General features: G+C 42.9%; 1 protein-coding gene and 1 long non-coding RNA gene across 4 annotated transcripts; both read right to left on the bottom strand.

The window, feature by feature from the left end:
* Positions 1–18179: 18179 nt before the first annotated feature.
* On the bottom strand, positions 18180–22339 carry LOC121510274. Its single transcript, XR_005991928.1, has 3 exons — positions 21869–22339; positions 21452–21606; positions 18180–20191 (listed from the first exon to the last, which is right to left on the bottom strand). It is a non-coding gene; the product is annotated as an uncharacterized LOC121510274 (long non-coding RNA).
* Positions 22340–32270: 9931 nt separating this feature from the next.
* On the bottom strand, positions 32271–71353 carry pias2 (protein inhibitor of activated STAT, 2). Of its 3 annotated transcripts, none has more exons than XM_041787586.1 (14): positions 71312–71353; positions 67514–67693; positions 65906–65993; positions 65777–65827; positions 56208–56298; positions 55985–56119; positions 51477–51582; positions 46251–46324; positions 43465–43625; positions 43031–43164; positions 37201–37387; positions 36922–37058; positions 36810–36847; positions 32271–34545 (listed from the first exon to the last, which is right to left on the bottom strand). In XM_041787586.1, exons 2-14 carry the CDS (start codon positions 67623–67625, stop codon positions 34330–34332), a joined length of 1530 nt encoding a protein of 509 aa, XP_041643520.1. In that variant the 5' UTR covers positions 67626–67693; positions 71312–71353; the 3' UTR covers positions 32271–34329. The 3 variants fall into 3 exon arrangements, with proteins under 3 accessions (XP_041643520.1, XP_041643521.1, XP_041643519.1); XM_041787587.1 differs by lacking the exon at positions 71312–71353 and adding an exon at positions 71250–71269; XM_041787585.1 differs by lacking the exon at positions 71312–71353 and adding an exon at positions 71216–71235.
* Between the last annotated feature and the right edge of the window lie 736 nt (positions 71354–72089).

The following is a 72089-nucleotide window of genomic DNA, read 5'->3' as shown; positions in this document are numbered from 1 at the left end:
CTCCGCCACATCTCCTCCCCTCTGTCTCCCATTCTTACCCAAATCTGCTCCACACTTTCCCCCATACTCCCCAATATCTCCTCCCCTCTGTCCCCCAATTCTCCCCATACCTCCTCCCCTCTGTCCCCATACTCCCCCATATGTCCTCCCCTCTGTCCCCCCTCCCCCATATCTCCTCCTCTGTCCTGATATTCCCCATATCTCCTCCCCTCTGTCCCCCATTCTTCCACATATCTCCTCCCCTCTGTCCCCCATACTCCATCATATCTCCTCCTCTGTCCCTGATACTCCCCAATATCTCCTCCCTCTGTCCCCATTCTCCCCACATCTCCTCCTCTGTCCCCATACTCCATCATATCTCCTCCTCTGTCCCTCTGATCCCCATATCTCCTCCCCTCTGTCCCCTATGCTCCCCATATCTCCTCCCCTCTGTCCCTGATACTCCGCCACATCTCCTCCCCTCTGTCCCCCATACTTCCCCAAATCTCCTCCCCTCTGTCCCCCATACTCCATCATATCTCCTCCCCTCTGTCCCTCTGATCCCCCATATCTCCTCCCCTCTGTCCCCTATACTCCCCATATGTCCTCCCTCTGTCCCCCAAACTCCCCATATCTCCTCCTCAGTCCCCGATACTCCCCATATCTCCTCCCTCTGTCCCCATTCTTCCACATATCTCCTCCCCTCTGTCCTCCATTCTCCCCATATCTCCTCCTCTGTCCCCTATACTCCCCTATACCTCCTCCCCTCTGTCCCCATTCTCCCATTTATCTCCTCTCCTTTGTCCCCATACTCCCCCATATCTCCTCCCCTCTGTCCCTGATATTCCCCATATCTCCTCCCCTCTGTCCCCCATTCTCCCCACATCTCCTCCCCTCTGTCCCCATACTCCATCATATCTCCTCCCCTCCCCCCATACTCACCCATATCTCCTCCTCTGTCCCTATCCCCATATCTCCTCCTCTGTCCCCTATACTCCCCATATCTCCTCCCCTCTGTCCCCTGATACTCCCCACATCTCCTCCCCTCTGTCCCCATACTTCCCCTCCTCCTCTGTCCCCCATACTCCCCATATCTCCTCCTCTGTCCCCAATTCTCCCCATACCTCCTCCCCTCTGTCCCCATATTCCCCATATGTCCTCCCCTCTGTCCCCATACTCCCCCATATCTCCTCCTCTGTCCCTGATATTCCCCATATCTCCTCCTCTGTCCCCCATTCTTCCACATATCTCCTCCTCTGTCCCCCCCATACTCCATCATATCTCCTCCTCTGTCCCTGATACTCCCAATATCTCCTCCCCTGTGTCCCCAATTCTCCCCCACATCTCCTCCCCTCTGTCCCCAATTATCCATTATATCTCCTCCTCTGTCCCTCTGATCCCCCATATCTCCTCCTCTGTCCCCTATACTCCCCATATCTCCTCCTCTGTCCTGATACTCCGCCATACATCTCCTCCCTCTGTCCCCATACTTCCCCAAATCTCCTCCTCTGTCCTCCATTCTCCCCCATATCTCCTCCTCTGTCCCCTATACTCCCCCATACCTCCTCCCCTCTGTCCCCATACTCCCCATATCTCCTCCTCTGTCCCCAATTCTCCCCCATATCTCCTCCCCTCTGTCCCCATACTCCCCATATCCTCCTCTGTCCCCATACTCCCCATATCTCCTCCCCTCTGTCCCCATTCTCCCCACATCTCCTCCCCTCTGTCCCCAGTTATCCATTATATCTCCTCCCCGTCCCCTATGCTCCCCCATATCTCCTCCCCTCTGTCCCCCATACTCCCCCATACCTCCTCCCCTCTGTCCCCAGTCTCCCATTTATCTCCTCCCCTGTGTCCCCAATTCTCCCCCACATCTCCTCCCCTCTGTCCCCAATTATCCATTATATCTCCTCCCCCCGTCCCCCATACTCCCCCATATCTCCTCCCCTCTGTCCCCCATTTCCCCCCCATATCTCCCCCCCTTTGAACCCAATTCTCCCATATCTCCTCCCCTCTGTCCCTGATACTCCGCCACATCTCCTCCCCTCTGTCCCCCATACTAACCCATATCTCCTCCCCTCTGTCCCTGATACTCCGCCACATCTCCTCCTCTGTCCCCATACTTCCCAAATCTCCTCCCTCTGTCCCCATACTCCCCATATCTCCTCCTCTGTCCCCAATTCTCCCCATATGTCCTCCTCTGTCCCCATACTCCCCCATATGTCCTCCCCTCTGTCCCCCATACTCCCCCATATCTCCTCCCCTCTGTCCCTGATACTCCCCCATATCTCCTCCCCTCTGTCCCCCATTCTTCCACATATCTCCTGCCCTCTGTCCCCCATACTCCATCATATCTCCTCCCCTCTGTCCCTGATACTCCCCAATATCTCCTCCCCTCTGTCCCCCATACTCCCCCACATCTCCTCCCCTCTGTCCCCCATACTAACTCATATCTCCTCCCCTCTGTCCCCCATACTCCCCCATATCTCCTCCCCTCTGTCCCTCTGATCCCCCATATCTCCTCCCCTCTGTCCCCTATACTCCCCCATATCTCCTCCCCTCTATCCCTGATACTCCGCCACATCTCCTCCTCTGTCCCCATACTTCCCAAATCTCCTCCTCTGTCCCCATACTCCCCATATCTCCTCCTCTGTCCCCAATTCTCCCCATATGTCCTCCCCTCTGTCCCCCATACTCCCCATATGTCCTCCTCTGTCCCCATACTCCCCCATATCTCCTCCCCTCTGTCCCTGATACTCCCCCATATCTCCTCCCCTCTGTCCCCCATTCTTCCACATATCTCATGCCCTCTGTCCCCCATACTCCCACATATCTCCTCCCCTCTGTCCCTGATACTCCCCAATATCTCCTCCCCTCTGTCCCCCATTCTCCCCCACATCTCCTCCCCTCTGTCCCCCATACTCCATCATATCTCCTCCCCCCTGTCCCCATACTCCCCATATCTCCTCCTCTGTCCCTCTGATCCCCATATCTCCTCCCCTCTGTCCCCTATACTCCCCATATCTCCTCCTCTTTCCCTGATACTCCGCCACATCTCCTCCCCTCTGTCCCCCATACTTCCCCAAATCTCCTCCTCTGTCCCCATACTCCCCATATCTCCTCCTCTGTCCCCCAATTCTCCCCATACCTCCTCCCCTCTGTCCCCATACTCCCCCATATCTCCTCCCTCTGTCCCCATACTCACCCATATCTCCTCCCCTCTGTCCTCTGATCCCCATATCTCCTCCCCTCTGTCCCTGATACTCCGCCACATCTCCTCCCCTCTGTCCCCCATACTACCCCAAATCTCCTCCCCTCTGTCCCCCATACTCCCCCATATCTCCTCCCCTCTGTCCCCCAATTCTCCCCATACCTCCTCCCCTCTGTCCCCCATAATCCCCCATATGTCCTCCCCACTGTCCCCCATACTCCCCCAAATCTCCTCCCCTCTGTCCCTGATATTCCCCATATCTCCTCCTCTGTCCCCATTCTTCCACATATCTCCTCCTCTGTCCCCATACTCCATCATATCTCCTCCTCTGTCCCTGATACTCCCAATATCTCCTCCTCTGTCCCCATTCTCCCCACATCTCCTCCCCTCTGTCCCCATACTCCATCATATCTCCTCCCCTCTGTCCCCATACTCCCCATATATCCTCCCCTCTGTCCCTCTGATCCCCATACCTCCTCCCCTCTGTCCCTGATACTCCCCCATATCTCCTCCCCTCTGTCCCCCATACTCCCCCAAATCTCCTCCCCTCTGTCCCCCATACTTCCCCAAATCTCCTCCCCTCTGTCCCCCATACTCCCACATATCTCCTCCCTCTGTCCCCCAATTCTCCCCATACCTCCTCCCCTCTGTCCCCATACTCCCCCATATCTCCTCCCCTCTGTCCCCATACTCCCCATATCTCCTCCCCTCTGGCCCTGATACTCCCCATATCTCCTCCTCTGTCCCCATTCTTCCACATATCTCCTCCCCTCTGTCCTCCATTCTCCCATATCTCCTCCCTCTGTCCCCTATACTCCCTATACCTCTCCCCTCTGTCCCCATACTCCCCATATCTCCTCCCCTCTGTCCCCCAATTCTCCCCATATCTCCTCCCCTCTGTCCCCCATATTCCCCCATATGTCCTCCCCTCTGTCCCCCATACTCCCCCATATCTCCTCCCCTCTGTCCCCCATTCTCCCCCACATCTCCTCCCCTCTGTCCCCCATTCTCCCCCACATCTCCTCCCCTCTGTCCCCCCATGCTCCCCCATATCTCCTCCCCTCTGTCCCCCATCCTCCCCCATACCTCCTCCCCTCTGTCCCCATTCTCCCATTTATCCTCCTCCTCTGTCCCCAATTCTCCCCACATCTCCTCCCCTCTGTCCCCCATACTCCATCATATCTCCTCCCCCCTGTCCCCTACACTCCCCCACATCTCCTCCCCTCTGTCCCCATTTCCCCCATATCTCCCCTTTGAACCCAATTCTCCCATATCTCCTCCCCTCTGTCCCTGATACTCCGCCACATCTCCTCCCCTCTGTCCCCCATACTTCCCCAAATCTCCTCCCCTCTGTCCCCCATACTCCCCCATATCTCCTCCCCTCTGTCCCCCAATTCTCCCCATATGTCCTCCCCTCTGTCCCCCATACTCCCCCATATGTCCTCCCCTCTGTCCCCGAAACTCCCCCATATCTCCTCCCCTCTGTCCCTGATACTCCCCCATATCTCCTCCCCTCTGTCCCCCATTCTTCCACATATCTCCTGCCCTCTGTCCCCATACTCCATCATATCTCCTCCTTCTGTCCCTGATACTCCCCAATATCTCCTCCCCTCTGTCCCCCATTCTCCCCCATCTCCTCCCCTCTGTCCCCATACTAACTCATATCTCCTCCCCTCTGTCCCCATACTCCCCATATCTCCTCCTCTGTCCCTCTGATCCCCATATCTCCTCCCCTCTGTCCCCTATACTCCCCATATCTCCTCCTCTATCCCTGATACTCCGCCACATCTCCTCCCCTCTGTCCCCATACTTCCCATATCTCCTCCCCTCTGTCCCCAATACTCCCCCATATCTCCTACCCACTGTCCCCCAATTCTCCCCATACCTCCTCCTCTGTCCCCATACTCCCCATATCTCCTCCCCTCTGTCCCCCATTCTTCCACATATCTCCTGCCCTCTGTCCCCCATACTCCCCCATATCTCCTCCCCTCTGTCCCCCATACTCCCCCATATCTCCTCCCCTCTGTCCCCTATACTCCCCCATATCTCCTCCCCTCTGTCCCCTATACGCCCCAGTACCTCCTCCCCTCTGTCCCCCATTCTCCCCAATATCTCTTCCCCTCTGTCCCCCATTCTCCCCCACATTTCCTCCTCTGTCCCTGATACTCCCCATATCTCCTCCCCTCTGTCCCCTATACTCCCCATATCTCCTCCTCTGTCCCCATTCTCCCCCACATCTCCTCCCCTCTGTCCCCATACTCCATCATATCTCCTCCCCTGTCCCTACACTCCCCCATCTCCTCCCCTCTGTCCCCATACTCCCCATATCTCCTCCTCTGTCCCCCATACTTCCCCATATGTCCTCCCCTCTGTCCCCCATACTCCCATATCCCCTGTCCCCAATACTCTCCCATATCTCCTCCCCGTCCCCATACTCCATCATATCTACTCCCCTCTGTCCCCCATTCTACCCCATAACTCCTCCCCTCTGTCCCCCATTCTCCCCATATCTCCTTCCTCTGTCCATCATTCTCCCCATATCTCCCCTATCTCCTCCCCTCTGTCCCTGATATCTCCCCATATCTCCTCCCCTCTGTCCCCATTTCCCCATATCTCCTCTGACCCCATTCTCCCATATCTCCTCCCCTCTGTCCCCCATACTCCCCCATATCTCCTCCCCTCTGTCCCCTATACTCCCCATACCTCCTCTGTCCCCCATTCTCCCCCATATCTCCTCCTCTGTCCCCATTCTCCATCATATCTCCTCCCCTCTGTCCCCCATTCTAACCCTTATCTCCTCCCCTCTGTCCCCCATACTCCCCCATATATCCTCCCCTCTGTCCCCTATACTCCCCCATACCTCCTCCCCTCTGTCCCCCATTCTCCCTCATATCTCCTCCCCTCTGTCCCCCATTCTTCCACATATCTCCTCCCCTCTGTCCCCAATACTCCCCCATATCTCCTCCCCTCTGTCCCTGATACTTCCCCACATCTCCTCCCCTCTGTCCCCCATACTTCCCCAAATCTCCTCCCCTCTGTCCCCCATACTCCCCCATATCTCCTCCCCTCTGTCCCTGATACTCCCCCATATCTCCTCCCCTCTGTCCCCCATTCTCCAGCATATCTCCTCCTCTGTCCCCATACTTCCCCAAATCTCCTCCCTCTGTCCCCATACTCCCCATATCTCCTCCCTCTGTCCTGATACTCCCCATATCTCCTCCCCTCTGTCCCTGATACTCCCCATATCTCCTCCTCTGTCCCCCATTCTTCCACATATCTCCTGCCTCTGTCCCCATACTCCATCATATCTCCTCCTCTGTCCCACATACTCCCCCATATCTCCTCCCCTCTGTCCCCTATACTCCCCCATATCTCCTCCCCTCTGTCCCCTATACTCCCCCATACCTCCTCCCCTCTGTCCCCCATTCTCCATCATATCTCCCCTCTGTCCCCCATTCTCCCCACATTTCCTCCCCTCTGTCCCTGATACTCCCCCATATCTCCTCCCCTCTGTCCCCTATACTCCCCCATATCTCCTCCCCTCTGTCCATCCATTCTCCCCCATATCTCCCCCCTCTGTCCCCATACTCCATCATATCTCCTCCCCTGTCCCCTACACTCCCCCACATCTCCTCCCCTCTGTCCCCCATACTCCCCCATATCTCCTCCCCTCTGCCCCCATACTTCCCATATGTCCTCCCCTCTGTCCCCCATACTCCCCCATATCCCCTGTCCCCAATACTCTCCCATATCTCCTCCCCGTCCCCCATACTCCATCATATCTACTCCCCTCTGTCCCCATTCTCCCCATAACTCCTCCTCTGTCCCCGATGCTCCCCATATCTCCTTCCTCTGTCCCCATTCTCCCCACATCTCCTCCCCTCTGTCCCCCATACTTACTCATATCTCCTCCCCTCTGTCCCACATACTCCCCCATATCTCCTCCCCTCTGTCCCTCTGATCCCCATATCTCCTCCTCTGTCCCCTATACTCCCCATATCTCCTCCCCTCTGTCCCTGATACTCCGCCACATCTCTCCTCCTCTGTCCCCCCATACTTCCCCAAATCTCCTCCCCTCTGTCCCCATACTCCCCATATCTCCTCCCCTCTGTCCCCCAATTCTCCCCATACCTCCTCCCCTCTGTCCCCCATACTCCCCATATGTCCTCCCCTCTGTCCCCCATACTCCCCATATCTCCTCCCCTCTGTCCTGATACTCCCCATATCTCCTCCTCTGTCCCCCATTCTTCCACATATCTCCTGCCTCTGTCCCCCATACTCCATCATATCTCCTCCTCTGTCCCCCATACTCCCCATATCTCCTCCCCTCTGTCCCCTATACTCCCCATATCTCCTCCCTCTGTCCCCTATACTCCCCAGTACCTCCTCCCCTCTGTCCCCCATTCTCCCCCATATCTCTTCCCCTCTGTCCCCATTCTCCCCACATTTCCTCCTCTGTCCCCTGATACTCCCCATATCTCCTCCCCTCTGTCCCCTATACTCCCCATATCTCCTCCCCTCTGTCCCCATTCTCCCCCATCTCCTCCCCTCTGTCCCCATACTCCATCATATCTCCTCCCCTGTCCCCTACACTCCCCACATCTCCTCCTCTGTCCCCATACTCCCCATATATCTCCTCCCCTCTGCTCCCCATACTTCCCCTCTGTCCCCATACTCCCCATATCCCCTGTCCCCAATACTCTCCCATATCTCCTCCCCGTCCCCCATACTCCATCATATCTACTCCTCTGTCCCCCATTCTACCCCATAACTCCTCCTCTGTCCCCGATACTCCCCATATCTCCTTCCTCTGTCCATCATTCTCCCCATATCTCCCCTATCTCCTCCCTCTGTCCCTGATACTCCCATATCTCCTCCTCTGTCCCCATTTCCCCCCATATCTCCCCTCTGACCCCAATTCTCCCATATCTCCTCCCCTCTGTCCCGCATACTCCCCCAAATCTCCTCCCCTCTGTCCCTGATACTCCCCCATAACTCCTCCCCTCTGTCCCCCATTCTCCCCATATCTCCTCCCTCTGTCCCCCATTCTCCATCATATCTCCTCCCCTCTGTCCCCCAGTCTCCCATATCTCCTCCCCTCTGTCCCCATACTCCCCATATATCCTCCTCTGTCCCCTATACTCCCCATACCTCCTCCTCTGTCCCCATTCTCCCCATATCTCCTCCCCTCTGTCCCCATTCTCCATCATATCTCCTCCTCTGTCCCCATACTCCATCATATCTCCTCCCCTCTGTCCCCCATACTCCCCCATATCTCCTCCCCTCTGTCCCTGATACTCCCCCATATCTCCTCCTCTGTCCCCATACTTCCCAAATCTCCTCCTCTGTCCCCTATACTCCCCATATCTCCTCCCTCTGTCCCTGATACTCCCATATCTCCTCCCTCTGTCCCCCATTCCCCATATCTCCTCCTCTGTCCTCCTCTCTGTCCCACAATTGCATTGTGCCTTTCTGTTAGAGATGGCATTCAGATTAGTCCTCGTCATTTAAGGAGAAGACTAGCCCGCTTACAACTTCACAGGCAACGGTTAAGTGATCCTGCTGAGACTGTTAACTTCATTAGCAACCAGATAAGCGGACCAGGTCATCTTCATGGTTACCGAATGATGCACGAGAGGTGCAGACTGGCTGGACTGCGCATTACTCGAGACATGGTTCAGGAGGTTCAGTCACATCTTGACCTAGAGGGCGTACAGCAACGGAGAGGAACAAGACTTAGGAGAAGATCTTATAGTGTCCCTTTCGGCATTGGAATAAACGGATGCATCGATGGGTTTTTCGCATTATATAATCTGGATGCAAGCAAACTCTTCCAATAGTAACCCAAAAGTCATTGCAGCATACTTCATTAATGCAGTCACAGAACTTGGTGGGGGTCCAAAGATAATCCGATCGGATTTGGGAACTGAAAATGGCCATGTTAACACTATTTCTGAGAAGATCAGACTGGCGTTGTGCACGGGCCTTGTGTGTTCAAAGGGCGCAGTACAACAAATCAACGGACCGAAAGCTGGTGGGGGATCTACAGGAGACAGAACGTGAGCTATTGAAGGGACGTCTTCCAGGAGCTCCAGGCAACTGGAAACTTTAATGGGGATTTCAAAGACAAGGGTCTCATCCAATTCTGCTTTCTTAAGATTATCCAAGTAAGTCCTCCACTGTCAATATCTTCAATATAGTACATCTCAGGGCTGTATTTCATGTTGTTTTGCGGCCTGCTCCGACTGTCTGTATACCTGTCTGTATACCCTCCTGTATACCTGTCTGTATACCTGTCTGTATGCCTGTCTGTATACCTGTCTGTATACCTGTCCGTATGCCTGTCTGTATGCCTGCCTGTATACCTGTCTGTTTGCCTGTCTGTATGCCTGTCTGTATGCCTGTCTGTATACCTGTCTGTATACCTGTCTGAATGCCTGTCTGTATACCTGTCTGTATGCCTGCCTGTATACCTGTCTGTTTGCCTGTCTGTATGCCTGTCTGTATGCCTGTCTGTATACCTGTCTGTATACCTTCCTGTATACCTGTCTGTATGCCTGTCTGTATACCTGTCTTTATGCCTGTCTGTATACCTGTCTGTATGCCTGTCTGTATGCCTGTCTGTATACCTGTCTGTATGCCTGTCTGTATACCTGTCTGTATACCTTCCTGTATACCTGTCTGTTTACCTGTCTGTATGCCTGTCTGTATGCCTGTCTGTACACCTGTTTGTATGCCTGTCTGTATACCTGTCTGTATACCTGTCTGTATGCCTGTCTGTACACCTGTCTGTATACCTGTCTGTACGCCTGTCTGTATACCCGTCTGTATACCTGTCTGTATACCTGTCTGTATACCTGTCTGTATGCCCGTCTGTATACCTGTCTGTATGCCCGTCTGTATACCTGTCTGTATACCCATCTGTATGCCTGTCTGTATACCTGTCTGTATACCCATCTGTATGCCTGTCTGTATACCTGTCTGTATGCCTGTCTGTATACCTGTCTGTATACCTTCCTGTATGCCTGTCTGTATGCCTGTCTGTTCACCTGTCTGTATGCCTGTCTGTATACCTGTCTGAATGCCTGTCTGTATACCTGTCTGTATACCTGTCTGTATACCTGTCTGTACACCTGTCTGTATACCTGTCTGTATGCCTGTCTGTATACCTGTCTGTATGCCTGTCTGTATGCCTGTCTGTATACCCGTCTGTATGCCTGTCTGTATACCCATCTGTATGCCTGTCTGTATACCTGTCTGTATGCCTGTCTGTATACCTGTCTGTATGCCTGTCTGTACGCCTGTCTGTATACCTGTCTGTATGCCTGTCTGTTTACCTGTCTGAATGCCTGTCTGTATACCTGTCTGTATACCTGTCTGTATGCCTGTCTGTATGCCTGTCTGTATACCTGTCTGTATACCTGTCTGTACACCTGTCTGTATACCTGTCTGTATGCCTGTCTGTATACCTGTCTGTATACCTGTCTGTATGCCTGTCTGTATACCCGTCTGTATGCCTGTCTGTATACCCTTCTGTATGCCTGTCTGTACACCTGTCTGTATGCCTGTCTGTATGCCTGTCTGTATGCCTGTCTGTATGCCTGTCTGTATACCTGTCTGTATACCTTCCTGTATACCTGTCTGTATGCCTGTCTGTATACCTGTCTTTATGCCTGTCTGTATACCTGTCTGTGTGCCTGTCTGTATACCTGTCTGTATGCCTGTCTGTATACCTGTCTGTATGCCTGTCTGTATGCCTGTCTGTATGCCTGTCTGTATACCTGTCTGTATACCCGTCTGTATACCTGTCTGTATACCTGTCTGTATGCCTGTCTGTATACTTGTCTGTATACCTGTCTGTATGCCTGTCTGTATACCCGTCTGTATGCCCGTCTGTATGCCTGTCTGTATGCCCATCTGTATGCCTGTCTGTATACCTGTCTGTATGCCTGTCTGTATGCCTGTCTGTATACCTGTCTGTATACCTTCCTGTATACCTGTCTGTATGCCTGTCTGTATACCTGTCTTTATACCTGTCTGTATACCTGTCTGTATACCTGTCTTTATGCCTGTCTGTATGCCTGTCTGTATGCCTGTCTGTATGCCTGTCTGTATACCTGTCTGTATGCCTGTCTGTAGGCCTGTCTGTATACCTGTCTGTATGCCCGTCTGTATGCCTGTCTGTATACCCATCTGTGTGCCTGTCTGTATACCTGTCTGTATGCCTGTCTGTATACCTGTCTGTATGCCTGTCTGTATGCCTGTCTGTATGCCTGTCTGTATACCCGTCTGTATACCCGTCTGTATACCTGTCTGTATACCTGTCTGTATGCCTGTCTGTATACCTGTCTGTATACCTGTCTGTATGCCTGTCTGTATACCCGTCTGTATGCCCGTCTGTATGCCTGTCTGTATGCCCATCTGTATGCCTGTCTGTATACCTGTCTGTATGCCTGTCTGTATGCCTGTCTGTATACCTGTCTGTATACCTTCCTGTATACCTGTCTGTATGCCTGTCTGTATACCTGTCTTTATGCCTGTCTGTATACCTGTCTGTATACCTGTCTTTATGCCTGTCTGTATGCCTGTCTGTATGCCTGTCTGTATGCCTGTCTGTATGCCTGTCTGTATACCCATCTGTGTGCCTGTCTGTATACCCGTCTGTATGCCTGTCTGTATACCTGTCTGTATGCCTGTCTGTATGCCTGTCTGGATGCCTGTCTGTATACCCCGTCTGTATACCCTGTCTGTATACCTGTCTGTAGACCGGTCTGGATGCCTGTCTGTATACCCGTCTGTATGCCCGTCTGTATGCCTGTCTGTATGCCCATCTGTATGCCTGTCTGTATACCTGTCTGTATGCCTGTCTGTATGCCTGTCTGTATACCTGTCTGTATACCTTCCTGTATACCTGTCTGTACGCCTGTCTGTATACCCGTCTGTATACCTGTCTGTATACCTGTCTGTATACCTGTCTGTATGCCTGTCTGTATACCTGTCTGTATGCCTGTCTGTATGCCTGTCTGTATACCTGTCTGTATACCTTCCTGTATACCTGTCTGTATGCCTGTCTGTATACCTGTCTTTATGCCTGTCTGTATACCTGTCTGTGTGCCTGTCTGTATACCTGTCTGTATGCCTGTCTGTATACCTGTCTGTATGCCTGTCTGTATGCCTGTCTGTATGCCTGTCTGTATACCTGTCTGTATACCCGTCTGTATACCTGTCTGTATACCTGTCTGTATGCCTGTCTGTATACTTGTCTGTATACCTGTCTGTATGCCTGTCTGTATACCCGTCTGTATGCCCGTCTGTATGCCTGTCTGTATGCCCATCTGTATGCCTGTCTGTATACCTGTCTGTATGCCTGTCTGTATGCCTGTCTGTATACCTGTCTGTATACCTTCCTGTATACCTGTCTGTATGCCTGTCTGTATACCTGTCTTTATGCCTGTCTGTATACCTGTCTGTATACCTGTCTTTATGCCTGTCTGTATGCCTGTCTGTATGCCTGTCTGTATGCCTGTCTGTATACCTGTCTGTATGCCTGTCTGTAGGCCTGTCTGTATACCTGTCTGTATGCCCGTCTGTATGCCTGTCTGTATACCCATCTGTGTGCCTGTCTGTATACCTGTCTGTATGCCTGTCTGTATACCTGTCTGTATGCCTGTCTGTATGCCTGTCTGTATGCCTGTCTGTATACCCGTCTGTATACCCGTCTGTATACCTGTCTGTATACCTGTCTGTATGCCTGTCTGTATACCTGTCTGTATACCTGTCTGTATGCCTGTCTGTATACCCGTCTGTATGCCCGTCTGTATGCCTGTCTGTATGCCCATCTGTATGCCTGTCTGTATACCTGTCTGTATGCCTGTCTGTATGCCTGTCTGTATACCTGTCTGTATACCTTCCTGTATACCTGTCTGTATGCCTGTCTGTATACCTGTCTTTATGCCTGTCTGTATACCTGTCTGTATACCTGTCTTTATGCCTGTCTGTATGCCTGTCTGTATGCCTGTCTGTATGCCTGTCTGTATACCCATCTGTGTGCCTGTCTGTATACCTGTCTGTATGCCTGTCTGTATACCTGTCTGTATGCCTGTCTGTATGCCTGTCTGTATACCCGTCTGTATACCCGTCTGTATACCTGTCTGTATACCTGTCTGTATGCCTGTCTGTATACCTGTCTGTATGCCTGTCTGTATACCCGTCTGTATGCCCGTCTGTATGCCTGTCTGTATGCCCATCTGTATGCCTGTCTGTATACCTGTCTGTATGCCTGTCTGTATGCCTGTCTGTATACCTGTCTGTATACCTTCCTGTATACCTGTCTGTACGCCTGTCTGTATACCCGTCTGTATACCTGTCTGTATACCTGTCTGTATACCTGTCTGTATGCCTGTCTGTATACCTGTCTGTATGCCTGTCTGTATGCCTGTCTGTATACCTGTCTGTATGCCTGTCTGTATACCTGTCTGTATACCTGTCTGTATGCCTGTCTGTATACCTGTCTGTATACCCGTCTGTATGCCTGTCTGTATACCCGTCTGTATGCCCGTCTGTATGCCTGTCTGTATGCCCATCTGTATGCCTGTCTGTATACCTGTCTGTATGCCTGTCTGTATGCCTGTCTGTATACCTGTCTGTATACCTTCCTGTATACCTGTCTGTATGCCTGTCTGTATACCTGTCTTTATGCCTGTCTGTATACCTGTCTGTATACCTGTCTGTATGCCTGTCTGTATGCCTGTCTGTATGCCTGTCTGTATGCCTGTCTGTATACCCATCTGTGTGCCTGTCTGTATACCTGTCTGTATGCCTGTCTGTATACCTGTCTGTATGCCTGTCTGTATGCCTGTCTGTATGCCTGTCTGTATACCCGTCTGTATACCCGTCTGTATACCTGTCTGTATACCTGTCTGTATGCCTGTCTGTATACCTGTCTGTATACCTGTCTGTATGCCTGTCTGTATGCCCATCTGTATGCCTGTCTGTATACCTGTCTGTATGCCTGTCTGTATGCCTGTCTGTATACCTGTCTGTATACCTTCCTGTATACCTGTCTGTATGCCTGTCTGTATACCTGTCTTTATGCCTGTCTGTATACCTGTCTGTATACCTGTCTTTATGCCTGTCTGTATGCCTGTCTGTATGCCTGTCTGTATACCTGTCTGTATGCCTGTCTGTATACCTGTCTGTATGCCTGTCTGTAGGCCTGTCTGTATGCCTGTCTGTATACCCGTCTGTATGCCTGTCTGTATACCCATCTGTGTGCCTGTCTGTATACCTGTCTGTATGCCTGTCTGTATACCTGTCTGTATGCCTGTCTGTATGCCTGTCTGTATGCCTGTCTGTATACCCGTCTGTATACCCGTCTGTATACCTGTCTGTATACCTGTCTGTATGCCTGTCTGTATACCTGTCTGTATACCTGTCTGTATACCTGTCTGTATGCCTGTCTGTATACCCGTCTGTAAGCCTGTCTGTATGCCCATCTGTATGCCTGTCTGTATACCTGTCTGTATGCCTGTCTGTATACCTGTCTGTATGCCTGTCTGTATACCTGTCTGTATACCTTCCTGTATACCTGTCTGTTTACCTGTCTGTGTGCCTGTCTGTATGCCTGTCTGTATACCTGTTTGTATGCCTGTCTGTATACCTGTCTGTATGCCTGTCTGTATGCCTGTCTGTATACCTGTCTGTATCCCTGTCTGTATACCTGTCTGTATGCCTGTCTGTATGCCTGTCTGTATGCCTGTCTGTATGCCTGTCTGTATACCCATCTGTGTGCCTGTCTGTATACCTGTCTGTATGCCTGTCTGTATGCCTGTCTGTATGCCTGTCTGTATACCTGTCTGTATACCCTTCTGTATACCTGTCCGTATGCCTGTCCCTATGCCTGTCTGTATACCTTCCTGTATACCTGTCTGTATACCTGTCTGTATGCCTGTCTGTATACCTGTCTGTATACCTGTCTGTATGCCTGTCTGTATGCCTGTCTGTATACCTGTCTGTATACCTGTCTGTACATCTGTCTGTATACCTGTCTGTATACTTTCCTGTTTACCTGTCTGTATGCCTGTCTGTATACCTGTCTGTATGCCTGTCTGTATGCCTGTCTGTATACCTGTCTGTGTGCCTGTCTGTATACCTGTCTGTTTACCTGTCTGTATACCTGTCTGTATGCCTGTCTGTATACCTGTCTGTGTGCCTGTCTGTATACCTGTCTGTTTACCTGTCTGTGTGCCTGTCTGTATACCTTCCTGTATACCTGTCTGTATGCCTGTCTGTATACCTGTCTGTATACCTGTCTGTATGCCTGTCTGTATACCTGTCTGTATACCTGTCTGTATGCCTGTCTGTATACCTGTCTGTATGCCTGTCTGTATGCCTGTCTGTATACCTGTCTGTATGTCTGTCTGTATACCTGTCTGTATGCCTGTCTGTATACCTGTCTGTATGTCTATCTGTACACCTGTCTGTATACCTGTCTGTACACCTGTCTGTACACCTGTCTGTATACCTGTCTGTATACCCGTCTGTATACCCGTCTGTATACCTGTCTGTATGCCTGTCTGTATACCTGTCTGTATGCCTGTCTGTATACCTGTCTGTATACCTGTCTGTATACTCGTCTGTATACCTGTCTTTATACCTGTCTGTATGCCTGTCTGTATACCTGTCTGTATACCCATCTGTATACCTGTCTGTATACCTGTCTGTATGCCTGTCTGTATGCCCGTCTGTATACCCGTGTGTATGCCTGTCTGTATACCTGTCTGTATGCCTGTCTGTATACCTGTCTGTATGCCTGTCTGTATACCTGTCTGTATACCCGTCTGTATACCTGTCTGTATACCTGTCTGTATGCCTGTCTGTATACCTGTCTGTATACCCGTCTGTATGCCTGTCTGTATACCCGTCTGTATGCCTGTCTGTATACCTGTCTGTATGCCTGTCTGTATACCTGTCTGTATGCCTGTCTGTATACCTGTCTGTATACCCGTCTGTATGCCTGTCTGTATACCTGTCTGTATACCTGTGTGTATGCCTGTCTGTATACCTGTCTGTATACCCGTCTGTATGCCTGTCTGTATACCTGTCTGTATACCCGTCTGTATGCCTGTCTGTATACCTGTCTGTATGCCTGTCTGTATACCTGTAAATTACGCACGGCTGTGAGCTCTTCATGGCGCCCATCCTCACTTGAACCTGGTCGCTCATATCAAATCCAACTTTACAAGCTGCACCTCTGATTGACAGTTTACAGATATCTATTATTAAAGGAGTGCCAATCCTGGTGTGCACTTGTTATTATAGATCACACTTGAAATTTTATTTTTAACTCTGAGGAGCTTCCTGCTCTGTTTCTCTATCAACCAAAGGGGTGAAGACCCCTGACATAAACATTATGCTTTCATTATTATTATTTTTAACATAGAACTCCTCTATGTTAACACAGAGCATGATACTGGGTTCACATTGGCCTACATGGGATTTTTTATTCAGCATTTGACCCACGGATGTAACTAAATGATGAAGTGGAGCTGTACAGGCTTTGATATTGACTATTGTTTAGTGTTCACTTGTTTTCCTTTCCCTCCATATCCACTTGATGACTAGCTACTTGGAGTCAAATGTAGCTACATATTTCCAAAAAGAAGAGGAAACCAAAAGCACTCTGGCAAAAAAAAAGTCTTTATTAAGATGGCTCATCATATGTGTCTAAACTTCTGAGCTCTCTGGACGTTTTTTTCTCTCTGTAGCGACATATTTCTTCACTCCAAGCCTATTTGGCATCAATATGTAGGCTTTTTTTGTCCTGGAGTCAATACTCTTGTCTCCATTATGTAGGCTACTATGGCTGAGTGCAGGAAGCTGGAGCACAGTATTATTCTGCTGATAACTCCACCATAGCATAAAACAATACTGCATTTCTCCATTATGGTGCTAGGCGGCTAAGGTGGCTTCGTCCATGTACTCATTTTCAGAAGGAGTCATCATACACACAACACATTTTGTGTTGCAGAACAAGCTAGACGCCGTTGTGACAATGTGGGACAACCATCACATTCGACCAGGTGGAGACGGACACCCTTATCATCATGGAAAACCATGTCTGATGTACAATCTACCTGAGCTCTAGATTATTTGCATCCACTGCAGTATGAAAGAGTGGGGATTGTTCTCCAAGAGGACATTTGTCTGTGGAAAACAGACAGGTGATGGAAGAGATCAACATAGCCCAGTGTCATAACGCTGCAGAGGCAATACGACTTTACAAAGACCTGAGGCCTTTAATAAGAGCACTCCTGTCAGAGCCCCGTCACTGATGTTGTAGCATACAGACAGATGTCCTTGGGTCTAATAATGGTGATGATGGCATCTCCAGCAACGAGGCCTCAAGTATCATTGGCCTTTGCATTAGTTGATGCTGTGTTGAAATGTTTTACTAAGATAATGTGATTTCTGTGTAGTAGGCCAGGTTGATAATGTTGGGTCTTGGGACCAGCAAGGGCCCTTTAGAGTTTTCCAGTAACCATATACATATACCTCCATTTGAGGAGGTCTGTGGCCCTGTAGTGTAACAAATGTGGGGTCCATGCTATAAAAATGTTGAAAATCACTGTAACATAGGGCTGTCCTGACTAAAGAAATTCTTAGCCGACTAACAGACATAGAATTGATCGACTAACTGATTAGTTGATTTCACTGACAAATCTGTAAAGTTTGAGTTTTCCCACATGCAATAATTCTAAAGGACCTCCTTAAATATCCTGCTTATCAAAGATGTCCTTGTAATCTTCCAGGAAATTACTAATTCAGCATGATAATAAAGCATTAGAACTGACTGATCCACTAACAAAATCTTAGTTGACACATTAACACAGTTAAGACAGAGAAAATTACAAACAGTTGAAACCTTTTCATTGATGAAACAGTTTCTTTGCAAATATTGCAAACTCATAGGCCAGTGGGGGGGGGGCACTGCACTGTCCTAAATCAAATTAAGTAAAACAAAATCATTTCTCAAAATTGGCATATAAATGAAATGCATATAGGCCAACATAGGAGGTGTGTCAGAAAAGAAACAGGACTGGGGTCACAAAAATGTCTTCAAGTCTAAACTACAAACTACAAGTTTTCCCCTTTAAAATAATCCCCCTCAAGTCTAACACACTTCCACGTCCTTCCCTGCCTCCATGCAGTCTTGGAAAGATTGATGCTTCCTTTTATGAACTATGTGAAGGTTTAATTTTAACAACACTGGAAAAACATCAACCACAAACAGTTGGCCGGTTATTACATACAACTTGGCCAAGAGTACAGTGTCACATTTCTATTTTTTGTAAATAAATTGTCTTTGTTGAAATATTAACTTTAGTGTGACCTTTTCCAGTGCCTTCAGCTGTCATATTTGAATTTTACAGAGGTCATACACTGAAAACAGAAATCAACCTCCTTCTACTACAACGACCTCCACATGTAGAACTTGTGGATATAAAAGATGATGCTGCTAAACTTCTGAATGTGTGTGTGTGTGTGTGTGTGCAGTTTTCATTTGCTGTCTAAGCAAACACAGCCTTTTTAGGCCAAATCCATCACCCACACTCCACTCTTCAGCACAGAGATGAATCCGCCCCCGTTGCAAACTGTGGCTGTTCTGCTGTGAATGTGACTTTAATGGTCTTAGATAGGAACAAGTCAGACCCTGTGCAGTACCTGAGGAGTAGGCCAAACTGCAAAACTGGGATCTTGTAGTTAGTTCCGCAGGTCTTTGTTGCATAAAAAATATCCCAGCAATCAGTGAGGCAGTCTCTGGTGACCCCACTCCCAACTCCAGCCTCAACCTCGCCACGTTCAAGCACACGCCTGATTGAAATATTAGCATCCAGTATGCAGTTGTCTGTAAATGCTTCAATCATATCCACAAGACAATGTGCGTTGCGGATCACAATGACTATATTCTCTGGAAATCAGTGGCCACCGTGCTGGTGGAACCTGAAGCCTGCTCAGAAGCCCCCATGTGAATATCTTCTTCCATCTCAGCTTCCACTGCTGCTTCCAATTGATTTTCAAAGACTGTGTTTGCGCCGCTTTCTTGTTGGCTGTTAACTGGCCAGGAATCTGGACTTACTGTGGTCTTGACGTGTAGAGGCAAGACCATGGACAAGTTCACAAGGCATGTTGGTGTCATATCCAAGTACAATAACTTCATCATCACTGTACAGATCTGTAAGAGGCTGGCCTGCTGTTTGAGAAGCAGGAGTAGTTTGGAGAGTTGAGGTAGTATTGGGACTGATCCGAGACAGAGGCCTACTGCTGGACCGAGGTCTTTTGGCAGGAGTGGGGGAGAGCAGTGATGGCTGGATGAGGATGGAGATGCATGTGTAGCTGACCCAAGTGTGCTGGATGTGTCAGGTGAAAAGGGCATCACTAAGCTCAGAATCACTACAATCTTTTGGCTTTGTGCAGATGTATAGTCTGATGATCTTGTAATTAGTTTGCTCTAACAGACTTTCAACTGTGACACTACCCTCAAGGGGCTCCTCAGAACCAGTGACAGATAGCATGCACTCAGAGTCGATGTACCGTTGAGGAAAAAAGTGTTTAACCTTTTTCAAGAATGGTGGATACAGTATCATCTTTGCTTACAACTATCTCTCTTGTTCCACCCCCGGTAGGCCGTCTTGCTTGTTTGTACACAGAATCTTGGTAGTTCAACCAGCCAAGTTCTGTTTTCCTTGTCTTCTTCTCTGCATTCTTATTTCCAGTAAGCGTAGGCTTAGAGTTAAAGGGGCTGGTTGCTGTGGCTGGGGTGGTGGATGGACGTTTCATCTTCTCTCAGTCTGTTTATCAAAGTTTGTTTCCTTTGCTCTGTAACCTCTATCCTTTCACTTCATGATAACTCCTTCCAGTTTCTGGCAAAGACACGGTCTCCATATCCAGGAATAAAGGTAGTTTGTCTTCTCCAAGGAACTTTACCATGTCTTGATCGATCTAAAACACAGAAGCAGATATAATGTCATATTCACCTCCTGGTAACCATCATACTGAGAAAAAGAAGGCTCTAAAAGGGCTCATCACACAGAGACTGACCGTTTGACTCTAGAGAACACTTTTCTTCCCTATATCCAAATGTAGTAACGAGTTACATTTACTCTGTTACATTTACTTGAGTAACTTTTTGGATAAATTGTACTTTTAATGCAAATACTTGTTACCTTTACCTGTGTTATTTTGTTCCAATGTAAAAATACCTTTACTTGAGTACAATTTTTGGCTACTCTGCCCTCCTCTGTCTATATCAAGAACCTTTCTATTTGAAAAACACTGAAGGAACCTTTTGGAAGGAAAAATATTCGTTTTATACTCGTGACAGGAGTCAATATTCCACCTTGTGACCAAAATCTGCAGCAGCATGTTACTGTGCAGCTCACTGAAAATGTGCTTCACATTTTACTCATTTCACAACGTTACACTCAAAAGAAAACAAAGAACACATTGGACAACTTTGAGAACAATCTCACACAAAATCACATTTAAATGAATGAACTACACGGCTACATGTATCTGAGTAAAGAGGGTTTTGAGTTTGTGTTTGTTTCAGTGAGAATGGAATGTATGCATGTATGTATTATTATGTATATCATTATTATGTAATTCTGAGCTACGTGAGCTAACATGTAACATCTAACATGGTGTATTTTTGTTATTGTTTTTGTAGAAAACCCACTCATCACTGTTACGCCAGTGTGCTGCAGAAAAGAAAGAAAACTGAGAGCACATCAACCTCTCAGCCTTTTCTTACCCATGTACTCTGACTCGTTCTAGCCTGCACACCAGCGGGAACCTGCCGATAAACCTTGAAATGGTGCCCAGTCTGAACATTACTAGAGTTTCTCCTCTACAAGCAGAATGAGATTAGCTGGTTTAGGCTGGACACCAACTGAGCCACCAGTTCAACCAGTGTGATAACAACTCCATTACAGATCATAAAACCTCTCAAGATAAATTAAGATAAATTTCTGTACCCTTTGTTTTCAGACAAATAAAGTTTCTATTCTGTTCTTACACTGGTCATAGCTGTTATTGTTTATCTGTTTTTAACAGCAAGGGTGTGTGTCCAACCTTTTTAGTAGTTACCAGTATTCATTTAGGTCATAGAAACCATTTCATGTCCATCTTGTGCAGGTAAATGCAGGTATTATGCCATTATCAATGTCCGTCATATTCATATTTATGATTCTACAGACTTACAACCAAATTGGACCAAAATAGTTCTTCATTTGTCACTTTAGCATTAGCAGCCAATGCCGTTGAATGCTGACTTAGATCACGTAGCTACTTCTTGCCAGGTTCTCCTCAGGAACACCCCTTTCTCTCAAGGCTGACAGAAACTGGTCCGTGGCGATCTGTAGGATTCAACAGTAAATGTAGTCATTGTTAGCAGCTGCAAAAAAGTTGTTGAACTCTTGACTGCTGGCCCTTATACAAAAGGGCTGTCATAGTTCTTCGGATTATTTAACGGCCACATTTTGAGTTGACCATTGTAATGCTGTGCCACAAACCATAATAATAAACACGACACGTATCTAAGCACTGTTAAATGACTTAATAAACGTGTTACATTTCACATTACATGGTAAAGTTAACGTTAGCCTACATTTACATTACCTTAACTGAAGCAGCCGGATAGATGGAAGTTCATCAGCCTCTCATCTGCTGACCGGTGGCCCCCAAACAAACCCGGTCAACAAACTGAGGTAGTGGCAGCTCTTGTAGGTTGAAATCAAGACAAACTCATTATTAATTAATTCGTTATCACGAGAAAACGATCTTTATGTCGAGATAATTTTTTTTTTGCAATCAACTTTTTATTTATTCAGTTTGCGTCAGTTCCATAAAACATTGATTGTATATTTGTGATCAGTTCCATGATTGCAAACATTAATGTTAACATTAACCAAGGGGAGCTCTTTCCTGATTCTCTTCTGTCTTTGAGTTTGTTTCTTCTGTTGTTGTTGAGTTCAAATGAAAACTTCAGTCTTGTTCTAATTCTCCATCAGCTGCAGGATCGTCTCTGCCTGAAGTTACACTGCCCCCTGGTGGAGAACGAGACGACAGCATCTTTCTGAAACCTGAAAATGACTTTTAAAAAGATGAAATGTTGCTGCAGATAGAGCTCCACAGAGCAGAGCAGAAAGAGGAGCCCAGAACTGTCTGAGGACTTAAGAAGCAAAACTGTGGAAAAATCTGAACAATCTCAAGGTTAAAGACCATCTCCAGAGATCCTGAGATTCCTTTGTCCACTGTGTGTAATATAATCAAGAAGTTTATAACCATGGAGCTGTGGCTAATCTCCCTGGACGTGGACTGAAGAGAAAAACTGACAAAAGAATGCAACGCAGGATAGTTGGAATGGTGGATAAACATCCTCAGTCAACTTCCACACAGATTCAGGCTGTCCTGCAGACTCAGGGTGCAAAAGTGTCAGCTGGGACCATACGTGGTCATCTGAATGAGATGAAGCGCTATGGCAGGAGACCCAGGAGAACCCCACTGCTGACAAAGAGACAGAAAAAAGCCAGACTGGAGTTTGCAAAACTGTACCTGAGTAAGCCTCAATCCTTCTGGGAGAACATTTAGTGGACAGATGAGACTAAGGTAGAGCTTTTTGGAAAAGCACGTCATTCTACTGTTTACAGAAAACAGAATGAGGCCTACAAAGAACAGAACACAGTACCTACAGTCAAACATGGAGGAGCTTCAAGGATGTTTGGGGTTGTTTTGCTGCCTCTGGCACTGGGTGCCTTGACTGTGTGACAGGAATCATGAAATCTGAGACTATCAAAAGATTTTGGGCCGCAATGTAGGGCCTAGTGTCAGAAAGCTGGGTCTGGGTCAGAGGTCACGGGTGTTCCAGCAGGACAATGACCCCAAACAAACCTCAGAAAGCACCAAGAAATGGTTGGAGACAAAGCTGGAGAGTTCTGAAGAGGCCAGCAATGAGTCCAGATCTAAATCCCATTGAACACCTATGGAGAGATCTCAGAACTGCTGTTGAAGAAGCACCCTTCAAATCTGAGAGACCTGGAGCAGTTTGGAGAAGAAGAGTGGTCCAAAATTCCAGCTGAGAGGAGTAAGAAGCTTGTTGATGGTTAGAGGAAGAGAGTGGTTTCAGTTATTATTTCCCAAGGGTGTGCAACCAAATATTAAGTTGAGGGTGCCAACAATTTTGTCCAGCCCATTTTTTTAGTTTTGTGTAAAATTATGTCAGTGTTGGCTTTTTTAGGCTTTGGCTTTGTCAGTTTTTTAGGGCTGCAAGCAGCACTGAAGGGCCCTCGCACCCCGGTGCATGTTGGGGCGTGACACAACTGCCAGTGTGTGGCAACAGTGGGGTGTACGCGAACCCCTGCAGTGTGCTGCTGGGCGGCAGGGAGACCAGGGCGATCCTTGTTTGAGTGTCATTATGTTAAAAAAAAGTCAGCACGGTGCACTTTGTTTATGATGTAGTACTGCCCCTCAACAGTAGGTGGCAATATGTCAGAGGTGGATGTTGATATGTAGCAGTAATGAGGGAAGGACAATTAATCATGTAAAATCATAAATATATTGGAATTTTTATTTTGGCGGTGCTAATGGCATCTCACAGTAGGGGGCGCTAGAGCAAAACCGTGAAAATAACACTGAAATGTGTAGAGAGGCAGACATGGCCGCTTGGATATCTGATGTGATGTGTGTTGATGTGTAAAAGTGATGAGGGACGGACTTTTTATCATGTAAAATCGAAAAAAGATTGGAATTGTCATTTTTGAAGTGTAATTGCATCTTAAAGTAGGGGGCGCTAGAGCAAAACTGTGAAATTAACACTGGAATTAGTAGAGAGGCAGACCCTGATCATACACGTGAAATTTGAAGACAATAGTGTGTTTCATATGAGAGTTACACCCACTTCCTGTCAGATGGCGAAGGATCAAAATGGCTGCCATGGCCACTGGGGCATCTGTTAATGAGTCATGTCAATATTAGGACAGATATTGATGAGTTCAGATTTAAATCAGAGCATTATAGGTTAAAAACAGTAATAATAACACAGAAATGACCCACTTCCTGTCCAATGGCGAAGGATCAAAATGGCCGACATGGCCACTGGGGTGTCTGTTGATGAGTCATGTCAATGTAGGGACAGATACTGAGGACTTTATGTGAAAATCAGAGCATTAAAGGTTCAGCACACTAAGAAAAATGCAGAAATGACCCATTTGCATCACTTCCTGTTGGCAGTAGGGGGCGCCATGATCTGTTTTCATGTGGGCGTGTTCAGTGTGATACTGATGTGTTACCATAACACACTGAAGTCCATAGAATGATCTCCACCAAAGTTACATCAGTGTTCAGTGTACAATTTTCCGAAAAATTGAGTTCTTTTTAAATTGGGGCGGAGCCTGAGGACTTCCTGTTGGGATTTTGGCGTGGGTCCAAATGGCCTTTTTGTAGCTCTGATGATGATCCATATGCACAGTGACAATCATAGGCCTAGGATGAACGGTGGATTTTTGGTGAATTTTTTGTGGCAACCCATAAAACAAACATGAAAAATTAAGGGTGTAAATGTTCACCTGGCAGTAGGGGGCGCTGTGACAAAGTGCTGATATTGATGCATGGTTGTATTCAGGACCAATGTGTGATTATCCATGTGATGTTTGGTGATGATTGACATAAGCACTAAATAGTTATAAGGCCTTATAGTGTAAATTTCGCTCCCACCCTCAATCCAACATACTTTGGGCTCTTAAACATTAGATCTTTGAATAATAAATCTTTTATCTGTCATGATTTTATAAATCACAATAACTTGGACTTTTTTATCATCACGGAGACTTGGCTGGGTCCTGGCGACTGTGTGTCACTAATAGAAGCAACCCCCCCTAACTTCTCTCACCTGCATAAGCCCCGCCTATCAGGCAGGGGAGGGGGGGTTGCTGTTATCTATAGAAAAGATTTTAAATGCTCTCCTGTTTTATTCAGTGATTTTACCTCTTTTGAATATATTAGTTTTATTGTAAATCAAAAACATCCTGTTTTAATTTTAATCATCTATAGACCTCCGCGACCAAACAAGGATTTTATTCATGAATTTTCAGAGTTTTTATCACATTTTAATTCCAAATATGATAAAATTCTTATTTTAGGTGATTTTAACATACATGTCTGTTGTCCCAGCCAGTCTCTTACTGTTGATTTTATGGACCTTTTAGAGTCTTTTAACCTTACCCAGGCAATACAGGAACCCACTCACTCCAAGGGCCACACCCTTGATTTAGTTATTTACTGTGGCCTTAGTCCTGACTATTTTATTATAAAGGATATCTGTGTGTCAGACCACAAATTAGTTTTATTTAAAATGTTTTTATCTCAGCCTTTTATTACTGAGAGTGTGCCTGTTTGCAGAAGGGTTTTTAATTCAGAATCTGCTAGCAAGTTTAGGGAGATTTTTGATTCTGCATCTTTAACTGCCTTTAACACAGATTTTAACACAGAAGAGCTTGTCTCTCTTTTTAATCAGACCTGTACATCTGCCCTGGACTCTGTTGCCCCTTTTAAAGTTAAGAAATCAAATAGTGCTCCACAGCCATGGGTAACAGAGTCCATAAATGATTTAAAAAGAGACTGTAGAAGAAAAGAAAGGAAATGGAAGAAAACACGTTTGCAAGTCAACAACGATATCTGGAAAAATGCAATGAAGAGATATCAAAAGGCAGTTAAAGATGCAAGGGCAGCATTTTATTCTAATTTAATTTTAGTAAATCATTCTAACCCTCGAGTTTTATTTAAGGTTTTAGAGTCCATTACCACCCCCTCCCCTTCCCACTTTACTGATGCTTCTAACGAGACTTGCGAGAAGTTTTTAGTGTCTTTTAACAACAAAGTCAAGGACATCAGGGACAACATTAGACCCCCAGCCCAGATTTTAAACACAAGTGGGAATATTTTTAATTATTTTAGTAGTTTTGAGCCGGTGTCCTTGTCCTTTTTATCTGAAATTTTATCTCACATGAAAACAGTTACATGCAGTCTTGATTTTATTCCCACCAAATTTCTCAAAGAGGTTTTTAGCACAGTTAGACCCAGTATTTTTTCAATAATTAATAGTTCTTTAACAGAAGGTGTAGTCCCCTCTGTTTTTAAACACGCTGTGGTCCAGCCTCTTTTAAAGAAACCCAACATTGACCCCTCTGATTTGAATAATTTTAGACCTGTTTCTAAACTTCCATTTTTATCCAGAGTTTTAGAGAAGGTGGTTTCTACACAGCTTTTATCTTTTATGTCTCTTTGAGAAATTTCACCATGGTTTAGAGCAGGTCACAGCACTGAGCCGGCCCTCCTTAAGGTGACCAATGATTTGTTTTTAGCAGCAGACAGAGGGAAGGGAGCCATTTTAATTCTTTTAGATCTCAGTGCAGCATTTGATACCATTGATCACAGTATTTTAATTGAACATCTTAGAAACTGGGTGGACATCAGGGACACTGCACTTAGCTGGTTTTATTCTTATCTTTTAGAGTGAACCTTTGCGATCACCATAGGTAACCACTCCTCCTCCACCTTTACCCTTACCTGTGATGTACTGCAAGGTTCAGTTTTAGGTCCGATTTTATTTTCTATTTATATGCTGCCCCTTGGTCAGATGATTAAGAATCATAAAGTCTCCTTTCACTGCTACGTAGACGGCACACAGATATACCTGACCCTGAGGACCCGAGAAGCCTAGCTGCTGTCATTGACTGTCTAAATGATATTAACTGCTGGATGGCACAAAACTTTCTACAACTCAATAATTCCAAATCCGAAATCATTCTTTTCAATATTCCAAACTCTCCCAATACAATCACAAACAGCCTTGGTCCTTTGTCCACAAACATTAAATCAACAGCTCGAAATCTAGGAGTAGAATTTGACTCCAACCTCACCTTCACAACACACATCAATAAAGTTATACAGGCATGCTTTTTTTCATTTACGCACAATTGCCAAAATAAAACCAATCCTCCACCAGACAGATTTGGAAAAGGTAATCCACGCTCTCATTTTTTCCCACCTGGACTATTGCAACTCTCTCCTGTCAGGTCTCTGCCAAAAATCCCTCTCTCGCCTTCAACTGGTTCAAAATGCAGCAGCTAGGCTTCTCACTGGTTTTAACAGACAACATCACATCACCCCGATTTTAGCATCTTTACACTGGCTACCCATTACTTTTAGAACTGATTTTAAGATTTTACTTGTTACTTTTAAAGCACTGAAGGGTCTGGCTCCAGAATATATTACAGAACTTTTATTCCCCTATGTCCCAGCCCGCAGCCTCAGATCCTCGGGTGGGAACCTCCTGGTCGTTCCAAAGTCGAGACTCAAATCTAAGGGTGACAGGGCCTTCTCCATCAGAGCGCCTCGACTTTGGAACGACCTGCCCGAGGAGATAAGGCATGCAGAATCATTGACATCTTTTAAATCCCTTCTTAAAACTCATTTTTATAGAGTGGCTTTTATGTGATGTCGTCTCATCTTCGTCTCATCTTCTTATTTAATTTTTATAATTTTTATCCTCTCACAGATTCTTACATATTCTAGTTTAATTTCCTCTTAATCTCTCCTTTACTGCTTCCCCTTATGTTTACCTCTGTTATAATACTTATCAATTTTACTGCTTTTACAGTTTTAGAGCTTGTTTCACCCTGTTTTAATATCTGTTTTGTCCTCTCATTTACATTTTACTGTTTCTCTTTTAATTTCTTATGTCTTTAATTTTGGTCCTCTCGGTCTCAGCCTGTGTAGCTGGGTTCCTGCTTTGCCTGGGTTCCTATCATTTTATGCTTTGCCTGGGTTCCTATCATTTTATGGTACTGATGTCTGTGTCTTGCCTGCATCCTGATGTTCATGATGTCTTAGCTGTGCAGTTCATGACTGCACTCTGATTGACGTTTGTGATGTCTTAGTTTGCATGGCATCACAGGTCATCTAGGTTTGGTTCTATATTGTCGCTCTTTATCGATGTAGATGAATTATTATCTGTCTAGATGTCACGTTCTGTTTCTGTCTTTTGTCTGGGTTGTTGCTTTGTTTTTGTACTTGCTTCTGCACTTGTCAAAGCACTTTGTAAACCCATGTTTTTAAAAGTGCTATACAAATAAAGTTATTATTATTATTATTATAAATTTTACTGTAAAAAACACATCAAAAACAGGGTAAAATCAGGCCTCTATTATGGCCCTGCCCCCTGGTGAAAACTCCTGCAGAGCACAACATTAGATCTCCAGGGGGTCTAGTTTATGCAAACAAATTCTGGAGTCCATCAGTTAAAAGCCCTAGGACGAGTTCGTTCAAATGCGAAATGTGTGGTTTTCCTAAAATGCCAAAATTTGACGAAAAACGGTTTGTAGTGCGTTTCCTGTACATTTTAGAGGATGGCCATAATGTAATTTTTTGTTTGTCTCATCATGATACATATGTGGACCAATTTCGGGGCATGTAGGTGTTACCCACAGCCCTATCTCACTTTTGGCCCCGCCCAGTGGTGACTGGCCAATGGATTTGCAAAATTCCACCAAAAGGTTATTTCCCCTGGGGGACAATTTTGGGTAGAGTTTGGTGAGTTTTTGAGCATGTTAAGGCCCCTACATTAGCGATATTGCAGTCAGGATAATAATGAAGAACAGCTACAGTTTCAATAGGGTCCTCGCCGACGAGGTCGGTGCTCGGGCCTAAAAAACATATGTATACCAAAAACATTTATAATCGCAACTATTTCTGGAAGGAATGGTGTATTTTCTGGAAAAATTCCAGGGGTGCCAATACTTTCGTCCACGGCTGTAATACATGTGATATTAGAGCTAATATCTGTGATTTTAGAGATAATGTCTTTGGTATTAGAAGAATTAGAGTCCTCTAAATGATGCTTTGTTCTTGTTTGAAATCAGCCACCAATGACAGTTAAAGCTGGATCACAGGGAGAAGAAGCCAGATGTGAACAGGATCCAGAAACACCGTAGTCCGTCTTCTCTGGACCAAAGCTCATTTAACATGGACTGAGGAAACATGGAAAACTGTTCTGTGGTCAGAGAGAACATGGAAAACTGTTCTGTGGTCAGAGAGAACATGGAAAACTGTTCTGTGGTCAGAGAGAACATGGAAAACTGTTCTGTGGTCAGAGGAAACATGGAAAACTGTTCTGTGGTCAGAGGAAACATGGAAAACTGTTCTGTGGTCAGAGGGAACATGGAAAACTGTTCTGTGGTCAGAGAGAACATGGAAAACTGTTCTGTGGTCAGAGGAAACATGGAAAACTGTTCTGTGGTCAGAGGAAAGCACAGACGCCGTGTCCTGTGGACTAAAGAGGAGAGGGAGCATCCAGCTGGTTCTCCTGGCTCAGGTCTCAAGCCTGCATCTCTGATGGTATGGGGGTGCATTCTCACACAGTGGTGAACATGGCCCTGTCCCTACTTTTCTGAGATGTGTTGCTGCCATCAAATCCAAAATGAGCTAATATTTCCCATGAAATGGTAAAATGCCTCAGTTTCAACATCTAATGTGTTGTCTATGTTCTACTGTGAATAATATATGGGTTTATGGTTATTGACTTTTGTTTTTATTTACATTTTACACAGCGTTCCAACTTTTCTGGAACTGGGGTTGTAAATTAAATTCTTAAACCAGTGTTAATTTGGACAGCTATTTTTTTAATTTTAGTCTTTAAATGAAATGTATTTTAGTTTTAGTCTAGCTTTAGTCCATAAAAGTCCTCACATTTCAGTCTTTATTTTGGCCCAAGCATTTATTCTCTTTTCTAAATCTGGTACCAGATCATGGTAGAGTGTTCTCTGTCTAACCTGGGGTCCCTGCTCTCTACAGCTGAGAGGCAGAATAGATACAGATGGATTGTTTTAGACAGATTTACCCACAGAGGAGAAATATCACAGATTTAGAATGTCTGATGAAAACTACATTACATCTTAGTCTAGTTTTTGTCATGGATGGGGTTAGATGAACATTCTTAGTCAAGGTTTTAGTGGAGGAAATTAAGACTGTCTTCAACATAGTTCTAGTAAACATGAAAGAGACAGAAAGGTCTGAGTGAATAAAAAAGGAACCGTTTTAATGATAAAAAACACACGTGGAACCATGACTCAGAAGGCAGAACATTTACAGAGAAACAAACAAAGTGGAGAATAAAAACAACGGAGAAATAAACCAGCAGAGAAATGAACCAGTAGAGAAATAAACCAGTAGAGAAATAAACCAGTAGAGAAATAAACCAGTAGAGAAATAAACCAGCAGAGAAATAAACCAGTAGAGAAATAAACCAGCAGAGAAATAAACCAGTAGAGAAATAAACCTGTGGAGGAACTACAGTCTAGTCTCTGTGGAGCTGCAGAGAAACCAGGAGTGATCCAGGTCAGATGCTGGATAAAGTCTGAGGAATACAAACTGTAAAAATTACTTGATGGTACAGCTCAGAGCTCAGACAACTGTCCTCTCCTCCGGTCAGAGGATCTGTTCTGGGACGATCTGAGTTTCAAACTTTAGAAATACTGGACCAGTCTGAGGGACCTGAGTCTGTCTCCTAACTTTAACCTAGAAACAAAGATCCTGAGCCTCCTGTCCAGTCTCCTGACCTGCCTGCAGGCATCGCTGCTCAAGAAGCAGTACACCAATCTGACGTCTGCACCTCCTTTCAAAAACATCGAGCCTTTCCCCTCCGTTTCTGCCAACAGAAGGCCAGAGGTGGAAACTTCTAGAAGAGCTGGTGGAACTGGAGAGGACAACGGTCCACGAGGGAAAGACGGCTGGTATGTGGGTGTTGTAATGAAGTCAGAGATGAGGTCTGCCGAGTCATCTGGAGGGGAGATATTTATGACCAAGTCTACGGAAACTCAGATATCAGCAGGACAGACCCTCAGACCTTTGACCTTTGAAAGACTCATGGTTGAATGTGGGCGGGTCCATCAGGCTCGGCGCTGTTTGTGTCCCTGAGATGGAGCTCTGATGGACGACTCCACAGTTCAGGATCAGAGGAGGGTAGCTGCTCTGTTCATGGGACACCAAGCACACCACCATCTTCATCATCATCACCATCACCATCTTCATCATCATCACCATCTTCATCATCATCACCATCAACATCTTCATCATCATCACCATCTTCATCATCATCACCATCACCATCTTCATCATCATCACCATCACCATCTTCATCATCATCACCATCTTCATCATCATCACCATCACCATCTTCATCATCATCACCATCACCATCTTCATCATCACCATCTTCATCATCATCACCATCACCATCTTCATCATCATCATCATCACCATCTTCATCATTATCACCATCTTCATCATCATCATCATCATCATCACTATCATCATCATCATCACCATCTTCATCATCACCATCTTCATCATCATCACCATCTTCATCATCATCACCATCAACATCTTCATCATCATCACCATCTTCATCATCATCACCATCTTCATCATCATCACCATCTTCATCATCATCACCATCAACATCTTCATCATCATCACCATCTTCATCATCATCACCATCTTCATCATCATCACCATCATCATCACCATCACCATCTTCATCACCATCTTCATCATCATCATCATCACTATCATCATCATCATCACCATCACCATCTTCATCATCATCACCATCTTCATCATCATCACCATCACCATCTTCATCATCATCACCATCACCATCTTCATCACCATCTTCATCATCATCATCATCACTATCATCATCATCATCACCATCTTCATCATCATCAACATCACTATCATCATCATCATCATCATCATCACCATCTTCATCATCATCACCATCACCATCTTCATCATCATCACCATCTTCATCATCATCACCATCATCATCATCATCATCACCATCTTCATCATCATCACCATCTTCATCATCATCACCATCTTCATCATCATCACCATCACCATCACCATCTTCATCATCATCACCATCTTCATCATCATCACCATCTTCATCATCATCACCATCACCATCTTCATCATCATCACCATCTTCATCACCCTCATCATCATCATCATCATCATCATCATCACCACCATCACTATCTTCATCACCATCATCACCATCATCATCTTCATCATCATCACTCTCATCAGAGCAATCAGACAGCAGTTTTCTGAGCTCTCAGTGACCACAGTAACCTACCGACCACTGTGTCCTAAATCTGAACTAACATTAAACTAAACTCTTACATGATCTTAGAATCCAGAGCAGCACCCCCTGCTGGTTAGACAAACTAAAATCTTGGACTAGACTACAGACAAAAGACGGTCTGAGCTGATTCTAACATTATAATCCTCCAATCAGGACAGCCTGAGCTGATCTAACATTATAATCCTCCGATCAGGACAGCCTGAGCTGATCTAACATTATAATCCTCCGATCAGGACAGCCTGAGCTGATCTAACATTATAATCCTCCGATCAGGACAGCCTGAGCTGATCTAACATTATAATCCTCAAATCAGGACAGCCTGAGCTGATCTAACATTATAATCCTCCGATCAGGACAGCCTGAGCTGATCTAACATTATAATCCTCCGATCAGGACAGCCTGAGCTGATCGAACATTATAATCCTCCGATCAGGACAGCCTGAGCTGATCTAACATTATAATCCTCAAATCAGGACAGCCTGAGCTGATCTAACATTATAATCCTCCGATCAGGACAGCCTGAGCTGATCTAACATTATAATCCTCCAATCAGGACAGCCTGAGCTGATCTAACATTATAATCCTATAGGAGGGAGGATTCTGGGACCATGAAGAGTGTCAGCCACATTTACAACCTCAATCAAACTCCACTGACTCAAACATTATTGCTCTGACTTCAAAACAAAGGCTTTACTGAAATCTGCCCGGAAACAGAGAAAGGAGGCATCTGAAAGAGCCAATGAGAAGCTCTGAATGACTGTCTGACCAGCCTACTGTGTGTCCAATAGAGCGCCATTACAGACATGTCCATACTTTCTCAATACCATGAGTTTAGAAAGACAGGATCTCATGACTGTGTAACCATGGAACTTAGAATCCTGGTCTCTGTCAGGTCTGTGAGGATCCTGGTCTCTGTCAGGTCTGTGAGGATCCAGGTCTCTGTCAGGTCTGTGAGGATCCAGGTCTCTGTCAGGTCTGTGAGGATCCTGGTCTCTGTCAGGTCTGTGAGGATCCAGGTCTCTGTCAGGTCTGTGAGGATCCTGGTCTCTGTCAGGTCTGTGAGGATCCTGGTCTCTGTCAGGTCTGTGAGGATCCTGGTCTCTGTCAGGTCTGTGAGGATATGAAGAACCAGGTTTATCTGTTAACACAGGATCCTGGTCTCTGTCAGAACCAGGATACTAAAGTCCATGTAAACACCGTTTATTTCAGTGATCAATAATGACGATCAGTTCATCGATTACTGATCAATAATTAAAAAAATACCAAAACTTTATAAAAACTCTGTTCAGGTTTTTATCCAATAGAGAGACAGCTGTGAGTCACAGAGACATGAGGCTCCTCCCCCTGTCAAAATGGTGGCAGTGGTTTCTGTGCAGTCTTATCTGTGTGATGCTCTACTGCCACCGTCTGGCTGTAACACTGAACTACAACCAGAGGCTGGTAGAAATATCTCTTCATTCTGAGATAATAGTCGACTGAATCTGGGATATCTGAGAACGTGATGATGGGAAAAGACGCTCCTCTCTATGACAAACGTTCGTCCGTTGATGTGTTGGCGTGCTGGGATGTCGGTGAGCCCGTGGAGCGGTGAAGGCAGTCATGAATTAAATATTTTAACCACAGGAGGACAGAGACCCAGATGCTCCTGGTCCTGGTAGGAGACCTCAGGAACAAATAGCATCATCAGGACGCCATGACGTCCAGCGCTCTGATTCTGTTTAGTACAAAAAGGGCTTAAGAAAGCCGCCGTCCATGAGCAGCTGAGCGCGGCGAGTCTGTCCTCGTCCTGTCACAGCAGAGACGTCACGTGATCCCGTCCTGATGGCGTTATCCTGTCCGTTCTGCAGCCTCAGTCCGGCCCACCGGGCCGTCATCAGTCCAACGAGATGATGTCTGAGATGCCGCTGTCCGTCCCTCCCCCCGCTGGCCCCCCTCCTCCAGTGATGACCCGGGTCTCATGCAGCGACGTGGCAGCATGGGAACTGGAGTCGTAATGTCCGGTGGAAGAGGAGACGAGGGCGGAGCTTGTGCTGGCGGCACTCTGCATGCTGCTGGTCAGATTATCCAGGAACATCTGAGGACGATAGTGCTGGGGGGGGGAGGAGTTATGGTCAGTTAGAGCACGCTCAGAAAGGCTGGTTTATGCTTCTGGGTCTGAGCTACGCAGGAATGTTGGTGAAGCCGGGGATGTTGGGGGTCTTTATCGTTCTTTTTAAAGACCATGTTTTGGGCTTTGTTTCTCCTTTATTCTGATAGGATAGGTCATGTGACCCCTACGGCGAGGACTACAGCCTCTGCTTATGGGCCTCTACCCTACCGGTGCTAAACCGGCGCCCTGATGGACGCTGTTTCTCTCCTAATAGTCACCCGTAGGTGTCAGAAGGGGGTGGAACTGTCACTCCTCCTCCTACATCCCAAAGCTGAGGATTTCTGCCACATTTAATGCCTTTACTGCATCCATACAGGGGTGTTTCTGACACAAACAGTCTGAACATTAACAAGAATCACCTTTGTCTGGGCTGTACAAAGATGTAGCTGGTCGAGTGTTTGACAACAGTATGAGGCAAATAACTTAGAGAGTAAGGAGATTTGTGTTTGGTAGATTACATCTTGCTTTCTTACAATGCTTCTTGGTAATAAATCTGATACCCTTGGAAAGCCTGTTTATTACCCTTTTAAATGATGCCACATTGTAAGGATCATGCATTTGTGGGATGAGCAGCAGAGCTGAGTATGTGGGTTGCACCCATGAAAAATGTGCCAAATCTCCTCTGCCAATGCCAAAGAGCTGATTCTGCTGTTGACTCTTGTTTGGTGTTTGGTGGATTGGATGATTGAAGTTTGAAGAAACAAGACATACTGATCCCACAAGAGGTCAATGGTTAAGGTCAGGACTGCTGGCAGGACATTCCATCCTCTCCACTCCCAGATGCTGGAGCTAGTCTCTGATAAACCCCGCTCTGTGGGGGAAAGCGTTGTCATCTTGAAGGATAGAGTTCAGTCCCATACTGTGGAGATAAGGGATTGCCACTGGTTGTAGAATCTCATCTCCATCTCTCTGATGACCAGCCTGGCTTTTCCAGTGAGGGAGATGCCGCCCCACACCGTCACACTGCCTCCACCTAAGGCAGAAACTGGACTCACCTCTGAACATAACGTTCCTCCACATGTTCAGGTTCCAGTGCATGTGTTACCAACACCAGTGCAAACGGGCCTGACGGCGAAGGGCAGTCATGGCAGGCCCCCTGGCAGCCCTATGAGACCAGAGACTGGCTGGTCAGTCTATTCTGGATTGTCTGGGCAGAGAGCCGTCGGCCATATCGTCCTGCAAACCTTGACTGTAAATCTGTAGAAGACAGCCTGCGGTACCTAAGTGCTGACAGGGGGGAGGAAACGGTCTTCTTGGGACGCCCACTTCCTGGCCTGTCTCTGACATCCTCCGTTATATGGAACTTGGCCGTCAGGTTGGAGCTGGTACTAGGGTTCACTCAGAACAATGCTGCAACTTGGTTTAGCAGAGCACCAGCTTGAAGTTGTCCTATCACACGGCCCTATCCAGATCAGTCAAACGTGGCATGCTGATTCTTGAAGCTGACATCTACTGACCACTGTAGCCCCGCCCACACGCACAGGTGCCAGAAGCTCAAAGCAAGAGTCAGTAGAAACAGCAGAATCAGCTCTTTGGCATTGGGAGAGAAGATTTGGAACATTTTTCATGGGTGCAACCCACATACTCAGCTCTGCTGCTCATCCCACAAATGCATGATCCTTACAAATGTGGCGTCATTTAAAAGGGTAATAAACAGGCTTTCCAAGGGTATCAGATTTATTACCAAGAAGCATTGTTACAACAAAGAAATAATCCACCAAACACAAATCTCCTTACTTTCTTGTTCTAAGTTTATAACCTCAGAGGCGGGTATGGGGTCCTCCGGAGGACATTTTGATCCAATACTTTATTTCCTGCATTCTTATGAATAATCATGAAACCATCTGTGGTGGAAATTCAGTTAAAAAACTTAGTTATATTCTATGTTTACATTTTTAATTATAGGCCAGAGCAGTACAGGACCAAGGTACCAGACCGGTCCGTGCTCCCATACCTGACCTGATAGTCAGGGTAATTACTGACACTGCTCTGTTTCTCCATGTTTCCTCGTGTTTATCAGCATAGGTCTGACACAGAAGCATAAACCAGGATCAGGTCTATCTCAGACCACTTTCTCACCATCACTGTCTCAGTGTTCACACTGTAACCAATCAGGAGAAGCCTAAAGCCCTCCTAATCTCAGCGATGGCTACATCAGACTGGTCACATCACCTGTAACCATGTTAGCTGGAACAGACTCTTACCTGGGGATCTGGTTGGATTAAGGAGAACAAATCCAGACCTGCAGGTTACAAAACAACAGGTTAGTGACAGCGCCACCTAGTGGTAGTAAAGGTCATTACATCAGGGACTCACTCTGCATGTCTGCGGGGATGGGGGCCAGTGTGGACGGGTGGAAGGGGACCGCATATTCAGCCAGCGTGGACGTCAGAAACGACGGATCCAGAGCCTGGACGTTGGGGACGCGTACGGTGGGCTGGTAGGTCAACACGCTGAGGAAACACGCCACACTTAGTCCACAACACAGAGATCTGGGGGGTCAGGTTGAGGATGGATCTAGACTATCAGGTCTAACCCAGGTCATATGGTCTGATCCACCCTGAGGAAGTTTTATCTGAGTCACAGCTCACTCACCCTTTGGAGTGCATCTCCTCGTTCTTAGAGATGTACACGCAGCGTTTCTTCAGAGGAGGATCAGCTTCCTCTTCATCGTCAGAGGAGGAGGAGCTCTCCAGAGTCAGGTCGATCACGTCAGCTTTCTTTGTGGAGCTCGGCTCAGCAGGAGGAGCGACCACCGCCGACTGACGCACAGGAGGCGCCGCTGAGAGGGAGGCAGAGATGAGCACAGAGATGTTTAGGATGAGAATGTTTTCAAATTTGAGAACAAGACTCAGAAAGTAAAAACACTGATAGAAATAAGGGCGCACTCACACTGGGCCATCCGTACCGTGCTGAAGCCCATTTCACCCCCTCCCCTGCCCCCCCTTTGGCCCGCACTCACACTGCTCAACGCATCCAGGCCTGGGCACGGATAATTCACGCGCCGACATCATCACGGCATCCATCGTTGATGAATTTATACGTGTTGATGACTCGGTATACATAAGTGTTGTTTTTAGGCTGTAAAATGTGAGATTGACCCCGGCACACACTTGTCTGCGTATTTGGCACTCTCCTTTACGCACAGAGGATGAGAGCTGTGTGTTATCCTGTGAGCTGCTGTTTGGGGCTCCATCAAGGGAAGAAGCTTTATTTCCAAAACCAAGAATCCTCTCACAGTGGTTAAAGCCTGACTTTGCTAGACACTGGTCAGAAATGTGGACTGGACTGGGATCCATCAGAACGAGGTCGTAGGGGAGCTGTGCGGAGTTAAATTCTTCAGCTCTGATAAAGTCCTTGTAACTTGTTGAAATACAATGAGACAAAACATGAAGTTCTCTATCTCTCGTCATCTGGTGCCATGATTAGGGATGCACCGACACACTTTATTTCAGTTCCAATCTGATAAATATGTGCTGATGCTGATTTTAAACAATTATTACTGTTGTTGGTATAATGTGTGAGGTTGCATGAGGCTGTAGTAAACCACCCAGCTCCTCTTATTAAAAAGCAAAAAAATACAAAAATGAATAGAATTTAAATGTATTCCAAACAAATTTATTTGAACTACTAAAAAATAAATATCAGCAATATCCAAAAAACAACAACTGAGTTTAAGTTATAAATCCCTGTCTATAACGTCTCTTTAAGGAACCTCCCAGAGGCCGCTGTAGCTTCAGTTAATGGCTGCAGCCTTCCTCTCTGACCCTTCGCAGGATGTAAACAATGAGGACGGCGGGGGCGAACGGCTAATGGCTAACCTGTTAGCATATAGCAGGAAGACCGCGGTACCACAGTTTTCCACAGTAGTAAATGGAAATGAAGTGGTATGTGGGCTGTCATAAGCTCACGTATGACGACTCACCCGCAAGTGAAAAGAGGCCAAATATGAAAGGAGCCACAGGTTATCAGGCTAACGTCACACCCGCTCATCGTTAGACTAGTTCTGACTGTTCTAAATATAGATTTACGTTTAATCTACTAGGCAATCGTACCGCTAAGAACATCCTTCTAAGACTAGCTCAGTCACACACAGACTCTCTCCTGTTAGACTGCGGTGCGCTCATGGTCTACCGCAAACTGTAGGATGGATTTGGATCGGTCACTTGGATCGGCGCCGTCAGTAAGATATCCGATCTGTTAATTACGTCCATATAAGACCTGATACCGATATTGGATCGGATCGGTCCCATCCCTATCCATAATGGCTGTAACTCAAAACACCAAAGACAGAGAAACCGCCTCTCAGACAGGAGTGTCATGTACTCAAGAGCTGGTTTGAATGAAACATTCCATCCTTGCCATTTCAAAGAAATCATTATTTAGAGCATATATAACATTCCATCCTTGCCATTTCAAAGAAATCATTATTTAGAGCATATAAAACATTCCATCCTTGCCATTTAAAAAAAAATCATTATTAAGAGCATATAAAACATTCCATCCTTGCCATTTCAAAGAAATCATTATTAAGAGCACATAAAACATTCCACCCTTACCATTTCAAAGAAATCATTATTAAGAGCATATAAAACATTCGATCCTTGCCATTTAAAAAAAAATCATTATTAAGAGCATATAAAACATTCCATCCTTGTCATTTAAAAAAAAATCATTATTAAGAGCATATAAAACATTCCATCCTTGCCATTTCAAAGAAATCATTATTAAGAGCATATAAAACATTCGATCCTTGCCATTTAAAAAAAATCATTATTAAGAGCATATAAAACATTCCATCCTTGTCATTTAAAAAAAATCATTATTAAGAGCACATAAAACATTCCACCCTTACCATTTCAAAGAAATCATTATTAAGAGCATATAAAACATTCCATCCTTGCCATTTCAAAGAAAACATTATTAAGAGCATATAAAACATTCCATCCTTGCCATTTCAAAGAAATCATTATTAAGAGCATATAAAGCATTCGATCCTTGCCATTTAAAAAAAATCATTATTAAGAGCATATAAAACATTCCATCCTTGTCATTTAAAAAAAAATCATTATTAAGAGCATATAAAACATTCCATCCTTGCCATTTCAAAGAAATCATTATTAAGAGCATATACAACATTCCATCCTTGCCATTTAAAAAAAAAATCATTATTAAGAGCATATAAAACATTCCATCCTTGTCATTTAAAAAAAAATCATTATTAAGAGCATATAAAACATTCCATCCTTGCCATTTCAAAGAAATCATTATTAAGAGCATATAAAACATTCCATCCTTGCCATTTAAAAAAAAATCATTTTTAAGAGCATATAAAACATTCCATCCTTGTCATTTAAAAAAAAATCATTATTAAGAGCACATAAAACATTCCATCCTTACCATTTCAAAGAAATCATTATTAAGAGCATATAAAACATTCCATCCTTGCCATTTCAAAGAAAACATTATTTAGAGCATATAAAACATTCCGTCCTTGCCATTTCAAAGAAATCATTATTAAGAGCATATAAAACATTCGATCCTTGCCATTTAAAAAAAAATCATTATTAAGAGCATATAAAACATTCCATCCTTGTCATTTAAAAAAAAATCATTATTAAGAGCATATAAAACATTCCATCCTTGCCATTTAAAAAAAAATCATTATTAAGAGCATATAAAACATTCCATCCTTGCCATTTCAAAGAAATCATTATTTAGAGCATATATAACATTCCATCCTTGCCATTTCAAAGAAATCATTATTTAGAGCATATATAACATTCCATCCTTGCCATTTCAAAGAAATCATTATTTAGAGCATATAAAACATTCCATCCTTGCCATTTAAAAAAAAATCATTATTAAGAGCATATAAAACATTCCATCCTTGCCATTTCAAAGAAATCATTATTAAGAGCACATAAAACATTCCACCCTTACCATTTCAAAGAAATCATTATTAAGAGCATATAAAACATTCGATCCTTGCCATTTAAAAAAAAATCATTATTAAGAGCATATAAAACATTCCATCCTTGTCATTTAAAAAAAAATCATTATTAAGAGCATATAAAACATTCCATCCTTGCCATTTCAAAGAAATCATTATTAAGAGCATATAAAACATTCGATCCTTGCCATTTAAAAAAAAATCATTATTAAGAGCATATAAAACATTCCATCCTTGTCATTTAAAAAAAATCATTATTAAGAGCACATAAAACATTCCACCCTTACCATTTCAAAGAAATCATTATTAAGAGCATATAAAACATTCCATCCTTGCCATTTCAAAGAAATCATTATTAAGAGCATATAAAGCATTCGATCCTTGCCATTTAAAAAAAATCATTATTAAGAGCATATAAAACATTCCATCCTTGTCATTTAAAAAAAAATCATTATTAAGAGCATATAAAACATTCCATCCTTGCCATTTCAAAGAAATCATTATTAAGAGCATATACAACATTCCATCCTTGCCATTTAAAAAAAAAATCATTATTAAGAGCATATAAAACATTCCATCCTTGTCATTTAAAAAAAAATCATTATTAAGAGCATATAAAACATTCCATCCTTGCCATTTCAAAGAAATCATTATTAAGAGCATATAAAACATTCGATCCTTGCCATTTAAAAAAAAATCATTTTTAAGAGCATATAAAACATTCCATCCTTGTCATTTAAAAAAAAATCATTATTAAGAGCACATAAAACATTCCATCCTTACCATTTCAAAGAAATCATTATTAAGAGCATATAAAACATTCCATCCTTGCCATTTCAAAGAAAACATTATTTAGAGCATATAAAACATTCCATCCTTGCCATTTCAAAGAAATCATTATTAAGAGCATATAAAACATTCCATCCTTGCCATTTAAAAAAAAATCATTATTAAGAGCATATAAAACATTCCATCCTTGTCATTTAAAAAAAAATCATTATTAAGAGCATATAAAACATTCCATCCTTGCCATTTCAAAGAAATCATTATTAAGAGCACATAAAATATTCCACCCTTGCCATTTCAAAGAAATCATTATTTAGAGCACATAAAACATTCCATCCTTGCCATTTCAAAGATATCATCATTAAAAGCATATAAAACATTCCATCCTTGCCATTTCAAAGATATCATCATTTAAAGCATATAAAACATTCCATCCTTGCCAATTCAAAGATATCATTTAGAGCATATTAAACATTCCATCCTTGCCATTTCAAAGAAATAATTATTAAGAGCATATAAAACATTCCATTCTTGCCAATTATAGGATATCATCATTTAGAGCATATAGATCATTCCATCCTTGCCATTTCAAAGAAATCATCATTTAGAGCATATAAAACATTACATCCTTGCCGTTTCAAAGATATCATCATTTAAAGCATATAAAATATTCCATCCTTGCCAATTCCAAGACATCATCATTTAGAACATATAAAACATTACATCCTTGCCATTTTGAGGATATCATCATTTAAAGCATATAAAACATTCCATCCTTGCTGTTTCAAAGATATCATCATTTAGAGCATATAAAACATTCCAGCCTTGCCATTTCAAAGATATCATCATTTAAAGCACATAAAACATTCCACCCTTACCATTTCAAAAAAATCATTATTAAGAGCATATAAAACATTCCATCCTTGCCATTTCAAAGAAATCATTATTAAGAGCATATAAAACATTCCATCCTTGCCATTTCAAAGAAATTATTATTAAGAGCATATAAAACATTCCATCCTTGCCATTTCAAAGAAATCACTTTTTTAGAGCATATAAAACATTCCATCCTTGCCATTTCAGATAAATCATTATTAAGAGCATATAAAACATTCAATCCTTGTCATTTAAAAAAAAATCATTATTAAGAGCATATTAAACATTCCATCCTTGCCATTTCGAAGATATCATCATTTTAAGCATTTAAAACATTCCATCCTTGCCATTTCAAAGATATCATCATTTAAAGCATATAAAAACATTCCATCCTTGCCATTTCAGAGATTTCATCATTTAAAGCATATAAAACATTCCATCCTTGCCTTTTGCATGCAGGCTATTTAGGCCCTCTGCTGTTATGCCAGTCTAACCAGTACCCAACAAGGTCCATTATGTCAACAGTACGTCAGCGTGTCCTTTAAAAGTATGTTTTTGTCAACCTGAGGGAGAAAGGCTGTTAAAGAGGCACTGCTAGCCTCTTAGCTGGTGGCTAATTGTCTCCCATTCAGTCTAATCAGCATGTAGGGATACCAGGTCAGGGTCAGAGAGCCACAGAGGTGGTGATGTTAGGATCAGAGGCGGGACACAGAGCTCTGACATCAGCTGTTAATCCATGAAAAGGTCATGGTCTGAGTGTGATTGTTATTTCTAATCTAAACACAGAGATTACAGCGATGCTGTACTTACTCTCTATTTTTGGGATGGACTGAGAGGAGACCTTGACAGACTCTTTCTTTGGCCTCATTGGACACCAGGTCCCGTCCTCCTGGAACTTTATCTCATCAACATCGGAGCAGTCGTTCAGGATCTCCAGGAACAGACTAAAGAGAGAGGAAAATGCACATTCATCACAATTTTATTACTACATAACAAAGGAAGGATCACCTGGGCTGAATCAAATCATGAGACCAGCCTGGAAACCCAGCCTGAACATCATAAATCATGTCTGAACCAATAGAGAGAGGCTGCTGTCTAGGTCTGAAAAAGCTTTAATGATCCAACATCGGTCATCTACAGTTTGTTTGATTGTTGCTGTAGTGTTGATATGTGATTATAAAGGTTTAAACTCTGACACAGAGAAGTGTGGAATACCAGAGCCATGTTCTTATTTAGACACTGACCCGTCGATGATCAGACTCTCGTACGCCGCCTTCTTGTCACACACCGGGCAGATCCAGGTGGGTTTCTTCTCGTTCATCTGCAGGTAGAGCGCGGCATCGAAACACTGCAGGTGAGAGCAGGTGACCGCCCGACACGGCACCGTCAGCCTCATCTTACCTAACTGTGACAGAGAAATGAACCTATTTATTATAAAATATCATTGTATATAACGGAGAATTTATAATATTAAAGGCAGAGATGTGACTCATGATCTAAGATTAGACCAGCTCTTTAACAAACTTTATGAAAGTCCCTCATGCCTGTATCTGAGCCTGAGTGATGTGGAGTCTATTCCTCAGACTCTGGCGCCCCCCAGTGGTACTGCAGAAAGCCCAGAGCTGATAAACCAGCTCATTATCCATCATTGTTTCTGTACTGGTGTTTAAACATCAGTGATCACTGAGTCTGGATCAGATCTGCTGACCAGAGGTAGACAAAGAAATATGATTGGTCATTACAGACGGGGGGATGTTTTTCCCTCAGTTTAAAGGGATATTTCAGTGTTTTTTAGCGTGGTTGTATGAGGTGCTCTGATCCTCCAGAGGTCACTGAGTATTGGCCCTACAGGACGGGCTGAAGGAAGCTAGCAGTTTGAGGAGTTTTTGGTAAAACAGGCCAAAAACAAAGCTGGCTCCATTGTATGCTATATCCTCGTTTTACGTATTTTTCCAACACAGAGGATAAATTATGTAAGGGTTAATGCCCTTCGAGGTGTCCAATTATCAGGGATTAATGGACGACGCGGAGGTGTGAACCGTCCTCCGCATTAATCCCTGATAATTGGACACCTCGAAGGGCATTAACCCGCTTATACCGTGGTCACTTGCCAACAAAAATAATTAATAAAACTACTAATTTATGATTTATACGTTTTGTGATCAAGATAGAAAGTTTTACTAAAACAACAACTTCTTTCCCCAAGCAACGCCTGAGGGCTTGACTAATTCCAATCCCATAACATTCTTAGGGAATGTAAACGTTATTCACTACTCCAGTAAATAGGCGGGCCATAGATACCAAGTCACAACGAAACAAAAATATAGTCCGCTCAGCACACTTTCTGAACAGATTTATCAATGAAATGACATGAAGACGAATGTGATCATATATAAACTGTAAGTTAACATGAACAGTCATCTGATAAAAATCTCAGTTTTAGCTGTTTGAATAATTCCTCCTTCAGCACTACGAGGTCACAGACGTGAACCAGAGCTGTCCACGCCCTGCAGGTGCTGATTCTCCGTCAGATATTTATCAGATATTATCGTGCCGGTTCATCAGAAGTGTTTCCTTTGGCTCTATACAGAAATAATGGCTTCTTTTCTTTTGTTTGTGTTATTTGAATCTTCTGACAGTAGTTTACAGCAGCTAGAACAGGAGGAAGTGAGTTTTTTGCGACACGCACCTCTCTGGATGATGGAGAGAAGACGTACGTCTGTTAGCAGAGTCGGTTTGCTCAGCGTTTCTAACGTGCATATCCAGAACTAGACCGAATTATTAACGGAGGAATAACCACACAGTGGGACATCAGCTCTGCTCTAACTGGATCTCGCGCTCCCTCTCTGAGAGGGAGAAAACTTTATTGACACACGTCAATAAACACACAGCACATGCGCATTTTGTCACATATATCCAGCGCACATCACTGGCTACTGTTGCTGCTCATTTGCATGTAAACACAGAACAGAAGCTCTCATTACAACTGAGAGCACATAGTCGTGTTTACGTCAACAACGTCGGATATAAAAGATAAGACCGTCTTAGGTTACAGGTCTTAAACCTGGAGTCTGTCGTCTTATTTATGTCAGTAAAGTGACAGTTGATGACGGTCCATAGGCTTAGACTGGCAGCGTTGAACTCCCTGCTCAGAAATATGACTTTCAGGTTGCTATGGTTACTCCCAGCGGAGTAACGGCTAACGGCTGCTGCGCATTAATTTGGAACAGTGAAAAGATTTTTTTGACCGGGACTACTTGAGAAGTTCGAAAGGTGTCCGTATATCAGAAGTTAAGTGACACCAATGGAATTTCCAGAGCCAATCAGAATCAAGTATTCACCAAGACCATGGTATAATGTACATTAACACCATAACAAGAGAGATGAAACCAGGGCTGAACTAATATCTCATTGTGATTATTTAGACTCATGTATTTGACTGCTGACATGAAGGGAAGGATCATTTTAAGTCATTCTCATTGTTATTAAGAAAAACATCTCTAAGAATGAGGAAAGAAGGGTTTTTGAAAACTAAAGAATGTGACAGAGCATCTCTGCTCCTAAAACAAAACTGGGACCCAGACACTTCAGCTAGAGGACTATTACACCTGCTCCCACCTGAACTACCTGTGGATGAACAGAGGACAGCAGGGTCTTTACAGTTCTCCCTCAGGTCTGTGGGGATCAGCTCTGGTTCATGTATGAAAACCGTCCAATCATTGCAGGACGCTGAGCGTCTGGGCCATGCCCCGGCTCACCTGCTGCCGTCTTTGAGAGAGACCGCTCACACCTGGCCACACGGGTGTGTGTTCGTGTGAGGAGAGTCAGTGAGACCCGGGCGCCTATCTCTGATCGACCTTTTCTACCGAACACACGTCTAAGACCAGAGGATATTCACAGTCATGCCTGGGATTTCCCTGTTTATGAGAACGCTGAATACCTGTGTTCAGTTCCTGTAATCCTGATCCTCATCCCTGTCTGCAGAGTAAAGAGAACATGAAAACAGGAGGGACAGGGGCGGGTTATTTACCGGACACATGAGGGAGACTCTGAGGCTGGTGGTGGCGATCTCGCTGTCTGGATCTGCTGTCAGCTTCTCTTTGACTGTGAACACAGAGAACAGCGTTAGGACGGAACCATCACAGAGGTCTGAGATTGGGCAGACCAGGTCATGTGATCTACGATTCATCTAAAATACTCCCCATCTGATTGGCTCAGACATGGCTGGAGTTACAGCCAATCAACAGTGGAGCCTGAGGTTCAGCGAGAGCAGGGCGGAGTCTGTGTCATGTTATTTCTACAGTCAGACTCACGAACAATCCTCCACACTGAAGACCCAAACAGACCGTTTCTGTCCAAACACTAGAGCGCCACCGTTTGGTAATAATAATCCCTATCAAAGGTACCATGGGGGTATTTTTAAGACCCTCTGCATACATTAAGATCCTACCACATCCTCACTTCCTGTCCACTTACATTAACACCGTGGGTTTGTGCTGACTGATGGATTAAAATGTGAGAAGGCCAGAGGTTTTTCTTACTGTAGGACACAGATGTAGCTTTCTGAGAATAGATAAGGAGGAATAGGACCTCGGTGTCTGACAGTGACAGCGCTTTATTTTTTTGTTCGAACGACCTAGACCAGCGTTATTCAACCCTGCCCAAGCAAACAGCCAAACTACCGAAAAATATATCTGCAAGAGCCACGATCTAAGAGGTGAAAGGAGGCAAAATAGGCAGGAAATGGAAAAAACTGGGTGAAAAGTGACAAACGGGGAGGAAAAGTGGCAAAAAGGCAGAAAAAAAGGGGAAAAAGCAGCAAGAGTGGGAAAAATAGTTGGTAAGTAGCAAAAAAGGGGAACATAGCAAAAAGCAGGATTAAAGAGGCAAAAATTGATGAAAAGGGGCAAAAATTAGCAGAAAGAGGCAAAAAGAAGTGGCAAAAGTGAGCTTAAAGATGTAAAAATGGATTATAAGTGGCAAAAATGGGTGAAAAGGGGCAAAGTAGGCTTAAAATTACAATGATTGGGTGAAAAAAGGGAAGAAGAAGTGGCAAAAAAGGGTGAAAAGTGACTATAACAGGCAAAAGGAAGCAAAAAGGTAGAAAAAAAGGGTCTAAAAGCAGCAACAGTGAGAAAAATAGGGGGAAAAGTGGCAATGTAAGGGTAAAAAATAGCAAAAAGCAGGATTAAAGGGGCAAAATTGGTGAAAGAGCGTATAAACAGGATACAAAGAGGCAAAAAAGTGGCAACAAGAAGAAGCAAAAGTGAGCTTAAAGCAGTAGAAACTGATTTAAAGTGGCAAAAAAGGAAAATAGGGGCAAAAAATCCAAATAAAGGCAATGGAAATATAAAGATAAGAAATTAAGATTGACAATTAAAGCCAAACAAACTGATTAACGGATACCTTCTTAGGTCAAAGTTTCCCTTTTTTAAAGGTTTTTATGAGAATATTTCAGACATAAAAGAGCCACATGTTGAGAAACACTGACCTAGAGTAACCCCACCATGGTCTCCAAGTACCTTTACACAAGTTCTGAACATTTCTTTGACATTTAGGTTTGGAGAGAAAAATCACACAGAATATTTTAAAATTGTATTTATTGGTGCATGTATGTGTCCTTGACCTCTTCACTGGTTTAGCTGATAAAATATAGCTCCCTATTTTTCCCTCTGAGCCTGCAGCTCTTTAGCCGTTGTGTCTCTCCTGGACTCTTTGTCTTAAAAAGCCTGTCAAACACCAACGCTGTGGTGCAGTCAAACTCTAAACATCCTTTTTCAGGACAACCTGGCCTTTACCAATATGTGTGCTGTTTTTTTTTTTAAATATATATTTTAAAAATGTTTAGGATGAAAAAGACAAAAGAAAAAATCATTAGAAATGAGAACTCAGACTTTTATATTAAACAGTAAACAATGAGACAAAAAGTCTTCAAAATATTCACATTAGAGAATTAGAGTCATTATTCAAATCAGTTCCTCTCTCTGAAGGACACGTCACGGCCTCTCTGTGTCTCTTTCTCTCTACTGTGAGTCCTTCAGGCTCTTAACAGGATTCTGAATGGATAAAAACACTTTCAATATCAGAGTAACTGGTGTGGATTTAACCTTTAAAGACCAGAGACAGTCAGCCCAGTTCCAGGCTGGCTAGGAGACGTTCTGTCAGAGCTACAGAGCTGTGAGGACAGCGCCATCAGAGCGGACCACAGAGGGCTTTCAGAGAGCTAGGAAGTATGGTTCAAAGGTCATTTAACTCTGAACAACGCATCTCCTCTTCTATCTGACAGTGCCAGTCCCAGAGGGTTGAAGGCACTGCTGGAATGTCAACAAACATCATGTGTGATTAAAATTAAACATCAACAAAAGCAGAAAAGCTAATGACAGCCTTGTTTGGTGAATGCAGGGCTGAACAAAACCACATACAGAGCTTAACAAATGAATTAGAGCACCCTAACCCTAACCACAGTCAGGTTTCTGCCACAGCTGCCCTAAATTAACAGCATTGGTAATTACCAAACTCATTTTGATGTTTCTGCAATGGTTAATACACCAATATGTAGAAGCTCTTTAACCCAAATGATATTTTTAATGCTAAAATGGAATTATTATTGTTATCCATGAATTTTCACATTTACTGATTTACAGAAAAACTGAAAAATAGTAAAGCACATGAATATTTCTGATGAATGTGTCAGATTATAGTTATTTACTGTCATTACTGAACAGAAAAATGAGTTTTAGTGGTTGAATGTTATGCTTGATTCATTTCTGACTTCTCAGAGAAGCCCAGTGAACCGGCTCACATTTGGCTGAATTCAGTTTGAAATTCCTCATTCCTGTTCAAAATGGTAAAACGTGGAGAGCTGACTGAAAATGAAAGAGTCCACATTAAAGCACTTCATGATGCTGGATGGTCTCTGAGACAGGTATGACAGCTGGTCTGATGCATTTGTTTAGCTCTGTACATGTAGGTGACATATAGGTGTGTACATGCCAGGCACACAGATGTGACTTCAGGTTTTACCGTGGCCACAAAAACTTCAGACTCCACTTTGATCTGAGATCTTGAACCCATGCCCAGCCCTTTAACCCTAAATGAACCGATTCATGCCACTAGATATGGATGTCTGAGAGTGGGCTACATGTGTAAGGAAAAGTGTGTGTGCTCCTACGTGTGTGCTCGGGTGCGAATCTGCATGTATGTTTACGAGTGGACATGCCGTAAGTGAAGTGTTTACATTAGGATATGTTACCTGTGGATTCTGCAGCCTGGGACTAAGAAAGAGGGACATTTGGACAATTTCAACTTTGCCCTCACTTCATGGCAAGTGGATTAACAAGCATGAGGATGCACGGGTCCTTTCGACCAATAGGTAAGAATATATCATATCTCAAAGATGCAGTACATTTATATCTGTGCGTAACTGGCATATTTGTGGTCACATTTTGGTTAGAGGTGGAAATGTGCGTGTTCGTGGTTAATATCCTACATATATCATCTGATTCTTTATGCCTGTACATAAAATAAACCTAACATGAACAAATGCATTCACTCGTATTAGATTTGGTAGAGGAGGAGGCGCCAGAAAAGGAGGGTAAAACTGGCGTGTTTTACGCACGGATGGACTCATCTGTTCAGCATGGACGAATCCAAGTCATAGGCATAGTGTACAATAAGTGGCATAAAAAGGGTGTAACACTGAATTTTTTTTTTTTTCAGTAGTCAGGGTTGAAGTTGTTGAAGAGATCTGAAGCGGTGAAAGTTTAAAAAAAAAAAGTTGAAAAATGAGTATTTTATTAGCACCTGCATGTCTGCATGTCCGTTTTCTGACAAACAAGGACACAGATGTAGATAAAAATGACAAGGGACCAAGGGTTAATCTTATATTTCTGTCACATTTTAAATTCAAGCTGAACGTTATTTCCTCTTCATGTGTAATCCTCCATGTCTGGACTTTGTTAGCTTTCCTCTCCACGTACACCAATGAAACATTACATACAGCCATAAACCTGCAAAGTATCACAGTTCTGATTTAGATCTGTAGAAGCTTCTGTTGGTCTTAGTTCTAGTTTTCTAAATAACTGGATTTCTTCTTCTGTTATTTCCCTGCTGTTCTCAGAGTAATCTGTGAAACGGAGGAATACAGGGAGTGAAATAAAGCACACTGGCCTGGACTGGTGGGCAGTAAAGCCATATCAGGGATGCTAGTGTAGCAAAGTGATGGAAAACAACTCAGTCTGAGTCCAGTCAGCAGGTTTTACTCTGTAACATCCCTCACCTGTGCAGTAAACCGCTGAACCTGTGGTTTTTCCTCTCTACGTCTGATGTCTGTACTAACAGAAGCATAGCAGCATTTCTGTGGCTCTGTCTGGGACTTCAACACAAGCTGGGTTGTCCCGGTTTGTTAGTAGACCAGCGTTAAACTGATTCTGTTTAACAGTTTAGAAGTCGTGACCCGCTGTAAGTCCACGCTGAGTCCAGGAGCTGCTGTGGCGTTAACGAAGTCAGAGAGTCTGCTGTAAACACCGCTGCAGAAACTACGCTGAATCAAACACGCCACTTCTCTGAATTCCTTCACAATAAAAGTCGTTATTAGCTGTTATTATTTCTTGAATGCGTTGATTGTGAAAGGTCCAGTAAGACATGAGGTGTAGGCATTAGCAGTTTGACTCACCTCAGCATTATAGATGGGAAACCTTATCACTGAGTTCAGTCTGACATCACAGCCTTGTTTCAGGAGGAGGGGGCGGAGTTTTAACATCTGAACACGCATGTAGTCGTGTTTTCTATACCAGGGTATGATATTAAGGCCATATCGCCCAGGAGCGCCAGATACAGGGCGTTCACAAATACTCAGGGTTTGAGAGTCAGCCTGGTCTGTAGCAGCCGAGGCTAAAACCCTCCCCAAGTCACCTGCAGAGGCGCACAGGTGGAAGTTCACCTTTGAGGAGACATCCTGCTGGTGTTGATAACACGCCTAGACATCCAAAATAAAAGGACTGGGCATAAGATTCAAACCTGCAATCAGAGTCTAAAGGCTTTTAGAGGAGAGTGCAAGTCAAGTTTCATGCTGCACGGGCGATGCAGGTCTGAGACTGGGAGGGCAAGGTGCCTCCAGGAGAAGGAGAAGGGCTATAATAAAAAGTCCATCTCTGAGTTATGTGAAGAGATGTCCTATTAAAAAATAGAATGATCTGAATCAGAGAACAGAAAGTTGAACCTCTGTGAGTGTATGTAAATGTGAGTGTGTTTTTACTGAGAGCTCTGGAGTGGTCGGGGTTCCGGATGCCCTTCATCCTCAGTCTCTGCAGCAGGAGAGGAGACGTCAGCTGTCTCACCAGGTACACGGACATGGAGTAAGTCTGAAAAACACACAGCAGTGTTTCAACATCCAGAGGAGAGCTGGGGCTCAGAGAGCCACGCCTCCTCAGACTGATACAGACACGCCTCCTCAGACTGATAGAGACACGCCTCCTTAGACTGATACAGACACGTCTCTTTACACTGATACAGACACGCCTCCTTAGACTGATACAGACACGCCTCCTCAGACTGATACAGACACGCCTCCTTAGACTGATACAGACACGCCTCCTCAGACTGATACAGACACGCCTCCTCAGACTGATAGAGACACGCCTCCTTAGACTATTAGAGACACACCTCCTTAGACTGATACAGACACGCCTCCTCAGACTGATACAGACACGCCTCCTCAGACTGATACAGACACGCCTCCTCAGACTGATACAGACACGCCTCCTTAGACTGATACAGACACGCCTCCTCAGACTGATACAGACACGCCTCCTCAGACTGATACAGACACGCCTCCTTAGACTGATAGAGACACGCCTCCTTAGACTATTAGAGACACACCTCCTTAGACTGATACAGACACGCCTCCTTAGACTGATAGAGACACGCCTCCTTAGACTGATACAGACACGCCTCTTTACACTGATACAGACACGCCTCCTTAGACTGATACAGACACGCCTCCTCAGACTGATACAGACACGCCTCCTTAGACTGATACAGACACGCCTCCTCAGACTGATACAGACACGCCTCCTCAGACTGATAGAGACACGCCTCCTTAGACTATTAGAGACACACCTCCTTAGACTGATACAGACACGCCTCCTCAGACTGATACAGACACGCCTCCTCAGACTGATACAGACACGCCTCCTTAGACTGATACAGACACGCCTCCTCAGACTGATACAGACACGCCTCCTTAGACTGATAGAGACACGCCTCCTTAGACTGATACAGACACGCCTCTTTACACTGATACAGACACGCCTCCTTAGACTGATACAGACACGCCTCCTCAGACTGATAGAGACACGCCTCCTCAGACTGATAGAGACACGCCTCCTCAGACTATTAGAGACACACCTCCTTAGACTGATACAGACACGCCTCCTCAGACTGATACAGACACGCCTCCTTAGACTGATACAGACACGCCTCCTCAGACTGATACAGACACGCCTCCTCAGACTGATACAGACACACCTCCTCAGACTGATAGAGACACGCCTCCTCAGACTGATACAGACACACCTCCTTAGACTGATAGAGACACGCCTCCTTAGACTGATACAGACACGCCTCTTTACACTGATACAGACACGCCTCCTCAGACTGATACAGACACGCCTCCTCAGACTGATACAGACACGCCTCCTTAGACTGATACAGACACGCCTCCTCAGACTGATAGAGACACGCCTCCTTAGACTGATACAGACACGCCTCCTCAGACTGATACAGACACGCCTCCTTAGACTGATACAGACACGCCTCCTCAGACTGATACAGACACACCTCCTTAGACTGATACAGACACGCCTCCTCAGACTGATACAGACACGCCTCCTTAGACTATTAGAGACACACCTCCTCAGACTGATACAGACACGCCTCCTCAGACTGATACAGACACGCCTCCTCAGACTGATACAGACACGCCTCCTTAGACTGATACAGACACGCCTCCTCAGACTGATACAGACACGCCTCCTTAGACTGATACAGACACGCCTCCTCAGACTGATACAGACACACCTCCTTAGACTGATACAGACACGCCTCCTCAGACTGATAGAGACACGACTCCTTAGACTATTAGAGACACACCTCCTCAGACTGATAGAGACACGCCTCCTCAGACTGATACAGACACACCTCCTTAGACTGATACAGACACGCCTCCTCAGACTGATAGAGACACGCCTCCTTAGACTATTAGAGACACACCTCCTCAGACTGATAGAGACACGCCTCCTCAGACTGATACAGACACGCCTCCTTAGACTATTAGAGACACGCCTCCTCAGACTGATAGAGACACGCCTCCTTAGACTATTAGAGACACACCTCCTCAGACTGATACAGACACGCCTCCTCAGACTGATAGAGACACGCCTCCTTAGACTATTAGAGACACACCTCCTTAGACTGATGGAGACACGCCTCCTTAGACTGATACAGACACGCCTCCTTAGACTGATACAGACACGCCTCTTTACACTGATACAGACACGCCTCCTCAGACTGATACAGACACGCCTCCTTAGACTGATACAGACACGCCTCCTCAGACTGATACAGACACGCCTCCTTAGACTGATAGAGACACGCCTCCTCAGACTGATACAGACACGCCTCCTCAGACTGATACAGACACGCCTCCTCAGACTGATACAGACACGCCTCCTCAGACTGATAGAGACACGCCTCCTTAGACTATTAGAGACACACCTCCTTAGACTGATACAGACACGCCTCCTCAGCCTGATACAGACACGCCTCCTCAGACTGATACAGACACGCCTCCTCAGACTGATAGAGACACGCCTCCTTAGACTATTAGAGACACGCCTCCTTAGACTGATAGAGACATGCCTCCTTAGACTGATACAGACACACCTCCTTAGACTGATACAGACACGCCTCCTCAGACTGATACAGACACACCTCCTTAGACTGATAGAGACACGCCTCCTCAGACTGATACAGACACACCTCCTTAGACTGATAGAGACACACCTCCTCAGACTGATACAGACACACCTCCTTAGACTGATAGAGACAAACCTCCTAAGACTGATACAGACACACCTCCTCAGACTGATACAGACACACCTCCTCAGACTGATACAGACACGCCTCCTTAGACTGATAGAGACACGCCTCCTTAGACTGACAGAGACACCTCCTTAGACTGATAGAGACACGCCTCCTTAGACTGACAGAGACACACCTCCTCAGACTGATAGAGACACGCCTCCTCAGACTGATACAGACACGTCTCCTAAGACTGATAGAGACACGCCTCCTCAGACTGATACAGACACAAAGTCACACCTACTCAGACTGATACAGACTCGCCTCCTCAGAATGAAACAGACACACCTCCTTGGACTGAGACAGACACACCTCCTCAGACTGAAACAGACTCACCTCCTTAGACTGAGACAGACACGCCTCCTCAGACTGAAACAGACACGCCTCCTTAGACTGAAACAGACACACCTCCTCAGACTGATACAGACACACCTCCTCAGACTGATACAGACCCGCCTACTCAGACTGATACAGACACACCTCCTCAGACTGATACAGACACGCCTCCTTAGACTGAGACAGACACACCTCCTTACACTGATACAGACCCGCCTCCTTGGACTGAAACAGACACGCCTCCTTGGACTGATACAGACACGCCTCCTTAGACTGAGACAGACACACCTCCTCAGACTGATACAGACACGCCTCCTCAGACTGATAGAGACACGCCTCCTTAGACTATTAGAGACACGCCTCCTTAGACTGATAGAGACACGCCTCCTTAGACTGATACAGACACACCTCCTCAGACTGATACAGACACGCCTCCTCAGACTGATACAGACACACCTCCTTACACTGATACAGACACACCTCCTCAGACTGATACAGACACACCTCCTTACACTGATACAGACACACCTCCTTACACTGATACAGACACACCTCCTCAGACTGATACAGACACACCTCCTTACACTGATACAGACACACCTCCTTACACTGATACAGACACACCTCCTCAGACTGATACAGACACACCTCCTTACACTGATACAGACACACCTCCTCAGACTGATACAGACACGCCTCCTCAGACTGATACAGACACACCTCCTTAGACTGATACAGACACACCTCCTCAGACTGATACAGACACACCTCCTTACACTGATACAGACACGCCTACTCAGACTGATACAGACACACCTCCTCAGACTGATACAGACACACCTCCTTACACTGATACAGACACACCTCCTCAGACTGATACAGACACACCTCCTTACACTGATACAGACCCGCCTACTCAGACTGATACAGACACACCTCCTCAGACTGATACAGACACACCTCCTTAGACTGAAACAGACACACCTCCTCAGACTGATACAGACACACCTCCTCAGACTGATACAGACACACCTCCTTAGACTGATACAGACACACCTCCTCAGACTGATACAGACACACCTCCTCAGACTGATACAGACACACCTCCTTACACTGATACAGACCCGCCTACTCAGACTGATACAGACACACCTCCTTGGACTGATACAGACACACCTCCTTAGACTGATAGAGACACGCCTCCTTGGACTGATACAGACACGCCTCCTCAGACTGATAGAGAAACACCTCCTTAGACTGATATAGACACCAGCCCAATGCTCTCACCTTTCCAATCTCAGGCGCCCATGTGACTGAGATCTGGTTGGGCACGGCCGACGAGAGTCTGACAAGCGAGGTGATGTTCAGAGGTCGACCCGGTCTCTTCTGCTCAACGCCGTTTTTTGGAGGTGGAGCGTAACCCTGCAGGATGAACAGGGATTATAAAGATCATCTGGTAAGTGAAATATTGAGTTTTAAATGTTCTTTTATCTGACTAGAATGCACTTACAGGCAGAGGGAAGAGTTTCCCATTGACCTTTATACAAAGACTGTTGGGGTAGTTGTCATCCTGAGGACAGCTCGTTTCTGACAAACAGAACCTGGAAAAAAGCACAAAAACACAAATAAATAATTACTCAGTAAAACACACTAAGACGTAAAAATGTGAAATGTGTCCATGTGTTATAAATGTGTTGGTGTGAGCTCTCTGAGTCATCACCTGTCTAGACATTATTCATTATTATTCAATATAATTAGGTAACTCTGAATGTCATAATTAGGTGACTCTGACTTTCATTATTAGGTGACTCTGACTGTCATTATTAGGTGACTCTGACTGTCATTATTAGGTGACTCTGACTGTCATTTTTAGGTGACTCTGACTGTCATTATTAGGTGACTCTGACTGTCATTTTTAGGTGACTCTGACTGTCATTATTAGGTGACTCTGACTGTCATTAATAGGTGACTCTGACTGTCATTATTAGGTGACTCTGACTGTCATTATTAGGTGACTCTGACTGTCATTATTAGGTGACTCTGACTGTCATTATTAGGTGACTCTGACTGTCATTATTAGGTGACTCTGACTGTCATTATTAGGTGACTCTGACTGTCATTATTAGGTGACTCTGACTGTCATTATTAGGTGACTCTGACTGTCATTATTAGGTGACTCTGACTTTAATTATTAGGTGACTCTGACTGTCATTAATAGGTGACTCTGACTTTAATTATTAGGTGACTCTGACTGTCATTATTAGGTGACTCTGACTGACATTATTAGGTGACTCTGACTGTCATTATTAGGTGACTGTCATTAATAGGTGACTCTGACTGTCATTATTAGGTGACTCTGACTGTCACTATTAGGTGACTCTTACTGTCATTATTAGGTGACTCTGACTGTCATTATTAGGTGACTCTGACTGTCATTATTAGGTGACTCTGACTGTCATTATTAGGTGACTCTGACTGTCATTATTAGGTGACTGTCATTATTAGGTGACTCTGACTGTCATTATTAGGTGACTGTCATTATTAGGTGACTGTCATTATTAGGGGACTCTGACTGTCATTATTAGGTGACTCTGACTGTCATTATTAGGTGACTGTCATTATTAGGGGACTCTGACTGTCATTATTAGGTGACTCTTACTGTCATTATTAGGTGACTCTGACTGTCATTATTAGGTGACTCTGACTGTCATTATTAGGGGACTCTGACTGTCATTATTAGGTGACTCTGACTGTCATTATTAGGTGACTGTCATTATTAGGTGACTCTGACTGTCATTATTAGGTGACTGTCATTATTAGGTGACTCTGACTGTCATTATTAGGTGACTGTCATTATTAGGTGACTCTGACTGTCATTATTAGGTGACTGTCATTATTAGGTGACTCTGACTGTCATTATTAGGTGACTGTCATTATTAGGTGACTCTGACTGTCATTATTAGGTGACTGTCATTATTAGGTGACTGTCATTATTAGGTGACTGTCATTATTAGGTGACTCTGACTGTCATTATTAGGTGACTCTGACTGTCATTATTAGGTGACTCTGACTGTCATTATTAGGTGACTGTTGTCATTATTAGGTGACTCTGACTGTCATTATTAGGTGACTGTCATTATTAGGTGACTCTGACTGTCATTATTAGGTGACTGTCATTATTAGGTGACTCTGACTGTCATTATTAGGTGACTCTGACTGTCATTATTAGGTGACTCTGACTGTCATTATTAGGTGACTGTCATTATTAGGTGACTCTGACTGTCATTATTAGGTGACTGTCATTATTAGGTGACTCTGACTGTCATTATTAGGTGACTCTGACTGTCATTATTAGGTGACTCTGACTGTCATTATTAGGTGACTCTGACTGTCATTATTAGGTGACTGTCATTATTAGGTGACTCTGACTGTCATTATTAGGTGACTGTCATTATTAGGTGACTCTGACTGTCATTATTAGGTGACTGTCATTATTAGGTGACTCTGACTGTCATTATTAGGTGACTGTCATTATTAGGTGACTCTGACTGTCATTATTAGGTGACTGTCATTATTAGGTGACTGTCATTATTAGGTGACTGTTGTTATTATTAGGTGACTCTGACTGTCATTATTAGGTGACTCTGACTGTCATTATTAGGTGACTCTGACTGTCATTATTAGGTGACTGTCATTATTAGGTGACTCTGACTGTCATTATTAGGTGACTGTCATTATTAGGTGACTCTGACTGTCATTATTAGGTGACTGTCATTATTAGGTGACTCTGACTGTCATTATTAGGTGACTGTCATTATTAGGTGACTCTGACTGTCATTATTAGGTGACTCTGACTGTCATTATTAGGTGACTCTGACTGTCATTATTAGGTGACTGTTGTTATTATGTGACTCTGACTGTCATTATTAGGTGACTGTCATTATTAGGTGACTCTGACTGTCATTATTAGGTGACTGTAATTATTAGGTGACTCTGTCATTATTAGGTGACTGTCATTATTAGGTGACTGTCATTAATAGGTGACTCTGACTGTCATTTTTAGGTGACTCTGACTGTCATTAATAGGTGACTCTGACTGTCATTATTAGGTGACTCTGACTGTCATTATTAGGTGACTCTGACTGTCATTATTAGGTGACTCTGACTGTCATTATTAGGTGACTCTGACTGTCATTAATAGGTGACTCTGACTGTCATTATTAGGTGACTCTGACTGTCATTATTAGGTGACTCTGACTGTCATTATTAGGTGACTCTGACTGTCATTATTAGGTGACTCTGACTGTCATTTTTAGGTGACTCTGACTGTCATTATTAGGTGACTCTGACTGTCATTATTAGGTGACTCTGACTGTCATTATTAGGTGACTCTGACTGTCATTATTAGGTGACTCTGACTGTCATTATTAGGTGACTCTGACTTTAATTATTAGGTGACTCTGACTTTAATTATTAGGTGACTCTGACTGTCATTAATAGGTGACTCTGACTGTCATTATTAGGTGACTCTGACTGTCATTATTAGGTGACTCTGACTGTCATTATTAGGTGACTCTGACTGTCATTATTAGGTGACTGTCATTATTAGGTGACTCTGACTGTCATTATTAGGTGACTCTGACTGTCATTATTAGGTGACTCTGACTGTCATTATTAGGTGACTCTGACTGTCATTATTAGGTGACTCTGACTGTCATTATTAGGTGACTCTGACTGTCATTATTAGGTGACTCTGACTGTCATTATTAGGTGACTGTCATTATTAGGTGACTCTGACTGTCATTATTAGGTGACTGTCATTATTAGGTGACTGTCATTATTAGGTGACTCTGACTGTCATTATTAGGTGACTGTCATTATTAGGTGACTCTGACTGTCATTATTAGGTGACTGTCATTATTTGGGGACTCTGACTGTCATTATTAGGTGACTCTTACTGTCATTATTAGGTGACTCTGACTGTCATTATTAGGGGACTCTGACTGTCATTATTAGGGGACTCTGACTGTCATTATTAGGTGACTCTGACTGTCATTATTAGGTGACTGTCATTATTAGGTGACTCTGACTGTCATTATTAGGTGACTGTCATTATTAGGTGACTCTGACTGTCATTATTAGGTGACTGTCATTATTAGGTGACTCTGACTGTCATTATTAGGTGACTGTCATTATTAGGTGACTCTGACTGTCATTATTAGGTGACTGTCATTATTAGGTGACTGTCATTATTAGGTGACTGTTGTTATTATTAGGTGACTCTGACTGTCATTATTAGGTGACTCTGACTGTCATTATTAGGTGACTCTGACTGTCATTATTAGGTGACTGTTGTCATTATTAGGTGACTCTGACTGTCATTATTAGGTGACTGTCATTATTAGGTGACTCTGACTGTCATTATTAGGTGACTGTCATTATTAGGTGACTCTGACTGTCATTATTAGGTGACTCTGACTGTCATTATTAGGTGACTCTGACTGTCATTATTAGGTGACTGTCATTATTAGGTGACTCTGACTGTCATTATTAGGTGACTGTCATTATTAGGTGACTCTGACTGTCATTATTAGGTGACTCTGACTGTCATTATTAGGTGACTCTGACTGTCATTATTAGGTGACTCTGACTGTCATTATTAGGTGACTCTGACTGTCATTATTAGGTGACTGTCATTATTAGGTGACTCTGACTGTCATTATTAGGTGACTGTCATTATTAGGTGACTCTGACTGTCATTATTAGGTGACTGTCATTATTAGGTGACTCTGACTGTCATTATTAGGTGACTGTCATTATTAGGTGACTCTGACTGTCATTATTAGGTGACTGTCATTATTAGGTGACTGTCATTATTAGGTGACTGTTGTTATTATTAGGTGACTCTGACTGTCATTATTAGGTGACTGTCATTATTAGGTGACTCTGACTGTCATTATTAGGTGACTCTGACTGTCATTATTAGGTGACTCTGACTGTCATTATTAGGTGACTGTCATTATTAGGTGACTCTGACTGTTATTAATAGGTGAGTGTCATTATTAGGTGACTCTGACTGTCATTATTAGGTGACTCTGACTGTCATTATTAGGTGACTCTGACTGTCATTATTAGGTGACTGTTGTTATTATGTGACTCTGACTGTCATTATTAGGTGACTGTCATTATTAGGTGACTCTGACTGTCATTATTAGGTGACTGTAATTATTAGGTGACTCTGTCATTATTAGGTGACTGTCATTATTAGGTGACTGTCATTATTAGGTGACTCTTACTGTCATTATTAGGTGACTCTGACTGTCATTATTAGGTGACTGTCATTATTAGGTGACTCTGACTGTCATTATTAGGTGACTGTTGTTATTATTAGGTGACTCTGACTGTCATTATTAGGTGACTCTGACTGTCATTATTAGGTGACTCTGACTGTCATTATTAGGTGACTGTCATTATTAGGTGACTCTGACTGTCATTATTAGGTGACTCTGACTGTCATTATTAGGTGACTCTGACTGTCATTATTAGGTGACTGTCATTATTAGGTGACTCTGACTGTCATTATTAGGTGACTGTCATTATTAGGTGACTCTGACTGTCATTATTAGGTGACTGTAATTATTAGGTGACTCTGTCATTATTAGGTGACTGTCATTATTAGGTGACTGTCATTATTAGGTGACTGTCATTATTAGGTGACTCTGACTGTCATTATTAGGTGACTCTGACTGTCATTATTAGGTGACTGTCATTATTAGGTGACTCTGACTGTCATTATTAGGTGACTCTGACTGTCATTATTAGGTGACTGTCATTATTAGGTGACTGTCATTATTAGGTAACTCTGACTGTCATTATTAGGTGACTCTGACTGTCATTATTAGGTGACTGTCATTATTAGGTGACTGTCATTATTAGGTGACTCTGACTGTCATTATTAGGTGACTCTGTCATTATTAGGTGACTCTGACTGTCATTATTAGGTGACTGTCATTATTAGGTGACTCTGACTGTCATTATTAGGTGACTCTGACTGTCATTATTAGGTGACTCTGTCATTATTAGGTGACTCTGACTGTCATTATTAGGTGACTCTGACTGTCATTATTAGGTGACTGTCATTATTAGGTGACTCTGATTGTCATTATTAGGTGACTGTCATTATTAGGTGACTCTGATTGTCATTATTAGGTGACTGTTATTATTAGGTAACTGTCATTATTAGGTGACTGTCATTATTAGGTGACTCTGATTGTCATTATTAGGTGACTGTCATTATTAGGTGACTCTGATTGTCATTATTAGGTGACTGTCATTATTAGGTGACTGTCATTATTAGGTGACTCTGACTGTCATTATTAGGTGACTGTCATTATTAGGTGACTCTGACTGTCATTATTAGGTGACTCTGACTGTCATTATTAGGTGACTGTCATTATTAGGTGACTCTGACTGTCATTATTAGGTGACAGTCATTATTAGGTGACTCTGACTGTCATTATTAGGTGACTCTGACTGTCATTATTAGGTGACTCTGACTGTCATTATTAGGTGACTCTGACTGTCATTATTAGGTGACTGTCATTATTAGGTGACTCTGACTGTCATTATTAGGTGACTGTCATTATTAGGTGACTCTGACTGTCATTATTAGGTAACTGTCATAATTAGGTAACTCTGACTGTCATTATTAGGTGACTGTCATTATTAGGTGACTCTGATTGTCATTATTAGGTGACTGTCATTATTAGGTTACTGTCATTATTAGGTGACTGTCATTATTAGGTGACTCTGACTGTATTAGGTGACTGTCATTATTAGGTTACTGTCATTATTAGGTGACTGTCATTATTAGGTGACTCTGACTGTATTAGGTGACTGTCATTATTAGGTGACTCTGATTGTCATTATTAGGTGACTGTCATTATTAGGTGACTCTGATTGTCATTATTAGATGACTGTCATTATTAGGTGACTCTGACTGTATTAGGTGACTGTCATTATTAGGTGACTCTGATTGTCATTATTAGGTGACTGTCATTATTAGGTAACTCTGACTGTCATTATTAGGTGACTGTCATTATTAGGTCACTGTCATTATTAGGTAACTCTGACTGTCATTATTAGGTGACTCTGACTGTCATTATTAGGTAACTCTGACTGTCGTTATTAGGTGACTGTCATTATTAGGTGACTCTGACTGTCATTATTAGGTGACTGTCATTATTAGGTAACTCTGACTGTCATTATTAGGTGACTGTTATTATTAGGTAACTGTCATTATTAGGTGACTGTCATTATTAGGTGACTCTGACTGTCATTATTAGGTGACTGTTATTATTAGGTAACTGTCATTATTAGGTGACTGTCATTATTAGGTGACTGTCATTATTAGGTTACTGTCATTATTAGGTGACTCTGATTGTCATTATTAGGTGACTGTTATTATTAGGTGACTGTCATTATTAGGTTACTGTCATTATTAGGTGACTCTGATTGTCATTATTAGGTGACTGTTATTATTAGGTGACTCATTATTAGGTGACTGTCATTATTAGGTGACTCTGATTGTCATTATTAGGTGACTGTCATTATTAGGTGACTGTCATTATTAGGTTACTGTCATTATTAGGTGACTCTGATTGTCATTATTAGGTGACTGTTATTATTAGGTGACTGTCATTATTAGGTTACTGTCATTATTAGGTGACTGTCATTATTAGGTGACTGTCATTATTAGGTAACTCTGACTGTCATTATTAGGTGACTGTTATTATAAGGTAACTGTCATTATTAGGTGACTGTCATTATTAGGTGACTCTGATTGTCATTATTAGGTGACTGTCATCATTAGGTGACTGTCATTATTAGGTAACTCTGACTGTCATTATTAGGTGACTGTTATTATAAGGTAACTGTCATTATTAGGTGACTGTCATTATTAGGTAACTCTGACTGTCATTATTAGGTGACTCTGACTGTCATTATTAGGTGACTCTGACTGTCATTATTAGGTGACTGTCATTATTAGGTGACTCTGACTGTCATTATTAGGTGACTGTCATTATTAGGTGACTCTGACTGTCATTAGGTGACTGTCATTATTAGGTGACTCTGACTGTCATTATTAGGTGACTGTCATTATTAGGTGACTCTGACTGTCATTATTAGGTGACTGTCATTATTAGGTGACTCTGACTGTCATTATTAGGTGACTGTCATTATTAGGTGACTCTGACTGTCATTATTAGGTGACTGTCATTATTAGGTGACTGTCATTATTAGGTGACTGTCATTATTAGGTGACTCTGATTGTCATTATTAGGTGACTGTCATTATTAGGTGACTCTGATTGTCATTATTAGGTGACTGTCATTATTAGGTAACTCTGACTGTCATTATTAGGTGACTGTCATTATTAGGTCACTGTCATTATTAGGTAACTCTGACTGTCATTATTAGGTGACTGACTGTCATTATTAGGTGACTCTGACTGTCATTATTAGGTGACTCTGACTGTCATTATTAGGTGACTCTGACTGTCATTATTAGGTAACTCTGACTGTCGTTATTAGGTGACTGTCATTATTAGGTGACTCTGACTGTCATTATTAGGTGACTGTCATTATTAGGTGACTCTGACTGACATTATTAGGTGACTGTCATTATTAGGTGACTCTGACTGTCATTATTAGGTGACTGTCATTATTAGGTAACTCTGACTGTCATTATTAGGTGACTGTTATTATTAGGTGACTCTGACTGTCATTATTAGGTGACTGTTATTATTAGGTAACTGTCATTATTAGGTGACTGTCATTATTAGGTGACTCTGATTGTCATTATTAGGTGACTGTTATTATTAGGTAACTGTCATTATTAGGTTACTGTCATTATTAGGTGACTGTCATTATTAGGTGACTCTGATTGTCATTATTAGGTGACTGTCATCATTAGGTGACTGTCATTATTAGGTAACTCTGACTGTCATTATTAGGTGACTGTTATTATAAGGTAACTGTCATTATTAGGTGACTGTCATTATTAGGTAACTCTGACTGTCATTATTAGGTGACAGTCATTATTAGGTGACTCTGACTGTCATTATTAGGTGACTGTCATTATTAGGTGACTCTGACTGTCATTATTAGGTGACTGTCATTATTAGGTGACTCTGACTGTCATTATTAGGTGACTGTCATTATTAGGGAACTCTGACTGTCATTATTAGGTGACTGTCATTATTAGGTGACTCTGACTGTCATTATTAGGTGACTGTCATTATTAGGTGACTCTGACTGTCATTATTAGGTGACTGTCATTATTAGGTGACTCTGACTGTCATTATTAGGTGACTGTCATTATTAGGTGACTCTGACTGTCATTATTAGGTGACTCTGTCATTATTAGGGGACTCTGCTCTGGTCTCTCTGAGTTTAGCTGTACTTAAATGAGTTATTTTATCACAATCAGATTTTATTCATTGGTATCAGAGATGAAAGCGTCTCTGTACACACGGATACTGTTAGATACAATCCGATTCAGATATACGTGCTCGTCTATCTCAGTCTAACCTGCATAAACATTTTCTGACATGTGCCTTATCGTCTCACTGGTTAAATCTACAGACAGTTTGCCATAGAAGAAGAAATTCTTCTTCTGCACCTGTACACAAACTCCCTTGACTTTACACTAGCCATCCCCAAATGATGGCCTGCGGGCCAGGTCCCGTGCCAGCAGGTGTCATCTGACCCACCAGACGTTTGGGGGAAAAGATGAATATTTCTAATATTAAGGATTTATTTTGTCTACGTTTGATGTTTTTTTTTCTTTAAGATGAAGAATTTAACCAGCGTGCACAGCTGCACTTCTCTCTCCCATAGAGTCCAGTCCTGTCCACTTCTGACTAGGTTTCTGCATCTCAGGCCTTAACAAATATCAGAGCCAGAGGTTTGTACCTGCTAAAACCAAACTTCTATCTCTGTGGGAGTGTGCATATGAAGCATTTTCATCCCGATCAGGCATTTATTCTGATGTAGCCTTTGTCTGTCCTTCACTCACCTCAGCTGGATCTGGACCATGTAGTCCCTCCGTCCTCCTGGTAAAAAGTCCCTGTAAACACACGTTTGATGAATTCTTCACCCTTCCAGCCACAGATCATTTCTCAGAGAACAGTTACATCAGTCCTACCTGGAGATACAGACTTCTCTAACTTGCTGTGGCGTCAGAGCAAAGATGAAATATTTTTCTTGGTGGTATCTCTGAGCAGCACTGGCTCCTGGAAACACAAGATGACAGATCAACACAGGAGAGTGGATGGAGTTTGTCCAGAAAACACAGATGGGGGATTGGGGGATTAGTCCTGACTGATTAGAGAACAGGACCATCAAACTGATCCTCATTGTTGGAGACATGTTAGCGTTAACCATGGATGCATCATGTTCAGAGTTTCTGACAGGAAAACATCCTGGTGGTGTCTGACTGGGCTAAGTCTTTACGATTATTATCTGACTAATCTCACATTAGTTTACAGGTTGTGTTGTGAATCAAAGAGTAGAGTTAGACCGATAAAGTCCGCCCTCTCCAGAGAAAGCTCAGGATTTAGATCAGGGGTGTCAACCTCAGTCACAGCAGGGGCCGGATTCTGGATTCAGGTCTAACCTGAGGGCCTACCAGGGTCCACATTTAACCAGAACCGTCAACCTCATTCTCACCAGTAATAAAATATAAGAAAAAAAACAGCACTGATGAGAAATCATTTGGAAATACAAAAAGTATAAATGAAAAGTTTAAAGGCTTAAATCTGAGATTAAAAGTCAAACTTAATAGTTTAAAAGACCAGAATACAATATTAAAAATAGAAAATGTTTTTAAAGAGCAAATATATGAGGAGAAAGTTGAAATCATGAGTTTAAAAGAAAAAATATGACTTAAAATCTTAAATTGTGAGTCTGATAGGTCAAAATATGAGATTAAAAAGTCAAATATTAGGACTTTAAAATGTCCAAATATGAGCTAGAATTCAAAATGATGACTTAAAAAGTTAAAAATGGGACTGAAATTCTAAACTGGGAGTGTAAAAGGTCAAAATATGATATAAAAAGTAAAAATCATTAATTTAAAATGTCAAAATATGATAAAAAAATAAACTCATATGTTTGAAAGTCAAAATATGGGATTAAAACCCAAAGTATGGAGTTAAAAAGGTCAAAATATGACTTAAAATTCAAAACTATGAATCTAGAAGATAAAAATGTGACGTATAAAGTCCAAATTCTCAGTTGAAAAGGTCAAAGTATGAAATGAAAAGTCAAAATCCTAAGATTGAGTCATAATCTTGAGATGAACACACACATACACACACACACTCTTGACTTTTTATGAAATTTTCTTGCTCCTTACTTTCCATATTTTTATGGCTTAACAAGGAGACTTTAAATAATCAGCTGAAGTTTACATTTTTTACATTTCCAGCTCTGATCTGAGCAGATGAGGATGACGGTAACGCCCCACACCAGCGATACGAGTGTGTGCAGCAGTCTTTACCTTCACGCTGACAGGTAAAGGTACCTTTACCTAACAGGATTTTAAAGTTTAAATCAGCTGATATTAGGCTGGTCGTGTCTGTATTAATCTTTCATTCCTATGTTTGTCTCCTGTTAAACCATCCACCATCTGGACTTCCTGTCACAGCTAGTCCTAACAGACGGAACACTCTGGAACAGTCCTGCTGTCCGTTTAGTCAGACGCCACTGAGGAACCATGAGACCATGAACCAGCAGAAAAACCAGGACAGACCCAGACTGGAGGGCTTGATGAGGACGTCCAGCACGTCGTAGAAGGGGAGGGGCTTCATCTGCACGTCAGGGTGGACGGGGGGAATGAGGGGGGCGGGCTGTGGAAGGTTCATGCTGGGTTTGACCTCTCACCGTTGTTTGACCAAAAGACAGGCTGTGGTGTGAGTTAGAGAGCTGAAACCTGCACACAGAAAGGTCAAAGGTCAGAGGCAGAGGAAAATAAAGAACTGTCTGCATAGATGCTGTCATAGCCTGAAGGACGACCATACGACCCCTCCCAACAACACTCGGAATTTATTGTTGTTAGTGTTTAAATCAACAAATATCCCTACTGGATAGAACCACAAACCTCCAAACCAGAATGTGGAACAACTTAGTCTACTCTGGTAGACGTTGTTCAGAAGCTACTCTGGTAGACGGCGTTCAGAAGCTACTCTGGTAGACGGTGTTCAGAAGCTACTCTGGTAGACGGTGTTCAGAAGCTACTCTGGTAGACGGTGTTCAGAAGCTACTCTGGTAGACGTTGTTCAGGGGCTACTCTGGTAGACGGCGTTCAGAAGCTACTCTGGTAGACGGCGTTCAGAAGCTACTCTGGTAGACGGCGTTCAGAAGCTACTCTGGTAGACGTTGTTCAGAAGCTACTCTGGTAGACGGCGTTCAGAAGCTACTCTGGTAGACGGCGTTCAGAAGCTACTCTGGTAGACGGCTTTCAGGGGCTACTCTGGTAGACGGCGTTCAGAAGCTACTCTGGTAGACGGCGTTCAGAAGCTACTCTGGTAGACGGCGTTCAGAAGCTACTCTGGTAGACGGCGTTCAGGGGCTACTCTGGTAGACGGCGTTCAGAAGCTACTCTGGTAGACGGCGTTCAGGGGCTACTCTGGTAGACGGCGTTCAGAAGCTACTCTGGTAGACGGCGTTCAGGGGCTACTCTGGTAGACGGCGTTCAGGGGCTACTCTGGTAGACGGCGTTCAGAAGCTACTCTGGTAGACGGCGTTCAGAAGCTACTCTGGTAGACGGCGTTCAGAAGCTACTCTGGTAGACGGCGTTCAGAAGCTACTCTGGTAGACGGCGTTCAGAAGCTACTCTGGTAGACGGCGTTCAGGGGCTACTCTGGTAGACGGCGTTCAGAAGCTACTCTGGTAGACGGCGTTCAGAAGCTACTCTGGTAGACGGCGTTCAGAAGCTACTCTGGTAGACGGCGTTCAGGGGCTACTCTGGTAGACGGCGTTCAGAAGCTACTCTGGTAGACGGCGTTCAGAAGCTACTCTGGTAAACGGCGTTCAGAAGCTACTCTGATAGACGGCGTTCAGGGGCTACTCTGGTAGACGGGGTTCAGAAGCTACTCTGGTAGACGGTGTTCAGGGGCTACTCTGGTAGACGGCGTTCAGAAGCTACTCTGGTAGACGGCGTTCAGGGTAAAAAACTGTTATTAAATCTGTCAGCTTCCTGCTGTTTACATTATTGTAAATGTTTGAAAGCTGTGAGGGTCTTCCCTCATCCTCATCCTCATCCTGACAAGGAGAAGACCCAGGAGCAGACCCAGGAGCAGATGATCTGTTATCTTAGAGACTAGGAGCTGGACTACTGAGTTAAACTGTGTAAACCACTGTATACATAATAAACAGAATATTTAACAGATAAATAAATATAATCTGTTATCTTAGAGACTTATATTATATTATTTTTTGTTATATTATTTTTTATCATATTATATTTTGTTAGATTATATTTTGTTATATTATATTTTATTATATTATATTTTTTATATTTTATTATATTATATTGTTATATTTTGTTATATTTTTGATATCATATTTTGTTATATTTTTTATATTATATTTTGTTATATTTTGTTATATTATATTTTTTTATATTTTATTATATTATATTTTGTTATATTATATTTTTTTATATTTTATTATATTATATTTTGTTATATTATAATTTGTTATATTTAATTATATTATATTTTGTTATATTATATTTTGTTATATTTTGTTATATTATATTTTATTATATTTTATTATATTTTGTTATATTATATTTTGTTATATTTTATTATATTATATTTTGTTTTATTTTATTCTATTATATTTTATTCTATTATATTTTGTTATATATTATTGTATTATATTTTGTTATATTATATTTTGTTATATTTTATTCTATTATATTTTGTTATATATTATTATATTATATTTTGTTATATTTTATTATATTATATTTTGTTATATTTTGTTATATTATATTTTGTTATATTTTATTCTATTATATTTTATTATATTATATTTTGTTTTATATTATTATATTATATTTTGTTATATTTTATTCTATTATATTTTGTTATATTTTATTATATTATATTTTATTCTATTATATTTTGTTATATTTTATTATATTATATTTTGTTATATTTTATTATATTATATTTTGTTATATTTTATTATATTATATTTTGTTATATTTTGTTATATTTTATTATATTATATTTTATTTTATTTATTTCTATTATATTTTATTCTATTATATTTTGTTATATTTTATTATATTATATTTTGTTATATTTTGTTATATTATATTTTGTTATATTTTATTCTATTATATTTTGTTATATATTATTATATTATATTTTGTTATATTTTATTATATTATATTTTGTTATATTTTGTTATATTATATTTTGTTATATTTTATTCTATTATATTTTATTCTATTATATTTTGTTATATATTATTGTATTATATTTTGTTATACTATATTTTGTTATATTTTATTCTATTATATTTTGTTATATATTATTATATCATATTTTGTTATATTTTATTCTATTATATTTTGTTATATATTATTATATTATATTTTGTTTTATTCTATTCTATTATATTTTGTTATATTTTATTATATTATATTTTGTTATATTTTATTATATTATATTTTGTTATATTTTATTATATTATATTTTGTTATATTTTATTATATTATATTTTGTTATATTTTATTATATTATATTTTGTTATATTTTATTATATTATATTTTGTTATATATTATTATATTAAATTTTGTTATAATTTATTATATTATATATTGTTATATTATATATTGTTATATTATATATTATTATATTATATTATATTATGTTATATTATGTTATATTTTATTCTATTATATTTTGTTATATATTATTATATCATATTTTGTTATATTTTATTCTATTATATTTTGTTATATATTATTATATTATATTTTGTTATATTTTATTCTATTATATTTTGTTATATTTTATTATATTATATTTTGTTATATTATATTTTGTTATATTATATTTTATTATATTATATTTTATTATGTTATATTTTGTTATATTTTATTCTATTATATTTTGTTATATTTTGTCATATTTTATTTTGTCATATATCCGGTTCTAATCATCGTTAACTTTCTCTGATGGCTGTAAATGAAGGTTTCCGGCTGTCAGACAGGATTAAATAAATAATTACTGATATAAACACACCGACAGTTGAAGCAGTCTCTAACAGACCTCACTGAAACCACTAAATCAATGATAACACTGATGAAGATGAAGAGGAAGGCTCAGAGTGAACGGCTGCTTAGACACAAACTGTTAGCATTGATGCTAACTGAAGCTAAAAACATGACCGATCTGACCGGAAGCTCTCTGACAGACTTCCGTCGTCACCAACCTTCATAAATCAACATCTTCCGTCATTAGCTGACCTTCTAGAAGGTTTCCTGTCGGCTACAGTCATGAATACATCGATGTTTTTCTCTTAGCATACCTGGAACTCCCCTCTCTCCGCCATCATGTAGCTCCACTTCACCCGCCCAGAACAACTACTTCCGGGTCACGCCGAGGTCACCGGAGGACTGCCGGACCAGTTCTTCTTCGTCGTCTTTTTCCCACCAGAGCCATGAAGAAGATTAATCAGATTTTTTTGGTTATATTTGGAAAAGCTGCACCGACTTTACCAGTCTAGACTTGATTTCATGAACGGAAATTTAAAAACTAAATGATTTAAAATCCCTTTTAAAGCAACAACAGCTTCTGCTTTCATATTCCCAGAAATGTTTCAGACATTAGGAGGAAGCATTCAGAGGTTTCCTGTTAAACTTTCCTTTTTCCCCCACAGGCTCTTCTGCTGGTCAGCGCTGTATGACCACAGGTTCACGCCCGTGGAGCTACAGCTGTGTTAGAGTAACAGTAAGGAGCCGATGGAGGAAGACTTCTGGCCTGAGGGTCGTCTGTTGATGAAGGAGGATGTATGGGGCGGCAGCAGCGAAGGAGCTCGGCCGGAGAGCAGAGGGTTCGAGTCCCGGTGGGAGCGGAGCCTGGTCCTGGCCCGGGGCGCCGAACCCCCAACAGCTCACGGCAGTGCTTAGCAATGAGAGCAAGGCCATCGCTGTGTGTGTGTGTGTAAAACAAACAACAACACTACGAGGATGAATGAAGTACAACTTCACTTTATAGGGTCCCACGAAAACTTTAGTTTGAAATATACTTTAAATATCATCATAATCCTCCACATCTATACCAACAGCAGTCCCTGCCTCCATCCC

Source organism: Cheilinus undulatus, linkage group 5, assembly GCF_018320785.1.
Source record: "Cheilinus undulatus linkage group 5, ASM1832078v1, whole genome shotgun sequence".
NCBI classification, from domain to species: Eukaryota; Metazoa; Chordata; class Actinopteri; order Labriformes; family Labridae; genus Cheilinus; species Cheilinus undulatus.
Note: the sequence above shows the minus strand (reverse complement) of the source record. Positions and strands in the feature narration are given on the sequence as shown.

Coding starts and splice junctions, on each gene's coding strand:
- pias2 (XM_041787586.1), bottom strand. CDS start 67,625: ATGAACCTTCCACAGCCCGCCCCCCTCATTCCCCCCGTCCACCCTGAC. Junction 46,325..51,476: donor CGACCACTCCAGAGCTCTCA/GTAAAAACACAC, acceptor CTGTGTTCACAG/TCAAAGAGAAGCTGACAGCA. Junction 34,546..36,809: donor TAATCCAACCAGATCCCCAG/GTAAGAGTCTGT, acceptor TCCCCCCCCCAG/CACTATCGTCCTCAGATGTT.